Source organism: Spea bombifrons, chromosome 10 (genome assembly GCF_027358695.1).
Source record: "Spea bombifrons isolate aSpeBom1 chromosome 10, aSpeBom1.2.pri, whole genome shotgun sequence".
Lineage (NCBI taxonomy): Eukaryota > Metazoa > Chordata > Amphibia > Anura > Pelobatidae > Spea > Spea bombifrons.
The window spans coordinates 13,197,990-13,262,672 of NC_071096.1; the positions used below are offsets into that span (position 1 = coordinate 13,197,990).

At 38.5% G+C, this 64,683-nt stretch overlaps 1 protein-coding gene across 1 annotated transcript; it reads left to right on the forward strand.

The window, feature by feature from the left end:
* The first annotated feature begins 23,823 nt into the window (after positions 1-23,823).
* On the forward strand, positions 23,824-60,438 carry LOC128467641 (mucin-5B-like). Its single transcript, XM_053449318.1, has 23 exons — positions 23,824-23,980; positions 35,152-35,422; positions 35,655-35,769; positions 37,212-37,299; positions 37,439-37,545; positions 37,715-37,937; positions 40,891-41,008; positions 41,122-41,260; positions 43,421-43,531; positions 44,425-44,491; positions 44,961-45,098; positions 46,064-46,228; positions 46,956-47,050; positions 47,282-47,408; positions 48,324-48,579; positions 53,436-53,574; positions 53,666-53,779; positions 54,042-54,221; positions 55,266-55,505; positions 56,462-56,618; positions 56,820-56,948; positions 59,954-60,084; positions 60,268-60,438. Exons 1-23 carry the CDS (start codon positions 23,824-23,826, stop codon positions 60,436-60,438), a joined length of 3,438 nt encoding a protein of 1,145 aa, XP_053305293.1.
* The last annotated feature ends 4,245 nt before the right edge of the window (positions 60,439-64,683 follow it).

Consider the following 64,683-nt stretch of genomic DNA (forward strand, 5'->3'; position numbering starts at 1 on the left):
TTAACCATGTCATCCCTGGAGCCCCTTGCATTTTTACCGCAAAACTTATTTTTTGCTGTAAAAGTGATTTTTTTCTCCCTTTACGATCATCTCTTTGGGATTGTAAGGGGAAAGAATGGTGTGTGTGCTTCTGCGAGTGAATGTATGGAAAGTATGGTGTGTGCTTCTGCGAGTGAATGGAGATATGAAAGGCGTGTGAATGATCAGTAATTAGGGTTGAAGCCTTGACGTGGCATTACTGCTCACGTAAGAAGTTAAATTATGGCACAAAAAGTACATATTTTCAAAAACTACACCCCTCGGCGCATCAAATGAGGGGCTGCGTGTGTTTCTAGGACAAACCTGGAGTGCGCAAGACACAAATGAACATGTCGCTATGGTTAGAAAAAACATATTTTCTAGGCAAAGCGACATATTCCATCATTATCTGTGAACTTAACTTTTGTCCTAGAAATACATGTAACCCCTCATTTGAAGCTCCAAGGGGTGTAGTTTCTTGAAATGTGTACTTTATGTACCCTAATTTAACTTCCCAGATGTCTAGACCACCTTAACTTCAGATATGGCAGATTGGAGAATCTTGTTAAAAAATTGTCTTAAAACATTTAGTGGTGATGGCTGCATTTAGACAGCTCTAGACAGCTGGGAAGTTAAATTATGGTACATAAAGTATATATTTTCAGAAACTACACCCCTTGGCGCATCAAATGAGGGGCTGCATGTGTTTCTAGGACAAACCTGGAGTGCGGAAGACATAAATGAACTTGTCGCTTTAAATTTTTATTTCTTTTTTATTTTTATTTGTGTGATATTCACTTATTTGTTGTGCAAGTCAGATTTGTGATACAAATACAAATAAGACCTCATTTGCTGCGGCTGGGGGTGTAGTTTCTAAAAATATATAGTTTTGTTGGCATATTTTAACATCCAGGGCAGCTAGAGCTGTTTAATTGACGCAGCCATGCATTAAATTTAAAGATGAATTTTGTGATAGTCTAATAAATTTAACTTTTAGCAATAAAATATTAGAAAAACACAGTCTACTGTTCTCAATGTCTGTTTATTTTAGACCTGTTACCTACTACAAATATTTAGCAACACAGGTTTTGATATTAGAGTTTAGAAAAATAACATTACAAACTAGTTTTTATTGAGTTGGAAGTGAAAAATTACACTTTTTTCCCATTTTTGGTTGTATTTTGCAAACCTAATGAGACATACACATAAAAAAATGGTATATTTGGAATCTGCTGGGTGTGCTGAAAAAAACAATATATGGTTTGTATAGTTTATTCCCAAGAAATTTACTTGAAACACGTTTAAACGCGAGATCCACCAAAATGCCGAAAACTAGCTTAGCACCAGGGTGTGAAATGGCTTAGCAGCCAAGGGGTTAAAATATATTTTCAAGCTTCAAGTAGTAAATCCTTTTTTGTAGACTATGGGTAATTGTTTTTAGTTTGAGTAAATTATTTTATTTTGACTTTAGGGTGAAAAATATGAAATTTCATCTGTTCAGTGCTGTGGAAAATGTGTTCCAACTGCATGTGTGGTTACAACACCCAGCGGAGAAATCAAGTCGCTGATGGTTTGTTAGCACATATATATATATATATATATATATATATATATATATATATATATATATATATATATATATTTATACTGTGGTTAATAAGCACAAAGATTAGCATTCATACACTCATTTTTATGTTTACCTAAATTCTATTGGCAATGTTTTAATATCATTTGGTCCTCTATGGTTCCATATTTTGCTGTACACTTTAATACACATTCCTTTAATTAAAATAAAAGTACCATAAAATCTTGGGTATACTACAAACATTCACGTATAATATACATGCTTAAGTTATGTGTAAAGTTTCAGTAATTATAAACATACATGCCATTTTTACAGTAATTCCCACAAGCTTAAGTGCTTTGAATTAATAAGCTACTCCCATGCTTATTAATGGAAAGGAGTGTAAGAGCTACTTGTTTTTTTCCCCTACCTTATTTTAATACATCTGTTTTCAAATGCATAGGTTTTATATAATATATGAAATAAATTATGATTTTAATATTTCTAATATTTCTACTATTTTTATTCTTTTTAAGGAAAATGAAACTTGGACGCCAATAAATGACTCCTGTACTTCCTATAGATGCGCTCTAATAAACGGAAGATTAGCTACTATTATAACGACAAACGTCTGTTTAGAACAGAGTGAAAAAGATTGTAGACTTGTAAGCTATGAACTTTTATTTTACTGGCTAATAATAGACGTTTTATTTTGTATGAAAACATGGCGATAATATATCAAATTTGGTGCTCAGTGTCATCTGGAGATGATCACTTAAGCACCAGATGTGGTGGTAGAGGTCTGAGCCTAGAACGGTGAGCGGTATTTTTGGTTTAGTAATTGGAACTTGGAGAGGATCCCTAAACGGACTATGCTGCCCAGATCCCTGGCAATCCTTGTATGTATGATAGTATAATAATTTACCATATGATGTGTATTCACAATAAAATAGAATGTGGGCCTACTTATTCCCTGCATTATCTCACTTGACAATGCATTTGTATTCCCTCCTCTTTCAATTTAACCTCAGGTCTACTAAACAATTTGTTCTTGGCTTCCAGGGAGAAAACTATCAAATTTCGCCTGGAAAATGCTGTGGACAGTGTGTAGAGACTGCATGTGTAATTAAAACCCCCAGTGGACAAGATAAGCTCCTTGAGGTATTTTGACGTATTTTGTTTTTATAAAAATCTTTGTATTATCCTAAAATAGAAAACTGAAAATGTATGGGTACGTACTTAGCATGTTGCCTCAATAGACAATTTCATTAAGAGTGGATGTTAAGAAGATAATAGTGCTAGTAAAATGGATTACAAGCCTACATAAAATAATACATATATTCTGCATTCACTAAATTCCCGGGCCTGATTTGCTATTGGGCCTTACAGATTCACGTTCTTTCTTACCACAGGTCTTTAAAGCAAAATTAGAGATATAAACACAGAAAAAGACATTAAAAGTAGTAGCAGTTCCACTGATTGGGACATATGCTGTCCACAAGTTAGCTGGGTCCTTTCATATCCAGCAGCCAGGGTTGGAGTAAATAGATTACTATCAGATCATATATACATATTTTGCGATGAGAAGTCTTTCTTTATGCACTTTGCCAGATTTTGATGTTATTGGTACATAAAGGGTAAATGACGTGTGTGTGATTTTGCTAATTTTACACCACAAAACTAGTATTACTTTCAAACCTTGTTAAAGAACTCCATTGTTACAGTTGCCCTGCCAATTCTATAATTAATTTCATGAGATCAGAAAATGTAAAATCTCACGACAACAGAACCCCTGGTTGCTATGTTTAAAGCATCATTTTCTTTTAAAGGTTTCCCTACCTTCTCTGCCGACCACTTCTGCTTCCACATCTTCTTGTTCTTCATCTTCTCTATTCTTCTCTCTAGGTCTTCTCTCTTTCATCTTCCCCCCTTTTTCTTTAATCTTTTTATCTCCACGGATATAACCTGGCGGAACTTTGGTGGCACCTTTAGTGAGGTCCTCTCTCCCGATTGGAGAATCAACAGATTTGTTGTCATGTCTGATAAGTCTGTTATCTTGACGTGTCCTAACATATGTATTTTTTATATTTTGAATGAGTGAGGGAAGTTTTTTAGGCTTTGCTTTTGGTGAAGAATGGATTAGATAAATGGGCAGATTAGATGAGCTGAAAGGTTCTTATATGCTGTCCAAGTCTGTTTCTAACTGCCCGTGTCCTGTTTATGTTTTTATGATATACTGTGCTGCTTTATTTTTATTAATATTTTTCTTTCATAATCAAGGAAGGGGAAACCTGGTCTCCAAGTGATGATGTCTGTACTTCCTACACATGCACAAAATCACAAGATCGGTTTTCTGCTACTAAAATAAAGAAAACCTGCATATATGAAAGTGAAAAGGACTGTAAACCTGTAAGTTAAAATGTTTACAACTTAATAAACCTAAATATTAGAAATACCGATATTTTGCTTAATTCCATGTATACTGTGGTTTCCAATCACATCACTTATTTCTAGTTGATTTCTTTGATTTCAAGATGCACAATTTCACTGAAATCCACTAGTAATCCAACATCTATCTCTTGACTGGTCAGTAAAATAGCGTGTTCTGTTTCCAGGGTCATGAATATAAGATTTCACCGGGACAGTGCTGTGGAGATTGCGTCCAGACGGGCTGTGGGGTTGTCACCTCTAATGGAGAAAACAAGCTGCTTATGGTATGCTAGCTCCTATTACATTATTTTTAGCTGCATTTAATAAGGCAACGCAACTAATTTGGGATACTTAGGGTCAGAAATATTTCAAGGACACCCCAGCACATAAATACAAATGGTTACTCTTTCCACATTAAGAAAATGAATAAATAGAACATGGCAGTGATCCAAAGAGAGCATGAGTGAAAACACTGGCTGGTATGTTGGGTATTGGCAGGTGGAGCAAATAGTTGTAAGCCATCTTAATCCTCAGTGCTGTGCAATGGGTGACATGTTGCGCCTCATAAATATATGTGTGTATATGTGACATGAAGTGTCCTTGAATAACCAACAAACTCATCTAAGATAGACAATTTAAATAAATATATAATTTAACGAAAGGGCCTAGCAAATCTCAATCAGAGATCAGTAGAACATTTAAAATAAATATTGTCCAAACCAGTTTTCTTATGGTTTCCCTCAACTTTACAACCGGGATGGTTACATTAATAGCACTAAATGCCTTTTTTACGTTCTTAAGCTAATGTAGTAAATATAATTGTGATTTTGCACAAAGATCACCATAATTGTTTTTCTTTAAGGATAATGAAACATGGATTCCCAGTAAGGAAAACTGTACGTCTTATAGTTGCTCAAAACGGCAGGGTTTGTTTTCCACTGTTATTACAAACGAGATCTGTGCAGAACTGAGTGTACAAGACTGTAAAGATGTAAGTTAACATTATTATAACTGGATCCAATTATTTAAAATAGTGGGTGGAGTACTGTTGTCACATAGAGATCTTTTTATACATGTTATAGTGATGGCTTACTGGTCACTGTGGACTTACAAAAAAATATCCAGTCTGTAGGTCATGGGCTGGAAGCAGTAGGCAAACTCGAGAATGTATGGGCCTTTCTTGAGCTAAATATCAGGCTTGATTTGTCATTTGATGGCAATGAGGAACCAGAGCTGAGACAGCCAACTCCTGCTGTGGGTCATCAAATCCAGCATGCTTACTGTTGGACTAGCTCTTGGATTGCTTTCTTGTCTTGGTGCCAATCTTAAATTTGGATTGTCTGTGGTTTTCTCACAACTGTGTAGACGTGATGGTTGGCATTGGTAACTGTCCTTGCAGAGTAACAGGATAATGTTGTTGTTAGAAATAACAGTTCCTTATTTCTAAAAAAAAAATGATCAATTTGCTCCATTTATCTACCACTCTCTACTTAAAGTGAAATACACATTTATGTATGTCTCTATTCTCAATTGAGCTGCATTGTGTACTTGTTCTTATCGTAACTACACTAACAGCAAAAATGTTACTCTCTCTTCTAGGGCTATGAGTATCAGAAAGTTCCTGGCCAATGCTGTGGGAAGTGTGTCCAAAGAGCTTGTGTAGTTACAAGTGCCAGTGGAGATGTTATATTACTTAAGGTAAATTATTTTACTTTCTGACACAACAGTGTATTTAGCAACCAAAAAAATATTTATAATACTAGGAGAACGGCCAACGATTTGGAAATACAAAAAAAATTGCGGACCTTAAGGCATATTAACAATTCTTTGTGTACTTTATTTGTAGAAAGACGAAACAAGCATTCTAGAACAAGACAACTGTACTTCTTATACCTGCAAGGAGTCGCAGGGATATTTAATCACCGTTATTATGAATAAGACTTGTGCAGATGTGTGGCCAGAGGACTGTGAATCTGTAAGTTAATTAAACAAGTACTAATGTGTATGCTAACAATTCAAGGCAAAATGGGGTTACACATTCATTGTATAGTACAGTAAAAGAAAGTCATTTATTATTTTTATGGTACACACACCACTAACATTATTGTGGACCTCCTTTATATGAGTCATCATATAAAAAATCTAATATTATTACTCATAAAACTAATAGAATAGAATAGGCAACAGATTGTATGTCTGTCAAATACATTATAGATAAAAAAATGGCAATGCAACTATTATTATTAATGATAAAAAAAACACTATGGAATAGGCAAAATGTTTAGATTAACAGGGGCTCAAAACATTCAGATAACTTGTACGTTTTAACTAGAGAATACCATTAACCCTTAGTAACAAATACATTTATGGCTATTGTTTTATGTTTTTTTAAATGGGCCATCCAGAAAAATATCCAACATCTGGTCTGCATTAAAAGGGCAGACGTATACACTTATCAGGGATTCATGGGGCAGACCTAGACAGAACCCATTCATGGCATATAAGTAATAACCTGCTCCACAAACTTGTGGTGCAGTTGCTTGGAAGTGGAAATTCCCTTACGAAAAATTACTGCAGTTTTTTTCTGAAGTAATACTGCAGTTTTTTGGACATGAAAAAACTGCAATACTGCACTTTTACTGCATTTGTACTTCACTGTACTGCAGTTATTTTTGTACGGAAGTACAAATGCAATAAAGTTGCAGTACATTGAAGTACAACTGTAGGTTTGCAATATAAAGTGCAGTAAATGTGCAGTAAATGTGCAGTAAATGTGCAGTAAAAGTGCAGTATTGCAGTTTTTTCATGTCCAAAAAACTGCAGTATTAATTCAGAAAAAACTGCAGTCATTTTTTCGTAAGGGAAGGTCAAAGCAACTGTGCAGAGTATTTCACACTGGAATATTCTGCAGAGTAATGAAGGCTATGAGAACCTTTTGCTTCGAAAGAATTAAATTGTTTCTTAGCTGGAGATGTTTATAACGAGTAACACCCAATATCAAGTTGATTTAATGTGTACATAAACAAGTAATTTGGATTACAAAAAAACTGTACATTAACATATCATTGTTTTTAATCAGGGAATTATTGAATATACCGAAGATGGCTGCTGTAAAGTATGCAAGGGTAAGCATATCATATACATGCATTTACTTTTAACAACACACTAGCAGGTGCCTGTACCTGGGACCATCTAAAAACCAAACAAATTGAGTGAGCGTAAATCATAGCTCAGCATTGAAAGGGTTACATTTTCAACTATGCTTTACTTCATTTAAATTACTAATATTTTACTTGCAGTTGAAGTGCTTGCTACAAAAGTAACAATTTCAAGTGCCAAGTATTTTCACCAATTAAGATTAATATATCCCTGTTGAGAGCAAACGATGTGTTTTAACAATTAACCTATCTGATGCTGGTACATTTTAATTTAATCTGAATAAAATTATTAAATTGTCTGTGTGAACCGTGTTCAAATTCAGCGCAAGTGCTTGGTGTTTGTTCACTTGCCTAAATTATGTAGGCGAATCACAAACCATATTTGTTTACCCCTGTTAACACAAGTCATTGTTTATTAAATCAAGCCCATGGAAACCATCATGCTGTTATAATTAATTACTGGGTAAGCTCTTTGTCCTCTAGGTGTAATACAGGTATACAAATGTCTAGGCAACATAAAAAAATATACAATTGTTTTCAAGAATCTTTGAGTGTCTCGCACTTTATTATTAAGTAACTATTTTTCTCTTCTTTTATTCTAGCCCCTAGAGCCTGCAGTCGTATGTTTAAAAATGTAGTTCATAACATACAGGGTTGTGTTCTTACAGAACACGTACCATACTGTGGTGGTGTGTGCACTGAGTAAGTAAGCCTTGATGGTTTTAAGTGTAAATTTAATTTTAATTTTTTTTTTCCAACTATTGTGCAAATTAGTTTTCATATGCTATTGCTCAAAACCGAGATTTCATTTTGAATGATAATGTTAGTTATACAAAATCACATTTTTGCCCATACATTTTAACATAAAATATTACCAGTAAATATTTGTTCTTCGTATATCGGGTGTAGATGATTAAATGGATCTTGTTTTGGCAGCATGACCAAGGATAACTTTAATAAAATGGCCACTGAATGTGAATGCTGCACAAAGAAGAAAGTCCGAAAACAGAGGGTCGATTTGAAGTGTCCTAATGGAAGAACACGGGAATATATTTATGACTATGTGGAAACTTGTGGATGTGAAACAACTATTTGTAATGATTAAGGGAAAAAAATCTTAGGCAGTTTATATATAGGCAAATCACCATATATTGGTTTTCTAGCCAACTAACTTTATTAACTCTTACATGACAAACATTGCAATGTGACTCTAAGCCACACTAAGATCAATGTTGTGTACTTCACTTACATACTTTACAAAACCTATGCAAATCCATTGATCTGATTTAGTTCCTGCCTCTCCCAATTCCTTATACACCTAAATCAATACTATATTATGCAAGACGCATCATAAAGAAATACAAGTTCACCATAAACTCAAGTCAACACTGACATATCCATCCTCAGATAATGTTTACAATTCGTTTAAAAACACTGGAGCAACATCTATGGAATTTATACTTTAACTTCTTTTTATTATTTCATCTGAAAGTTGATTATGTTAATAGTTAACACTAATATAAAGAATATTCTCTCTTGTGGTCATCTAAAAAAATTAAAGTCATAATGAAATATTCCACAGGCAAAACTATGTATTGTTGGTGTGTTCACACCAATGCATTATGATGACAAATTCTTGCATTTTTACTACTATAAGATCTTGCTTTGTTTTTCTTCTGTCTTACATAGTAAATGCATATAATTCCACAGAACTGTATTGTTTTTATGACCAGAAAAATTAATAATAATTAATAATAATTAGGCCAGCATATAAAATTAAATTACATGTGTTTTCCGCATCACCTTTGAGATTACTTTCTGAAGAAGAGACCTCTCAGGTCCCAAAAGCTTATGTAAAAATATCACAGGTTTGTGATTACTCAGTGTAACACTGCACATTTATTAAACATTTCACTAAACAAAGATTCTTTAAGGATCCAATGGAAGTAAGCTTCTTCCACATGAATGGTTGCTGTAGCTCCTCATAAAAGATATATTTACATGAATGAAAAGAGTTTCAAGAAAGCCCACTATATCAATTAAGCATCACACTTTAAAATATTTTGGTTGTTTTGCCCCTATAGATGTATAGTTGAGTGCATTGTCTGAATTTGGACAGGCAATACATGTGGCATTTCTTGCCCCCCCCCATAACTAATACACATGCCGTAATGCAAATGTGCTTTACTACCCACTCATCCTAACGCCACACACTAACACGCAGACACTCATCTAACATCATTCACTTATTCATACATAAACAAACAGTGTATTTTGGGACTCTTGTTAGCAAAGAGAAATAGGGTGTAAGGGCACTGGGTGCCGGATCAGGTAGGAGTCTCGATGCAGGAGCAGGTTCAGGTTCAGAGCATGGCTGTAGGCAGGCTGACCTTCTGGTGCTCCACCATAGAAGCCCCGGCGGAAGTACCGGCCAGCAGCATTGTGCAGCGTTCTCTGGCTGCCAGAGAGTAGGATCTTCCTCTCTACAACTGGTGGGCATCTGGTCACATGACCAGTGAAAGTGCTGGCCACCAGCAGAGATTGTCTACGCTCATCGTGCAGACGTTCACTGGTTGCCCCTACTAGACACCAAGGAGTCTATACCAAAGGAGTCTATATCAAAATCAGGAGGTATACACTGCACGGAAAAAAATAAAATATAAAAAAAACAGATAATGTGATGTTTAGGTCCCTTTAAATAGGCTATTAGACCACGGGGTGTGTGGCATACAAAGGGTTAAAATGAGGCTAGGGGTATATGAAGCTATACCTACAAATACACCCTATACCCGCCTGCCTAGCTGATAGGTGATAGCTTGCACAGATGGAGTCTCACTTTCTAGAATAGAAACCTAGTGAGGCATGTTCCCTATCTAGGGGTTACATTTCTTCTTCCTGTCGCTCTGTCTCTGCACTTATTTGTAAAGTATATGGAAAAGCTTTGGACCTGAGGAAGAGAGGAAAACTCTTAAAAAGCTGTGTTTTAATTATTATTAATCCACAAAGGTATCATTGCATACTGCATTACTCTGGTATTTTGGCATCTTATTTATATATATATTTATTTAGTGTTTTTAGTGGCATGATTTAGTGGTGCAACTTACCAGTGCCCCCCAGTTTTGACTGTGAGATCTTATGTGCCCCCCAGATATTGTTCTTAGAGTCATTTTTAGATTTGAATTCCCTTTCAAAGGAAATGTAAAGGCTCCCTTCAATTTCACACTTCTTGGGACTACAGCAAACATCACATCAGCAATGGACTAAGTGAAAACCAAAAATGTTCTGAAAAAATGGGGAGAAACAGTGCCGCCTACCATGTGGAGTCTGAAACACAATTTAAAACAAAGTAGATCAAGATAGGTGTTGTTAGACACCAGCAGGACCCTTTTCTAGGCTGGTATGTCTCAATGTTTAAAGGATTAAACAAAATAAAGAAAATGAAGGAAATTGAAAGACACTGATTTAATAAATGTACTTTACAAGGTGGCGTAATTGATCCATCATGCATTTTGCGGGCAAATGTAATTTTCATTTTATATGATGAATGCACACATGAATGCACACCTTTCTTTCTTGGTCCATAAGGGGGAACCTCCACCATGGTTTATAATGTATAATACTTTTTCAGAAACATTTTATATATCTTATACAATTCCTATTTTCACATAAAATAATATCTTCAGGCATTAGCGATTTGTACGTGTTCTAGCTGTTATCTTAGCACATTCTACAGAATGCCCAGCTGGGCAAATTTTATAGAGGAACAAACTTCCTTAACATTACCACAAAGTTGCAGTCGCCCAGGCCAGAAAAACATTTTGAAATGAAACATGCTGATAATAGAGAAAACCACAAATATCAGCTCATTCCGTTTCAGTCCCTCAGCTAAATAAATAGGTTTGTTGCCGGATACCCCGCCGTCAACTAAGCTATTTAGCGAACGCTGAAGGACTGATGTTGGAGACACAGCAGCAGCGGAACGGAAGTATAAGCTTGGGAAAGGTGTGGTCTCACTCTCACTGACTCTCATTGCACCCGCGCAGGGCTGGCCTTAGGTGTTCAGGTGCCTTGTGCGGACTAGTCCTCTTGCCCCCCCCCCCCCACACACACACAAAAAGAAAGGAAAAACATTATTTAGGTGCAAGTACAATAATATATAACTGGTAACAATAATGTATGCTAAATATGGGGGAGGAAATTGCTAACAATGCAATCTTTGTAACAAAAACATTTTTAAAAATATTGAAAATAATGGACCCTGGGCAAGTATTTCCTTGCTCCCTAGCATGCAATCACTCCATCCGTTCCCTCATCAAAAAAAATATTTGCCACACTGATTGTAGATTAGGGGAAGACTGTGAGAGTCAGTGCAGCCGTCTCTTCTTACCCTACCATGACTTTGAGAGGTCCTCTCCCCCATAATCATACCCAGAGTCCCTTTGTCCCCTCATTCACTAAACCACACCCGCCTTTTCCTTCCTCCCTGTAGTTAAGGTATAGATCAAACAACACATGTAAACAGCACTTGCACATGTAGATCAACTGAATAAGACAGACAAACCCTATATTTGCAAGTATACATTATGTATGGAAACATAACATAGCAGGTATAGATCAACAGAATAACACACAGGTATAGATCAACTGGAAGTCTCATTTAAACTCAGCACTGAGGAATAGATCAAATGAACAACACATGCAAACAGCACCGCAGGTCTGGATTAACTGAATTAGACATTCAAACCCTGTATTTGCAGGTATATATAAATAATGTATGGAAACATAGCATAGCAGATATAGATCAACAAAATAATAGTATAGATCAATTGGAAATCACATGTAAACTCAGCATTAAATGTATAGATAAAATCCCTAAATTACAGGCATAGATTACAGGTTGCACACCCCAAAGGCCAGCCCTGGCGTCCACATTGCCCACATAGAACCTGACCAGCACCCAGATTAGACATGTAGGGTTAACCATCTTTGTCCCCAAACAGCCCAGCCTGAGCAAACTTTGTCCCCAAACAGCCCAGTGTGAGCCATATTTGTCACCAAACATGCCAGCATGAGCCATTTTAGCCCCCAAACAGCCTAGCATAAGACATCTTTGTCCCCAAACTGCCCGCCCTGTGCCATCTTTGTCCCATAAACACCCTGCCTGTGCCATCTTGGTCCCCAAGGCTCAAATACCCGGCTTGTGTCATCTTTGCCTTTCCCCAAACCACTTATACATCTATGATACACACAAACACTTACATTCACTCACTCATTCACTCTTTCATTCACACAATCATGTATTCTCTCACTCATTCACACAAATCATTTATACATATGTATTTATTAATGCATTTTCAAAAACCATTCAAGCAATTTATCCACACATTAATTCACTCATTCTCTCATTCATACACACAATTCATACACACATTAATTCATTCTCACTCATTCACATAATTCATCTATACATTAATTCATTCTCTCATGCATTTACACAATCATTAATTCTCTCACTCATGCACATAAATAATTGACACATATTAATGTACTTTCAAAAATCATTCAAGCAGTTCATCCACACATTAATATATTCATACTCTCACTTATTCACACAATTTATTCACACATTAATTCATTCTCTCATGTATTTACACAATCATTCATTCTCTCACTCATTTACACAAATCATTTACACATATTCATTCATGCATTTTCAAAAATCATTCAAGCAAATCATGCACACATTAATTAATTCTTTCACTCATTAACACAATTAATCTAAACATCAATTCAATTCGTTTTTCACTCATTTACACAATAATTAATTCTCTCACTCATTCACACAACTCATTTACACATATTCATTAATGCATTTTCAAAAATCATTCAAGCATTTCATCCACACATTAATTCACTCATTCTCTTATTCATTCACACAATTTATCAACACATTAATCACTCATTCTCTCGTTCATTCACACAATTCATCCACACAGTAATTAATTCATTCTCTCACTCATTTACACAAGTCACCCCCACATTAATTATTCATTCTCTTACTCATTTTCACTCTTTATTTCAATATTCGTACTAACCCCTTTCTTGCTAACTACCTCCACCCTCTCACTATCTATCCCTCCCTTTGCAGTTCACATACCCTGCTGAACACTCCCGGTGGGAGCGTGAGGTTTCTGTCACGCTGCTCTGCCGCGGTGAGTGCTGCTTCATTGCTGAGTGCCGGAATATGGCGTCATATTCCGGCGCTCAGCATCAAATTCCGGCCCTGCGACCAAGACTTAGGCCTCGCACTCCTGAATGCCCCAAAATAAGAGAAGGGGTGACATAATCTGCCCTGGATTGGGGGGAGGCAGAAACTGCCCTATGATTGCTGGTGAGGGGCATACTTGAGGTGCTAGGGAGTGTGTGGCGTGTCAGTGAGGGTACAAAAAGGAGGGGGAGTAGATTGGGGCCTTCCTTTTCCAATTCTAGTCTGACCAGAGAGTTCCTCTCCTACCTGCCTGTATTTACTAAAGTTATGGGAACCACAGGGGTTATGGTGGAGGTTATGGGCCGTTTCCCACGGGTTGGGTCCCAAGGAAAAGCAAGGGCCTCTGTGCTGGTGCAGTTTACAGGTTGTAGTGATGGATACATGGCAGTGAGTTGAAGGTGGTTGTCAAGACGAAGGGATTAATACAAAGGAGTTTGGGTAACCTTCATGGGGTAGGGATTTAAATTGAAAAATATTTTAAGGGACCCAGACTTGGGGCGGTTACATTGTTTAAATAAAGTTGCCTGTCACAATACTTTACCTACTAATAAAATTGGTGGCCTTTCTTAATACAATACTGGTGTATGTCAGGTAACGGTATTATTCAGAGTCCGGCCCGGAAAAGCTACGTATATCTATTATTGCATGTACTTATACCGTATATATTGATTCTTTAGCTGTAAAAAAACCCAAAAATTACCTATAGATGGAGCGTCAACTCCAGAGCTGCAGCACACAGCATCCCCACCCCACCTATTTCCTTTGGAAGCAGCCAATCAGTGGCAAGAAAACACTCTCATTGAAGTCAATTAATCTCATTAGACCCTTGGAACTCTCACATAAGACAGCAATGGGATTGACTGGGGTGAGAATGGAGTGCATACAAAGTGAGAAGTATGACCCATCTGCTGTGACCCAAGGAGCTGGGGACAGGGAGAAAAAGCTAATACATAGAGTGTGAAATATTTTTTTCACAGATACCCCATTTTCCAGTTGTATATACTAAATAAATTAAAATAAACAATTTATGCATATCTGGAACTCTTCCTCTTCTGAGGGCTTGATGAGGGGTGGGACTAGTGACATATGGAGGCAGGGATATCTACACATAGGGTGGGGCTAGCCATGCATGCAGTCTCAAATGAGATGAGAGTAGGAAGGTAAGTGGGCTGGATCTGGGCATGGACAAACACTGTTCCACGGCCCAGAGTAAGAGGAAAGTGAATAAAAAGGTGCGCTAGAAAGGGATGAAATGAGGAATCACTCAGTATTACGGCAAAAATAACATTACAATGCAATAGAAACCGGTGCAAATACTCAAGCGTTACATTTAATGTCCGTGCATACTGAACAGTCTCTCCTTTCAGGATAATATCACCAATTGGCAATCAGACCAAATGCAATGAAAAAATATTGAATGGTAGTTCCACCTTTAGAACACTTAAACCGAGATCGTCCAAACTGAGCGGCTCAGGAAAATAGACAAACCGATGCAATAGTGTTATTTCGCAATTTACTAAAGAAGCATGGATAAGTAATTCTCTGTTTAGGTGCCACAGAGTATCCAGCGGTAAGAAACAAAGCTTCATCCACAAATGATCCACATGTAGCAGTTTACTAAGCTAGAAAAGCCTTCCCAGCAAGAGCCTGGCTAGTTGGTTCCATCACCGGTGTATGACGTTACAGTCTGGAATTCTTCCCACCCAACGCGTTTTGCTGTGAAAATATGTGCAAATGTGGTATCATATAAACCGCTAAATTAAAATACGCAGACATGACATAATTAAAATTGGTATTTAATCATAAAATGTTTAAACGGGGGATAATCACCAATATATTTACATAGTTACATAGTTCATAAGGTTGAAAAAATACCTAAGTACATCAAGTTCAACCCTTCTACTTAACCTTCCTATTCTTGATCCAAAAGAAGGCAAAATAATCCAAAAGGAAAAAAAACCTAATTAAGCTAATTTGCATTCTGCCATCATGGGGATGTTTGAATGAGTATGCATGATTGAGGGAATGAATCTGTGAATGAATGAGTATATGAATGAATGAGTATATGAATGAATGAGTGTGTGTGTGTGTGCATGGATGTGTAAGTGGGGGGCATGGTACAGAGTGGCTGTAAGTGATGTGCAGACCCTATACTGCTGACAGCATCGATACACAGGGGGGGCAGCTAGCCAGGTTTCAGAATTCAGATCTTTCCTGACTTGTTCCCCACATCTACTACTACAAAAAAGCTTGTTGATCTAACCAGGATCTCTGTTTTTTAATTGTATTCTGGGACCTTCTTAAACATAACCCTAGTATTTTTATGAATAACTCTTCATTCAGAACAGGGTCATGCTGTAGCACCCCACAGAGTTTTCTTATAATCGTTCTCAGTAAACCTCCTTCTCAGGACAATTTTATTCTGACTAGCACTACAAATTTGTCTAACTTGTCTGTACTGGCCACAAAGTATATTTTTCAATAAAACTGTTACCATCTACAGTTTTAAAATTGATATTTTTTGATGAGGAAGGCAATCAATAATAAAATGTCCACACTCATTAACATTTATGGTCCAAACAAGATTTATCTCCAGGATCCTTAGAAAGGTAGAAAGGATAAAATAGGGCATCTTGTTAATGTTTGGTGATTTTAACAGCATGGTAGATCCACTTATGGACAGATCATCCCTGAGTAAAAGCAGATATGCGAATAATGTTAAAAATATATCCAAGAGACTTAAGAGGATAATAGATAAGTCATGGTTATTTGATATCTGGTGCGTCCTACATCCAGGGGAAAGAGATTATTCTTTCTTTTCAAGGGCACACTATTCGTATTCTAGGATAGACCTTTTATTGGGCAACTTAATGGCAAATAAAAGCACAAAAAATATCTATAATAAATATTCTATGGTCAGACCACAACACCATCGTAATGGATCTAAAAAATGTGAGACAGCCAGGCCAGAACGGCACCCAAATAACACTCAGAAGCACGGAAAATAAGAAGCATTTGAGTAGAGCTACGGAACTATTTTTCAAGGAAAACAAATCCTTCAACTGTTTGGTGTGCTTTTAAGAGTCTTATAAGAGGGGTTTTAATCAACCTAAAAGCGATTGCAGACAGGAGGAGTCCTTCTGTTCTTTCCGAATTATATTTGGAGTTAGAAGGCTTGGTCACATGACTATTTAATGTCCCTGAGACATATATATATATATATATATATATATATATATATATATATATATATTTACTGCTAGATTTACATCCATCTATAATATCTTGTAGGCTTTACAGAGGAAACCTACAGTGTGTACAGCAGCTTTTCTTTTTTACGCATTGCCCTTTTTTTATTAACCACTTATAGCACTCTTTTTGCCACTACATTATACAATTTGATATATTTAAAGCTAATCTGTCCATTTTCCCAGATGTTGCATGTTGTAGTTTAATAACTTTAAACCTATTTAACTGTAACCAATATAAATCATAGACTACTTGTGAATTATAGAAGCACTTTTACTACTGGGTGCAACTACACTATATGGACAAAAGTATTAGGACATCTGACCATTACACCAACAGGGACTTTCACGACATTGCATTCTAAATACTTAGACATTAATATGAAGTTTGTCCCCCTTTGCAGCTGTAACAACTTTCACTCTTCTGGGAAGGATTTCCATAAGATTTTGCCCATTTATCCAGTAGAGGTCAGGCACTGATGATGGTGGACGAGAAGGCTTAGCTTGTTATCTCCACTCCAGTTCATCCCAAAGGTGTTCAATGAGATTGAGGTCAGGGCTCTGTGTGAGCCAGTTAAGTTCTTCCATACCAAACTCATTCAATCATGTCTTTATAGACCTTGCTTTGTGCACTGGGGCACAGTCATGCTGGAATAGAAAAGGTGTCTCTCCAAACTGTTCCCACAAAGTTGGAAGCATTGCATTGATTTTCCTTCACTGGAAGTATGGGGCTTAAACGCTGAAAAACAGCCCCATACTATTATCCTCCTCCACTTAACTTTACAGTTGGCCCAGTGCAGTCAGACAGGTAACGTTCTCCAGGCATCCGCCAAACCCCGACTCGCCCATCAGACTGCCAAACAGAGAAGCATGATTCTTCACTCCACAAAACACATTTCCACTGCTCTAGAGTGGCAGCATGTTCTACACCACTTGATCAGTGTACATGGTGATGTGAAGCTTGCATGCAGCTGCTCGGCCATGTAAACCCATTCCATGAAGCTCCCGCTGCACAGTTTTTGTGCTGATATTAATGCCAGTTGGAAGTTTGGAACTCTTCAGCTATGGAATGAGCAGTGTGTTGGTGACTTTTACGCACCATGCGCCTCTGCTCTCAGTGACCCCGCTCTAATGACTTAATGAAAAGGTGGCATCTTATTACAGTACCATGTTGAATTCATTGGCCTCTTCAGAACCACCCATTTTTTTACATATGTTTGTAAATGCATGGCTAGGTGCTTGATTTTACACACCTGTGGCAATGCGTCTGATTGAAACACCTGAAATCAATAATTAAGAAGCGTGTCCTAATAGTTTTGTCCATGTAGTGTCTCTTCACTTCTCATTCACAATATTTCAATGATTATTCTTCACAGCTATTTCTGCCCTGTTGTTAAGTTTTTACCTTCTCCTTTTATTTGTTTTGGTTTCTTTTGTAAAGGAAAACAGATTAGAAGGGAGGGAGCATCACAGCAAAACATTGTTATGTCAGTTCTGCCATCTTTTGCCACAGATCTAAGCTTTCCAAATATGAAATAGTCCCCTTCTTCAAACCAGACATCCCCAAAATGATTACATTAATTCAGCAGCACAAAAACTCTAGGTAGGTGTAATAAATGAATTAAGATATGCTAACATTAGTGAAGGTGATGCTGTACTATGAAGAACAATGATCTATGTGATTACTAGGGGTGGTGTTGGAAAACAAGGTTTTTAATAGGCACTCTTCTTTTGTTTCACATCTACAGACAAATCAAAGAAAAAAGACATATAAAGTGTTACATACTTTAGAATGCAATATGTTGGTTCATTAGTTGCAGGATTATTAGTATATGTGCAAACTGCTTGTAGTATTCTCTGCAGGTCGCTGTTTCTAACAGGCCGTCACAGTCTTTGCTGTATGTAAATATTGGTGACAATTTCTATTGTTAAAACACAATGGCCATCTGCACAAACCCTTATGAAATAAGTCACTCAGAGATGAAAGAAATGAAGGGCAGTATACTACTGCACTGCTCTTATTCGGTCACAGTGACTTAACCTTTTAAAACAAGATTAACCCATGGATGTATAAATATTTTTCATAGTAAATAGTTCACTAATGTGATTGATTGGTAGTAGAAGACCTATGTAAAATCTGGAAAGTGATGCTCACACTAAAATTATACACACTAGACATGTGCAAAAGGGCCAAAAATTATTTGGATGATTTTTTTGGTTCTTTTGGCACATTTGTTTTTGGGCAACAATTTTTGTTCCCTGCCCATTCGATTCAGCCACCATTCGCTCTCCCACGCTCTCTAAATGTTTTCCTTTCTTCTCTGCCGACCACTTCTGCATCTTCTTCATCTTCTACCTTCTCCCTTCTCTCTCCTCTATTGAATCTTCAATCCTTATACCTCCCTGATATATCCCTCCTCCCTGATCCTCCAATCAGAGGAGAGGATGTCCCCGCAAGCTCAGTGACTTTGCCCTCAGTCCACCTGAGGGCAATGTGGCAGCGCTTGCGGTGATGTCCTCTCCCCTTTTGGAGGATGTCACTGCAAGAACCGCCATATTGCCCTCAGTTGGTGCTTTTAGTCACGTCCTCTTCCCCTATTGGAGGATATCCTTCCTACCTTACAACCCTCTTGCCCTTGAATTGTAAAACATAAACCATAATAGACTATCTTTGTCCACTTGGTTGATGCCAGAGGAGGTCCCAGCAGGAGACCAATAGACTCACTCACACGGCCCTTTAACTCCTTACGGCGAAACTACGGATTTCCGCTCCTGCGATGCTGCATAGATAACAGGAGGGGAAATCCGTAGGTTGATGCCAGAGGAGGCCCCTGTAGGCGACCAATAGGCTCACTTGCACGGCCCTTTAACTCCTGACAGCGCAACTTGGCCTGGGGTCTCCCCACTCCAAGAGTTAAATGTATGTATGAGCGACTCTATTGGTCGTTCCTACGGACCTTTAACTCTTGGAGCCAAATTGCGGCACCAGTGAGTCTATTGGTCGCCTGCAGGGGCCTCATCTGACATCAACCAATTGGTTGATGCCAGAGGAGGCCCCTGCAGGCAACAAATAGGCTCACTCGCAAGGCCCTTTAACTCCTGACGGTGCAACTTGGCCTGGGGAGACCATGGACTCCACATTCAAAGGGTTAAAGGTCCATTCGAGTGACTCTATTGGTCATTCGTACGGACCTTTAACTCTTGGAGCGGGGAGACCAGTGGTCTCTCCTGGCCAAGTTGCAGCACCAGGATTTCAAAAGTCTGTACAAGTGACTCTATTGGTCACCAGCAGGGAGCTCGTCTGCCATCAACCAAAGTACAGGTGCACTTCATTGGTTGATGGCAGAGGAGGCCCCTGCAGGCGACCAATAGAGTTGCTCGTATGGACATTTAAAATCATGGCGCCAAAGCTGCTGTGTAGTGCATACCACGTTAACCCCGTATTAACCCCTTCTACAAAAAACGGCAAAAACACGAAGAATGTACACGGATATTCACCCGAACCAAACACAGGAATACAAAGATTTTTCCCCCCCACGAAGACAAACACGAAGACGAACACAAAGAGTTGGCCAGCGCCCAATTCTACTTCATATACCTATTTTTTAACCCCCCCATGACCATATCTCATGGGAAATGTTAGGCCTCAAAAACTGATGAACTGGATCAGAGTACCGTCTTGAAATCCTGCAGCCAGAATCAACTTTTTCAACTCAGTACACAATCACCAAGATATCTTGCATGGCTGTTGCCTACACGGACAACGAAAGTGCATCAGAATCAGAATATGAAAATATTAGACCAATAGAACAAACAGTATTCAGCAGTATAGATAGTACCATGCAATATACAGAAACTAGATTCCAGTAACTAGAGTTTCTGTCCCCCACAAAATGCATGTTTCACAAACACACTGTAAACAGCCAACCATACTACCCTTAGCCACTAGCCAGAAGGAGCAGATCCCCTCCTCAATACAGGTGCTTCTGGCTAACATGTTGACCTCTTTTCACTGAATAATGACTATTTAGGCAAAGGTGCCATCTGATCCGTGCTATTTAGGCTATGTTAATGTTATAGTTAACAGGATCAATGCAATTATTTCTAATCAGGATTTCACGTTATTCCAAATTTCTTGGAAAAATTAGTTCACTTGTCCATTTGAAATGTTGACAGGTATAAATCTGTCTATAATATTTTCTTTCAGCTGAGTACACATGAAAAGGAACATTAGAGTGATGTTGGGTAAACGGCTTCATTAAGACAAACACTTCAGGCACTTAACATTTAATGAACTGGTAAGAATTAAATCACAGCCATGTTCCAGAGTTTACACTATTTAGCACAATTTGGTTATCAACATATCAGGGATAGAGCAAATCATATTAACATACACTGTATGGACAAACATATTGGGACATCAACCATTACACCAACAGGGACTTTGATGACATTGCATTGCAAGTACATGGACATTACTGTATATATGTGGTCCCTCCTTTGCAGCTACAACAACTTCCATTCTTCTGAGAATGCTTTCCACAAAATTTCCCAGTTCATCCCAAATATGTTTTATGGGGTTGAGGTCAGGGCCCTGTGCAGCCAGTCAAGTTCTTCCCACACCAAACTCATCCAACCATGTCTTTAAGGACCTTTCTTTACTGGCCTGCACAGAGCCCTGACCTCAACCCCACCCTTATGAAAAATTACTGCAGTTTTACTGCAGTTTTTACTTCAGTTTTTGTTATTTCCTTTTATTGGCCAACATGCCCCCCAGTTATGCACATCTGCCCCACGGCTTGCTACACTGACCCCCAGATATGCCTTTTACCCCCCCAATATGCCACTCTGCCCCCTGATATGACTTATACCCCCTATATGCCACTCTGCCCACTGATATGATTTATACCCCCTATATGTCACTCAGCACCCCAGATATGCCTTATACGTCCTTGATATGCCACTCTGCCTCACTGATATTTCACTCTGCCCCCCCAGATATGTCTTATAACCCCCTATATACCACTCTGCCACCAGATATGCCTTATTCTCCCCCAGATATGCCTTATTCCCCCTATCTGCCAATCTGCCCCACCATTGCTTTATACCCCCCTTTATGCCCCCCCTGACTGAGCACCGGAAGGTCACGTCACGCCGGCACTCCTTCATAGAAACCCCGGCGGAAGTGTAGGGTAGAATCAGAGGTTGCCTGCACGCATCACGCAGACGTAGAAAGGTAAGAGGTAGTCTGGTGGTTGTATCAGTGACAGGGAAGTTCTAGCAACTAAGATGGTGCGGCTTCTCTGAAGAAGTGGGTTTTGACATTTCTCAAACCTTGAATATTGGGAGGGAGGATGAAAGCTGAAAGTTTGGTGGAAGTGGGTGCCAAAGGTATGGGGCAGCATGCGTGAAATCTTGTAGACGGGAAAAGGAAGAGGTGATAAGTGAGGAGAGGAGCTTTAGCCCATAAGAAGAACGTAAAGATCGAGTAGGGGATTATTTGTCTATGAGGGCAGAAATGTATGGCGGAACAGTGTTATGGAGGGCCTTATATGCTATTACTAGGATTTTAAATTTAATTCTAGGTAATAGGGAGCCAGTGGAGGGTTTCACAGAATAGGGATGCAGAAGAAGAGCGACATACAAGGAAGATAAGCCTAGCAGCAGCATTTAGGACAGATTGCAGAGGAGAGAGTCGAGACAGTGGTATGCGAACCTGAAGAGTGATAACCATATCTACCTGTCTTCTCCTGATCTCTCTCTGTCTCTCATGTGCCGTATTATCAACTGCCTATCTGATATTTCTTCATGGATGTCACAACGCAACCTGAAACTTATCCTTTCTTAAACTAAACTCATTATCTCCCCTCCTTTCATCTCCACTGCACTACCTGAATTCTCTATCACCATTAACAACACAACTATCTCTCCTACTAACCAGGCCTGATGCCTTGAGGTTATTCTTGACTCTAACCTCTCCTTCATCCCTCACATTCAGTCCCTCTCCAAATCCTGCCGCTTGCACCTAAAAAGCACCTCTCGCATCTGCCCATTCCTCACCCAAGAATCCACAAAAACTCTACATATAGATGATACTAGGGGCCAAATTAGTTCATTAGTTTGCCAAGAGATGAAGAATAAAGAGAGAACAGCAGAGGGCCAAGGACTGATCTTTGGGGAACTTTTTTCTATGTCTTCTTTAGTGCTCATGCAGCTATGCTTTCACTGTGCTGTTCTGACCAGTCTTATCTTTTATGGCTGTTCTTTCTCTTCCTCCTTGTTCCTCATCCTTTTACTCTACAATATTCACACTTATGCTAACATTGGGCTATTGTTTATAGCTGCAGACAGAGCATGCTCGCTAACACACATGTAGCCCTTGTGGACCTTGGGCTTTTGTCCAACTAGAATCTAGTTGCGTTGTCAAGCCCTGTGTAGAGTAATAAAAGATCTGTTGCACAGTTATTAATTTGAAGCTTTGCTGGGCCGTGGGACTACATCACCATGTCCAATTATTGTGTGTGCAGTGTACCCTTGATCATAGACGTTGGCTGAGGCTGACACAAGCTTTCCCTGCGTTGCTCAAATACCTGGAAGTAAATGCTTCTTTGTTGTCTTTGATATAATAAAATTGCATTTGTTCTAGAAGCTTGTGTGTTGGTGTTATGTTTTTTCAGGATCTGAACTAGTTTACTGGCATAAGGTGTTTTGCGTCACCTTACATTAAGTTCTAATTACATTAGAAGTGGGATCTAGAAATTACCAAATATGTTTATGAAGTTCTCGAAGTGTAGAGAGTACCAGTAAGTCCCATCCACTCCCAAAGTGGGTGTCTAGTTCTGGACCTTGTACACCCATATCCCAGAATGTCATGAGTATGTTGACGAACAGTAACTTCATGAACCTACACAGGCTACTGTCCATTTGGATTTGTTCAAGTACTCTCCAGCAGAGCCTAAGGCTGCCGCAAATGTGGGGTGGATATTGTAGCAGGTGTCCCAAGTGCTGCGGGAGATGCTGTGGATGGCTTTTAGCTTGAATTCCTAGCATATCAGGAACTGATCTGTAAGCAGCAGATAGTACACTAGAGTCTTATCTTGGTAGAGACAGAAGAGTAGGAGAAAATTGTGCAATGTTATGGAGTTTGATGCAGAGATTGAACATGAGTTAGAGGAGACAGAAGCCTACCCTATAGTCCCACGCAGACAAAGAAGAGACATAACTACTAGCGCAGGTAGAGCCGGGATATCAGGTGGCATGCTCCATGTCCCTGCAACAGAAGCAGAACATCAATGTACGGAAGACACGCGATTACACAGCTGGAGAACTTACAGAAATAGGTGACATGTTCCGACAACGTCCTGGGGTAATGCTAACAAGTCGTGGAGCAATTGGACTGGGGAGCATTTGTGCTGACCCCATGGTACAACTGCAGATCTGACAAACGGGTGACATTGCTAACCCCTTTTCACTGCTAAGTTAGATTGTAAGCTTGTTTGAGCAGGGCCCTCCTCACCTGTTGTCTGAGTAAGTCTAATTGTTATGTTACATACTACTTGTTATGTCCTGTCCACCCATTGTACAGCCCTACGGAATTTGAGGCGCTATATAAAACAATAAACAATAATAATAATGAGGGATTCCATAGCAGAGGAGAATGAAATCCATACTGAACTTATTGACAAACCATGCTGGTATACATTGGGGAGAGTATCCAACGCTTGAGTAAAATGGCATGTCTCAATGGGATACTAAGGGATCCACTAGTAGACCCTGCATCAGGGTATTATACAATGAAAGAACATTGGACAGGACATGATACTGAACATTTTACACCATGAATTAGAAATAAATTGTTAGAGGCAGCACCACATGAGTTTAGAGTGAGTTTATTTACCACTTTTGGCGCCCTCAGTGTGATAACATCAACCCACTCGAAAAGGGGAGTTCTCCAAGTTCCAATCTATATATCAAGGGGCATACACCTCCCTCAGTCTTTGTCAGAACTTATTAAGAAACAAAACATATACATGTATAATTGTATCCATATCTATCGTTACATAGAGACACTTGGCCAACTAAAATATTGTTCAGATGCAGCCTGAAATAGGGGTACATATTAAATATTTAAATATGAAAAATATTCATGGTCAGGTCACATACAATATACCATAATATACATAGCAAACAAATTAGCATATCTTTCATATATTAAATACATTAAAGATATTATCCACCAATTGCATACTTCTCCTCGTATCTTCTTTCTTCATCCGCCGAAAATGGCAGAGAATGTAGGGAGACATTAAGAAGGAACGTGAGAGAGGGTAAGAGTGTGAGAGAGCATGAGAGAGAGGGTGTGTGTGAGAAAGCATGGGTAAAAGTCTGAGAGAGCTTGAGAGAGTGAATGAGGTTCCTAAAACAAACAGACCAAAATCTAAACAAAATCATTGTTTTTGGTCCATTTGCACAAGTCTACTAATCATGTATTCTACATCGATCGATATGATGCACAGTCGTGTGAAAAAGAAAGTACACCTCTTTGAATTCTAGTGTTTTACATGTCAGGACATCAGGTCTTAAAATAAAGTAAATACAACCTCAGATGAACAAAAACACATGACACAGTGGTAAATGTGACCAAAGAAATTGAACATTTGGAAAAAAAAGATTGAACTAGTTGATTTTTAAAGGAAGCTTTGCAGGAACACATTGATAAATTGAATGACATTAAACCTGGAAAACCTAGACTCGATAAACACAATAAACACAATAACAAAACACCTCCCAACCTTCTAATTTTGATATCTAATTTTGTCTAGAAGAGGTGATAGAGATCAAGTAGGTTAAGCCCCTAAAAAGAGATGGTGGGAGATAGGGAGATAATTGAACCTATTTCAATAGATTTATCCAATAGTCACATCTAGAAAAGGCATTTTATATGAGAGGGGTCTTTTAATAGCCCCAACCCTTGATGTTCTTCTAACCCCATTTTTTTAGAGAAGGTGCTAGACCCAAGGAGAGAAGGTCGAATAACCCATTACTTCCAAAAACTAACCACTAAGCTATTGGAGAGTGGCTGGATACAGGGGCGTAACTAGAAACCTCAGGGCCCCGGTGCGAGAATCTGTTAAGGGCGCCCCACCCCCAACCCATCTATCCCTTTCTCACAATCTCCCCTCTCCCTCCCTACCCCCCTTCTCACAATCTCCCCTCTCCCTCCCTAACCTCCTTCTCACGATCTACCCTCTCCCTACCCCCCTTCTCACAATCTACCCTCTCCCTACCCCCCCTTTCTCACGATCTACTCTCTCTCTCTCCCTACCTCCCCTTCTCACGATCTACCAACTCCCCCCTTCTCACGATCTACCCACTCCCCCCTTCTCACGATCTACCCACTCCCTCCCTAACCCCCCTCCCTTTGTAGGTCACTTACCGTCAACTCCTGTGTTGGGAGCGTGAGGCGTTTGTCTCGGGTGCCGGCGCTTCACTCCTGAGCGCCGGCATATGACGTCATATGCCGGCGCTCAGCGTGAAGCGCCGGCACTCGAGACAAACGCCTCACGCTCCCAACACTGCACTCTGGGCAGCGCTGAGGCAGGTGGCGGCGGCAGCAGCGGCGGGGAGCAGAGGCATCCTGGATTTCTGTCAGTCAGGGGGGCCCAAGAGTTGCCGAGCGGTCGTTTTCAGCAACCGCTCGGCACCCCTTGGGCCCCCCTGACTGGCAGAACTCCAGGGCCCGGTCGCAGTCGCGACCTCTGCGACCCCGGTAGTTCCGCCACTGGCTGGATAGTTCCAATCCTCTTAATTGGTTTAAGGGTTTTAGGGGTTGGATTGCCGGCATCTTTTATCTGTTTTTTAATGATATACAAGCTCTACTGTTATGCTTTGTGGGTTTTAAGATTCTGATGTATATACTAGACTTGTACAAATGGTCCAAAAAACGATTAAGTCAAATTTCCAGTTGGTTTTCATTTGTGACATTGGCGGTCCTTCCTCATTTTCAGAGATTTGTACAAATTGCGGAAATTAGCAAATTTAGTTAAAATTGAAATTCTTACAAATTTGAATACATTCTAGTGTATTTTCACCAGATGTTGTTCCACCAAATCTGCAGATGCATTACTTCTTGCCACTTAAGAGTGGTAAATAATGATGCCATATGTATATGGAGCCAATGGTGGAGTGGAAGTGGAAGTTATTTTTCTATGGCTCCTTAGTGCTCATGCAGCTATTCTTTCTCTGTGCTGATCTTATCTTTTTTGACTATTTTTTTCTCTTCTTCTCTGGCCTTGTACTGTACAATAGCCACAAATATGCTAACATTGGGCTATTGTTCATTGCTGCAAACAGACAGATAGCTGCAAACAGACAGACAGTGCTTACACAACTATAGCCCTTGTGAACCTTGGGCTATTGTCCAATTAGAATCTAGTTGCGCAGTCACTGCCCTGTTCAGAATAATAAAAGATCTGTGACACATTTATTAATTTAAAGCTCTGCTGGAACGTGGGACTACATTGTCATGTCAAGTAATTGTGTATGCAGAATACTCTTGATCATGGATGTTGGCTGAGGCTGACACGAGCTTTCCCTGCATTGCTCAAATAGCCTGAAGCTAAGAAAATGCTCTTTTCTTGTGTTTATAATAAAATTGCATTTGTTCTCGAAGAGTGTGTGTTATTGTTATTTTGGGATCTGAACTAGATTGCTCACATAAGCTAACCAACCTCAGGTCTTGCTTGTATACATCCATAGTATAAATTACCAACACTTTCTCATCAGGGAAGCTTTGGCTTGAACTAATGGGGGAGAGGCTGTCCCTGTGGTGTACGCTGTGGCTCCATCCTTTTGCTGAAGTACTCCAAGAGGCCAACAATGCAGACGGATCCACAGAGAAAGAGAAACGCTTCTGCAACTCTCTTTCTCAAACTTCAACAAAAAGGTGAAGCCATGGGGACAACATCTCCTCTTTCCACCAATGGGGGGAGAGGGTGTGCATGGAGGCTCCGACCAGGCCTGATTAATTGAGCTGATACCCAGGAGAAGTGGATGAAGAAAGAAGATAGAAGAACAAGAAAAGGCAAGAGAAGAAGCAGAGCTGCGGGTAAAGGAGACAGGCACACAGAAGCGGGTCCCTACTCATTTTTGGAGATTTTTACAAATCAACAAAACTGGCAGATTTTGTTAAAAGTTTGTGCAAATCAGAATACACGAGTCTAGTATATAATCTTTTCTTTCTTCAATGTTTGTTTAGCATAATCACACAATTACATTCTATTAACCTCTTCAGTCCCCTATAGACGTTCTGGTACGTCCATAAAAGCATCTCAAGAAACACTAATGGACGTACCAGTCTGTCCTGACCTTCTTGCAGCTACACAGGAGATCAGGCTGTAGTTTGACAGCCTGGACTCCCCCCTGTCAGCAGAAGCTGGCTTTCTGCTGCCCGATTGCCTGTAACACTGCTGACGTCACCCGGAAGGTCATTGGAGGACAGCATATCCCCTGCAGGGTCTGTCTAGAACCTCCTGGGATATTCGATCACTACGATGAGGCACTGATCACAGACACGGTGATGTCTATGATCACAGACGCTGTGATCTCTATAAGTCTGTGGGGACTAAAATAACCAATAAAGTGAGCTAAGTGAAGTCATTGTGACATCACTAGCATTAATAACATGTTCAAGAGGTTCCTAAGAGGACCTCTAACCATACTGCAATGAAAAAAATACAAAAAATAAAATAAAAAATTAAATAAAAAAGATAAAAAGATAGTAATGAAAAAGGAAAAAACTCTTACACCCCATTGCCCTAACACAACATCTAAGGTATAACTCTCCTGCCCCGTTCACAACCCCCAAACCTGTTAAGCCATAACTATAAAAAATACTACCCTATAGGGTACTATATATAAGGGATGGATTTGGCCCTCTAGAAAGATTAAAAAAAAAAAACTAAGGATGTGGGGTATTTCCATAATCAGGAGATGCAGCTAAACAATTTTGGCCAGTTTATCTGCCGTAACACATACCCTGTGCAAAAAAATCTAAGCAACGCAGAAGTGTTGGTGAAAAAAAAGTGCAGGAAATAATTTCTGCGGCCACCTTTGACAGCAATTGGTGGTCAAATAGCTGCATGAAGAATGCCCAAATATCCTTTACGATGCTTTACAGAAATATATAGCTTTGTGGGTATTTTGGTTTATTTGTTTAAAATTAGAGTTACAATCCTATCATACCTAATGTAAAAATTCTAATAATGTACACCTTATAGTATGTTCCCTATAAGTGTTGGGAAAGTATGGGAATTCTATATAAATGAGGTATTTCTGAAATCAGGACACCTGAATTGATAAACTTGGAGGGGATTTTCCGTGAGGATTCAGTGGGGAAAATATATAAAAAATATATTTTTTTTTCAAATTTTTGCTAGTTTTTATTAAATCTCCCATCCTAAATATTCAGCTAATTATCTAACTGTGGTATCAAAAGAAAGCTCTATCTCTCCTTGAAAAAAAACAATATCTAGTTTACATGGGTACACTATTCACAGGAAAGGAGAATAATCGCTGAACCGTCATCGCGCAATCATGGCAAAATTGCTCCGGGCTTTGCGGTACCAAAAACCCCTGGGTCTGAAGGGGTTAACTATTATGCTTTTGAATTTGAATGGCCTAGTAATAATATAAAGAAAACTCTATATTTTAGAATCCAAACCTATCTGCATAGACCTTTTGATCAAATGACCTATACCAAACTTCTATGCATAACTAAAACATTGCTTTTGTTTAACCTTTGGTTGTGGAATAAAAATGGATGCTTTGGCTGCTGACCCTTCGTCCATGCATCGGCATATCGTATAGATTTATACTAAAACAATGTATTACTTTTCTGTTTCTAAATCACATTTTAGGGATAAGCAACAACTTCAGCAATGTACCTTTTTAACTAAAATTGATTTCATGATTCAGAAAATCAGTATAAACATGTTAAATACATTTTTCATTAACCCCTTAATGACAAAGCCCGTACATGTACAGGCTGAAAATGCATTGTTTTCAATGGGGTATGGGACCGCCCATTGTCCTTAAGGGGTTAAACAGCCAAGGTGCTTGGCTTTCAGCCTAAACAAAGTAGCTTTGGTTCACTGGTGAAGTCCGGAGGACACCCTGACTTGTTTATACTTCTTTTTACGTATTATCGCCTTTAAAACCCAAACCTCCAGACTATTGTGCTTTTCCTCATACAAGTTAGGAGGCACAGTGTAGTGCATGTGTTCTCTTGCTCTGTAAGTGGAATTACAATTGACTCCACCTCTCACATTTTCACCATATGGATTGACACCAAAGTTTGATTATATAAAAGGCTCAAGTTGGACATATTGTGAGCCATGTTCCTATTTGGAAATCCCAGGAGTGTAATTAGCACCAGACTTTTGAACACAATGAAAATCCACGTTGTATTATGCATCTTGTTTATGGAAATCAACCTTTCAGTAAACAAAGGTAAGATGGCTTTCCCATTGTGATTGTTCTCATTTTTTGCATTAGAACCTGCTAAAGTTTGACACGTTACCATTGTCGCTCCATTACAAGGAATATTTGATGTACAAAAATACATGGAATACTGTAAGTCCTTAGCTTGCTCTCCCCCGTGGAATTTAATGGGAGAGATTTTAACCATTTTTACATTTATGTGCTCAAAAAATGTATATATAATTTTCATTAAAGGCAATATTTTCAATGTCATTGTAATAAAAAATGATAAAACAACATTAAAATTGACAATACGGAATATTAATGGTTAAATAAACACACATAGGACATACAGATTGCTGTTGTGTGCTTTCAATGGATAGGATTGTAATTGTGATGTAAAGGAGATGGGAATAATTTGTAAATCATACTAATAATAATATCAAGCAAAATACAGAAAATACAGCACAAACAATGAGATATAATATCACGACAAAGAATATATCAAGTTTTACTTAAAAAAATACAGCGGCATTGAATCGAAACATACAAATATGGTCCCTTTTTTATTTTACTTAAAAAACTTAATACAAACAAATTCTATTAGTATAATTATTATGATGTCATTATAAAAAATACTCAAAGAGGCAGATAGAAAGTATAAAAAAGAGGATATTTCTTTCTTTAGCCAAGGTATATTAGCGGTGTTTTCAAATTTAGTGCTTTTAAAGTTTCTAATTTTATTCATGCAATGCATCACACCTTATTTGAGTTTTTTAAATGTCTCTATGGTAAGTTGAAGGAATAAACAGAAGGTGAAAGAGGAATAGATGCTATTTTGTTTTTTTCGACTATAATTAAGTTGCATAGAATAAAAAGAAAAAAAACAGAATACACAGCTTAAAGTTATCTAAAAAAAGAAAAGAAAATATGATGATGAAATGTAGTAGGAGTTTGTAGTAGTTTTAACCATTCTTGAAAAAAATGTACTGAACACAATAATTTCTACTCTATTTTTTACTGAATAACTACTTGCTCCTGTACATTTTATTTAAACTGCAATTCTAACAAATTTGGAAACATGTTGAAATTATCCATATGATGCTATTTTTTGCTCTTCAAATTGAAATAAAGAAGGTTTAAAATTGTAATGTACGTGTAGTGTCTAAACATTGATCATAAAGATATGGAGAATGTTCATTAAATTTTAATAATTTTCCTTTAGTCAGTCTTGGTTAGAAGAATATAATCATTTATAGAAATTGTTGACATTTTTTTTCTTGTTTTTCCCAATTCAATAAGCTCTTAAATTATGTTTTTCACTCATAATTTCCCACAAAAATCAAATAAACAGTTCATAATAAACCACTACCTTCAAATTCTGTGCAATAGAATTTGGTGAACCCATGTTTTATTTTTTTATGTACTTGCATGGTTCTATGTGGATTTGTGGATGTGGACCTGTTGATTTTTAGAACATGAGATTTCATGTCTAGCCTTGCAAAAAGCTTATTAGAATGCTCTAAGTTAAAATATATGACAGAAGCATTCTGCTTATTGTCTACAATATAAGTGAACCAGGCAACTACCTAGGGTTCTGGACTGGTTTGGTGCACCACCATGAGTTTTTTTAAAGCTAAAAGCTAGCCCTGGATATCACCAATTCATGCATATTTTCACACTGAGGTTCCTGAAGTATCTCACATATGGCTGACAGAAATAGAATCTAGAACTAGAGAACACATGAACAGGGCCGGCCTTAGGGGTGTGCGACCTGTGCGCCATGGTAGCAGGGGCGCCTGCCCTGGACTGGAGTTTGAAGGGGCAGAGGGGGGGTGTAGTTTGAAGGGACAGAGGGGGGGGTGTAGTTTGAAGGGACAGAGGGGGGGTGTAGTTTGAAGGGGCAGAGGGGGGGTGTAGTTTGAAGGGGCAGAAGGGGGTTTAGTTTGAAGGGGCAGAGGGGGGGTGTAGTTTGAAGGGGAAGAGGGGGGGGTGTAGTTTGAAGGGGCAGAGGGGGGGTGTAGTTTCAAGGGGCATGGGGGGTAGTTTCAAGGGGCATGGGGGGGTAGTTTGAAGGGGCAGAGGGGAGGGGTAGTTTGAGGGGGGTAGTTTGAAGAGGCACAGAGGGGGGGTAATGAGGGGGAGGCGCCAGAGGAGTAGTCCGCACAGGGCGCCACAACGCCTAAGGCCTGCTCTGCACATGAAGAATGAACATACAGTTATTTATAACAAAGGTTTGAAGGGTCACAGTATGACCTTGGAAGGTAAATTGTACTGTAGTCCTGTTTGTTGTACTTGGTTTAAATATCACAAATCATATTTTTTTAACATTCTTGACTTTTAAAACAAAGCTCAATAAACTATAGAGTGGAAAAATATTTGCAAGATCAAATTAAATATTTATTATATTTGTTTTTACTGGCCTAACAAGGACATTTGCTATGTTTCATTTTCCAGCTCCAACACGCCACTGCTACCAAGCAGAAAAAATCCCAAGTAAGAGTGGGAGTCCAAAAATAAGGGTTGCAAGAAGCTTATCACGATATGGTAAGACTCTTTAGATTTTTTTTTACAGGAAAATAACATGATGATGTGTCACATGATGAGATAATGTCCAATAGAAACATACTAACAGTGTCAGATTGGACTAATCAAAATCCGCTATTGTTCTGGCTTTGTTAACAGATTAGATTAATGCCCTAAAATGAAAGATCCAGAGGACGTTCCAACACCACATCAATTGTGCACTGTCCTCCTATTATGTTATCTAGCTGATCTGGTGGCAACCCTACTTAATAACTAATTACTAAATAGGGCAGTATCCTTGCATGCACCCAAAATTGGAGCGGTAGGAGGATGACCCGATTTACCATGTCTTACTTGACATACCATGGTGAATGGGTGAAACATCACTATATTTTTTTATTTTCAGCAGAGAAAACAAGCTGTGTAATCGGTTTTCAAAAGTTTTATTGCATCATTTTGTTAATTTTTTTTGTTTTTGTTTTTGGAAGTTCAAATACTTGTCAAAAAATGTATACAATGTTTACACTTTTCTGGCATTCAATTTATGTTACAATGTTTATAAAAGTTATAAGGGGGTAAACTGGATTCCATAGCCTTCATATCATTGCTTTAGAAATGTCAGCGTTATATAAGTATCTGTGCAGATATACAATGAAGATTTTGTCTACATGCAGATATCAAGTTTGTATTTGCAGAAACTGTATACATATTTGATGGAATTCTTCCTCTCAATAAAAAAAGAGAGAAACAACATACAGGAGTTTAATGCTAGGGAGGGCTCTCACGCCGATGGATTCACATTTTCTCAACCTGCAATTGAATGATATGTGGTTAGGGGGTGAGCAGTGGTTGTTTACATGTCTATGCATGATACATAAAGATACAAAGAAAAACTCATCAACAAAATATTTTGAAATATATATTTAATAGCAGATTTGATAGCAGTGGAATCTGCTGAGCACACTACACACACACACACAAATATATATATATATATATATATATATATATATATAAATATATATATATATATATATATACATACATACATATACGCAAAAAAATATTTGCTAAATATTTCTAAGTTAACAAAATTTTGATTTCTTTACTTCCAGTAACATCTGTGAAATGTGCAACCAAGTCTATCTGCTTTAGACATCCCATTGAAGCTTTATAATTTATACAGACGGACTTCGTTATTATATTTGGCACCCCGTCTTTCCCTTGTCACTCTTCGAGTAACTCACATTTGCACTGGTACACATTTTTTACAAACTCTCAAATTTGCATAGAATTACACACTCACTAACACACCCACTTACACATACACATTGATGCTCACACACACACATCCATGCTCACACACTCTTGCACATACACACCCATATTCACACACACTTACACATACACCTTCATGCTCACACATATCCACAACCTTACACATCCATGCTCACACACATCCACGCTCACACATCCTTACACATACACACCCATGCTCATACACACTTACACATTCATATCCATTCTGACACATACACATCCATGTTCACACATCCATGCTCACACCTACACATCCATGCTCACATACCCGTACTCCTACACATCCATGCCCACAAATACACATAAAGATCCGTGCTCACACACATACATCTGTGCTCACATACATTTACATATACACATCCATGCTCACATACACTTACACATCCATGCTCACACACTTACACAAACATGCTCAAACAGACATGCATACTCAACCACAAACATACATACATGCATTCATGCATCATATCCCGGTGCTCGGCATTAATGGCTGGTGTGCTTCCCTTTACTTGGGGCCAGTTAGTGGGAAATTATGATCTCCCCAACCAGCCAATAGCCCAGAATTGGGTTCTTCCTGCTGACTGGACCATTCAATTGGTAACTAAAAAACCAATTTTTCAAACTTTACAACCCAATCACTTTTTATAAATACCACCCCCTATTGTGCCAGAGAGAAATCTTCCAATCATTATACTATAGTAAACCTCTTCATGTACCTATGTTGAAAGTTATGTTGACATGAATTATTATTATTATAATTATTATTATTACTATCTTTTATTTATATAGTGCCAAACATTTACGGAGTGCTTTGACTCATGAGTTTTATTTTTTACTAAACCTTCCATGGCTGAAGTGGTTCTGGAAAGAATATCAACAAGTTGACATGATAATAGATGTTGCATGTGCTGACATGTAAAGATCATGTCATTTGACATAGCACCACAGAACATTTTTTTGCCGATCTCTACGTCAGATTGAAAAAAAAAATTATAGTATTTTTGTTATTGGGTTTATTACACATTTATTGGAATGTCAGTAGAAGAGATTTAGATGTTGGATAATTTCCATTTTTTCTCTAGTATGGCAAGTATAGATGGCTGACGTTTAACCATTATGCATCTTGCTGTTTTTCCAAAGGGTTACCAATAGGCTCAAAGGTCAAACATCAGGGTGTCTGCAGCACATGGGGAAACTTCCACTTTAAGACTTTCGATGGAGAACTTTTCCATTTTCCGGGCTTCTGTAACTATCTGTTTGCTGCACACTGTAGAAAGGAGTATGAAGATTTCAACATCCAAATTCAACAGTCTTTGGTTAATACTCTACCAACAATCACTCAGATATCCATGAAAGTGAATGGGCTGGTATTGGAGCTCATCAATTACCAACCTACAATCCATGGGGTTCAGTGAGTATTAGCAAACCTATCGTACTTGTACAAATGTATAGATTCATATATAGAAGTGTTCGTTCCTTGACAGTTTTGAGATTGCTAATAATAAGCACAATTACGCCTTCATTTACTGAAAAAATACTGCGAATGGATTCCTATCTGATAACGTCAGCATTATGTAGATACCATATATCATTTAATTTTTTATATGTATGTGTGGTTTCCTGACATTGCTTTTTGCCAATAGGCTAAAACTCCCTTACAACCAGAACGGACTTCAGATAGAAAAGAGCAACACTGAGCTTAAGATCACTGCTAAGATGGTCTTAGTTCTTGTTTGGCATGATGATAACAGTGTACAAGTGAGTATTCTTGTAGTGAATAGCATATTTTTGTTAGCCTATCGACCTTCTTAGATAGAATAGATAGGTATGAATTAACCATGTCAAAGGCTCTATTTGTTTATGATTTTCGTTAGATGTTGCTAGGTATATTTTCCGTAAATTTTCTTCTCAGCATAAATAGGTACAGGTTTATGCGTGTTATACGCTTAGGACGTATAGTAGTATATATTTGCTTCTCTTTTTAAAATCTGGTAATGATGTGCAGAGCTACTGTAACAAGATACTATGTCTATGTGCAACTTGTCTCTGATGCTGACATGAATAAAATAAATAAATCAGTTCAAAAAACGTGTTGACTAAAATATTAATGTCTCCTGTTTAAAGTCCACTGGTAAGTTGGTAACTGAAATAATCGATATATGTATTTATTTATGTATGTATGTATATTTGTTATGTAAATATTTATATATGTATTTTTGTATGTTTATAATAAAATATAAAAAAAAAATGAAATAATCGATAGGCAGTGTTAATTCGACAACCACGTGCATTCTCCTACAAGGGCATAGAAAAGTTGGCATCCAAATCTTTCAGAAATTATAATGCAGGGTGTCAACCTATACCATGCTGCTCTGAATATACCACGTAGTAGCACATTTAGTTGACAGCGATCTACCCAAGAACCCCAGGTACAGCATTTGGTATGTAGCTAGGGATGCAGATGGGAACTACACCGCAAAGTATAAGAATCTGTCTGGATTTCTTACATTAACAAAGAAACAAAAAAAATGTGTGTGCACGGAATGTGATTGCAGTCTTGCTAGTTTTACTCTTGTGTTCACATGTCCACCAAAATATTGAAGAGAAATGAAAATCCCTCAATACACATGTAAAGTACATAATAGTAATATATATATATAGACCAAAAGTGCCGGTATGTGGATACCTGACCATCACACCTATGAGCTTGTTGGACATCCCATTCCAAGACTATTTAGGAATTAATATGTAGTTGCCACCCTCCTTTGTGGCTCAACAACCACACATGCTTTTGATCATAAAGTGTATTTAGAGTATATATATATACCTATATATATATATATATATATATATATATATATATAAATATAATGTAGATTTAAATATAATATTCATGATAGTTCAGATTCTAATCTAAATAATAATCGAAATAATGCCCTAAATAATCAATCTAGTTGTACGGACAGAAGATTTTCTGAATTAATACTGGAATCATGGATATTTTTTTTATTTATTACGCTTATCTTGGCAATACCAAGAAAATATATTAATCAAACTTTATTTCTATACTTTTATTTTCCGTAATTTATACCTGGTCAGTTTGGAATCAACTCTTTGGATTCTATTACTGTTTCCCCATATCCAAATATAATTTACATCCCCATGAATAACATTATAGATTTGTTTGCATTTCGTTACAGCTGACTCTCAATAAGAAGTACATGGGTGAAACGTGTGGTCTCTGTGCTGACTACAATGGAGATCAAAGCGATGACTTTATTTTAAATGGTAAGAGGTCAATTGCGCCGACCGACGAATGCATAAACAGTAGTGCTTTAGGTAAAAAAAAAATGGTGCATGCAGCTCTCAGCTTTCAACGGGCAAATACATAAGCATGAATTTCACATAACATTTAATTACTTTATAGAGAAAAAGTTGAATCCTTTTGAATTTGGGAACTTGCATAAGCTAAGAAAACCAGAAACAACATGTGTGGACCCAAAGAGACAGCAAGAGGAACATTGCACCATTTATGTAAGCAGCCAAGTTCTCTAAAAATCCCACAAAGCCAACCTATATGTTGACACAAAAACAGTTCTTAGCATAAGTCAGATCGTGTCTTAACCTACAAGAGTTTTATGTTTTATTGCTGCTACAATACTATTTCTGATTAAGGTTTCTTTTTTTCCCCTAAACTAACTAGAGAGCTTTATGCATTAAGCTGCTGAGGAGTTCCAAGTGGGCAAGGTGTAACAGGCTTGTGAGGGCTGAGCCTTATATTGACGCGTACATGAAGGACATGTGTCTCTGTAAATCCTCGTTAGAGTTCAGCTCCTTCTGTCTATGTAAAACTATTACTGAATATTCTCGACAATGTGCTCTTGCTGGGGGAAAACCCCCTAATTGGAGAAATCCAGAATTGTGCCGTAAGTATGTTGCTGAAACAGCGATTATACATAAATATGCTTTGACCCATTTTTCATTTCTGAGCGGGAATGATGTAAATTTATTAAATCAATGAGTTGGAACACTCTAAATTAATATGAATGTTACATGTAAATGTTACAATATGTATGTACCGTATTTATCGGCGTATACCACGCACCGGCGTATTCCCCAGGACCGGAAGAGAGGGGGACGTGGCTACAAATCGTGCAGCTCTAGGATTCATCGGCGTATAAAACGCAGGTAGGGTTTCAGCTTCGTATTTTAGTTATAGAAGTGTGTGTTATACGCCGATAAATACGGTATGTATCACAGTTATACCAGTCCTGATATATCCTGCTCTAAACTACAGTGCCTTTTCACATCTGAGATGTATTTATTTTTATTAAAGCTTAAAGGCATTGGCGTTGCACAAAGATTAAAACGGCAATCAGACAAAATGTCCACCCAGCCAGGGCCGGCCCTATAATGGGGCAGACTGGGGCAATTGCCCCAGACGGCACTTTAGAAGGGGCGGCACTTTGCCGCCCCAAGCGCTTTTTTTTTGTTTGTTTTTTGAAGCGGAGGAGAGAGAGAGGGGCACCGAGTGGTTTTCGCTTACCCGCTCGGCGCCTCTCTCTCTCCTCTGCGGCGAGTCTCCCTGTTCGGTCCCGGTGCCGGCTTGTAATGCAGAGCGCCGGAAGTGACGTCAATTTCCGGCGCTCAGCATTACAAGCCGGCACCGTGGCAGAGCAGGGAGACTCGCCGCAGCACTGTTTAAAGGTAAGTACCGGGGGGGAATCGTAGATTATGGCGTCGGCGAAGTTTAAAATGCCCCCCCCGACGTCGGCGGGGGGGGAACGGCGTTTTAAACTTCGCCCCCCCGACGTCGGCGGGGGGGGGGGGCGGCGTTTTAAACTTCGCCCCAGGCGGCGTTAAGTCTTCGGCCGGCCCTGCACCCAGCTTTTCACTAATGTTAAATAAACAGAAATTACCTGCAGATTAGCTTGAGTCAAAACATGAGAACTGATTTCTCTTAAACCCCCATAATTAAAAAAAAAAGGAAAATTAAGAACTGGACAGGGTCCAAAAAACCCTTTAATAACTGGGACATGCTACCCCTCTAACTACCCTGTGTCTAGTAGGATGGGGGCCATTGAATAACATTCTAAATTAAGCAAGACATGATTTAAAAAGGGCAGACTATATTGACCAATTCATTCTTTTCTGCCATCATTATCTATGTACTGTATCAATGTAACTGGTTAAGAGGATGTTTTGGGTGTGAAATGTGAGGAAAGGAGATAGTTTATACTTATAATCAAATGAAAGTCCAGCATGAAAAAAGACTGCTAGTTGTGTAGTTGTATAGAACAATCATGGCATTGAAATAATTTAAAAGTGGGCATCCTTGGAAACATTTATTCCTTCAGTGTTATTAGGTGATGGGGATTGGCTTACACAAACCATTTGCCTTTTTTTCATCACTCTCATCACATATGAGGGTGGTCTTCTACTGGCCTTTAGTGAATGTAAATATGCATGGAATAGGCATATGCCTATCCTAAATATAAGATGAGACCAAGGTACGATTAAGGTTTGAGTCTAGATTTAGACTAGATGGGCCAAATAGTACTCATCCACCCTCAAGTTCTATGTTTCTATGTCCTGTTGCACACGGAGGAGAGAAGTGCTACAAAGGGCTTAACAGGGATCTGATCATGCAGGGACTCTCCTTACTTCTGGGGTCTTGATCATTGTACCAAAGGGTTGTTTAATCTTATACAGACAAATAATTATATGATGTTAATAGTAAATGAAATATAAATAAATCAGACACATGTATAAAAAAATATCCAAATCATGTACTGTGAATAGATGACATCATTTGTCTTATCACTTGTCGATATGTGTTAATTGTATTCTCAATACCAGAGAAGGTTGGAATACATGTTGCATGGAGTAAAGACAAACCAAGGAAAACCTTGAGCAGAACTTGTTTTGTGACAAAGCCAGGTTCCTCTGTGTTTACAAAAACAGTAGGACCTAATGAGGATTTTTACTGAACGAGAGGTCACACTTTTCACCAGTTTTGGTTCAACTCTGCCAAAAGACTGTTTATATGTATATATACAATATGTTATAGCCTAGATGAATTTAAACAGGTAATATGTACATGTTTAGCCAGGGTAACTGTTTATATACATGTCTGATTTGTAATTCCAGTTCTATGTACTTTGCTGAGCACTATAAATATTGACCTTCTTAAATTTAAGACTTCTCCTGATTTGCAAAGATAACATCTTCTTTCTTCTTCAGACAAGGAGTGTCCTTTAAATTTCATCTACAGTGAATGCAGCGCTCCATGTACTCCTACATGTTCCAACCCACAAAGGCATTTTTTTTGTGAAGGCACTTGTGTGGCTGGCTGTGTCTGTCCAAGAGGTAATGTCACAGCTGATGCTGTCAAGTTGGGTTTACTCCATTTTTAAGGAGTTATTTCACACACAAGTAGATAGAAAATGGAGATTACCTTAGTAAAATGTGTTCATAAAACGTCAAAACCTTCTATGCTTCCTGGTTGCAATGCAGGTGAAGGCAATTAGTAAAGGGCTTGGAAGCTGGTTGAGCTTCTTAGCTTTACTGAATTGGGGACAGTTTCTTTTTTCTCTGGGAAGGAGAGCAGTGTGTGGCCAAATCCACTACCCACCCATGGTCTACCCACATACTCCCTGCCCAGACCCCCCCCCACAATAGGGTCACCTGTGCTAACATTTGCAACTTAGATATGCATCTTACTGATATATCCACTTTAAGCATTCAACTATTGCAAAGTTGGCCCAGTTATCTGACAATCTGTAAAGTTAAATATCACTTTTTAAAATACAGCCGTGCTTAGACAACATATTCTTTCCTGAAAAGTGAATATAATAATAATAATAATCTATTTTATAGGCCATGTGAAGGATGATTTTACAAATGCAGGTTGTGTACCTATTAATAACTGCTCTTGTAGCTACAAAGATAAAATATACGCACCAGGGGAATCCTACCAGGCTCCATGCTATAAATGGTAAGTGGCTTTCTAAAATCAGATAAAAAATAAATAATTAGGTCTAACATCACATGGTGTTATCAAAATGCGTGCTGCAGAAATTGTATTATGTATTTCCAATTTTTTTTCAGTTTATGCTCTGGAGGCTTCTGGAAATGCGAAGACGTCCCCTGCCCAAGCACTTGTTCTGTAGAAGGAGGATCGCATATCACCACTTTTGATAAGGCTCATTATACCTTCCATGGGCAATGTTTATATGTTTTAGCAAAAGTAAGACTAAAACATTCTTAGAAGCTACTTCTCAGAGAATGGTAAACCAAAACTGAAACTGTGGCAATATCAAGATAAATCACCTCCGTTATTCTATCTTCATTCATACTTGATGACCCTTTGTACTTGTAACTATAGATATGTTTCAGTAATAGTAGTATGCAGTACAGTTGCACGATATCTAGTTGTATTGAAAAGGATACAGCAATAACTAAAACAGTTTTTTTTAGATTTTCAATATAGAGTAATTTATTGATTCAATTGACTGGCTGTAGTTGTTGAACTCAAACTTTAATTTCTGCCATTGGCTGTCTGCTTATATAGCCCATCAACATGTTGCAACCACAAGTGTTTCCCAAATTAAGCAATTTACTGAAACTCTCAGTGATGTGTGAGCTGGTCCTTCAAATTCCTAGTTACCATGCTGCGATTAACGTATACATATTGTAACGGGTTCACCAAGAGAGCTGTAGTAACTCCCAGAGATCACCCACATGTATCCTCCTGTTGTCCCCGGAATCACTTCCAGCACCAGCCAGCATGCGCACCTTGGAACCCTGCTATGTGTACCCAATAAGTAGACACAACTACCTTGAACTGAGTACAGCAGGAATGAACAGTTTATTGTAGTAAAACATAGACTCATATAGCCACAGAACTTCATTAACATAAATTAACAGATACATGTATTCAACCCAACCTTTAATCCCCAATCAGCAATCCTATTGATGGGATTAATTAAACAATGGAGTTCCTGCCTGTTTGGCAGCCAGGCTGGAGCCATCTCTGACTACCTTGGGGCCTTGTATGACAGGTCATTCTGTCACACATATTAACACACATGACCCTCTAATCTGAATATCACATGGGGCTAATGATAATGTACCTACTTTTTATAGTAAAACTATAAGCAACTTTAAACATCTCCCCCTGGCAGCAATCCTGTTATCGGGATTAGTTTACACAATGGAGTTCCTGCCTGTGCTATCTTTGTTAAGCAGCCAGGCAGGTCTCTGAGTACCTTGGGGCCCTGTGTGGCAGGCCATTCTGCCACAGTGTTCCATAATGCTATCAGTGTTACAGAAAACCTTTCTTCAATAGGCTATGAGGTGTGGACTCATTTGTACGTAGGTTAAGCGTGGGCAACTTGTTCATGTGGCCAAACAAGGCACTATACAATGGAAGGTGTAGGACATCCAGAATCATTTGAGTCCTAATAAATTATATTTATTTAACAATCATAACAAGTAAACTATCTTTCAATTTCAATAAATTAAAAATAATTTGAATTACCTCAGTTGCGCAATGGTCCTATGACCCGCTTCAATTTCCAATCATTTACAACCAAGAATATACAAAACACATAAAAGTACATAGCTTAAGAATACAATGCATACTAAAATAATCAACAGTGAGTCCCTAGAAGAGTAGCATGCTCCTCAAGGATAGCTCTGGTGCCCAGTGGCACATTTGTACTTAAAGGGACACTTTAGCCATTACTTTAATGTAGCCGACTTTGATGGCAGTAAATACATCAATAAATAAATAACAACAACAATCATGATAAGGTTTAGAGAGCTCTTTACATTTACAAGGTGCACCCTTTGCAAATGCATGGGGGATTCGGCATTATTCCCCACATGCAATTGCCCCTCTGCCCACAGCAAGTTGCCGTGCAGGAGGTGGGCTTGGTCAAACATATCTCCTGTCATGGGATTTGCCCTGGTCCATTACTGGCTCAGCAAATGTTGCACGGAGGCTAAACTTGCAATTCCATGACAGTGCTTTTTTGCCACTGGACCATGGAGGAGGTTGGGAGCTGCTCCTGAGGGTAAGTACTTTTTTACATTACAGCAATTGAAATTGAATGCATATTAAAGTACTCATAAAGTCCTTTAGTATGCATTCTTATTTGGATCCAGTCTTAAGCATGTTCGGCATTAACATTTTAGTATGTCATCAGATGTGCTCACCATCCAAATGTATTTCCATAAGGAAACTTAGCAAGCATCCAAACTAGTTCTTATTTTAACCTTTACTAAATACATACTTATAACACCATGCAGTATAAGGAATTAAAACCACACACTTTGAGTCTCCTACACAACAAGTACCACACATATTGTATGATTGTTAAGATATTTTCCCCCTCTCTTGCAGTCGTGTGCAGACAATGCATTTTTAGTGACTATAGAAATGCAGAAATGCGGCTACAGTGAAACAGCTACTTGTTTAACACGGGTCCTCCTGTTCTTAGATAATGAAAGATACGTAAGTACAGAAAATCAGATTTGATTATTGTCTTTTTTATTGATGCTAATTACCCTAGTGATTAACCAAATCATAACAGATGCATAATGTTACTTCAAACCTCAGTGCTGGGCCCTTTCGTTTTTGTTAGCGTTAGCTGGCTGTGGTAAAGGTCGTTAAAAGTTCAGACTGCTCTAAAGTCCTATTTTGTTTGTCTACTCGGTAGTGGGTACTGATTGAATACTGCTCAGAGATTTTTGGAGCAACTGGTTGCCTATTTTTTTAATTATTAGATCATTTTGTACCTCCTCTTTCCCTTCTACAGTTTCCCCTTTCTCTTCCCTGTTATCTCATTTTCTCAATTATCATTTTCTCATTATCTCACCTGAAGACTTTTCCTATCACCTTTCCAGCAATGCCCAGACTGGCCATCAGGAATACCAAATGCGCCTCCTACAGTTCCTCTTGAGATAATTTTCCCCAGTCTATTTTGTATCCGTGTGAATATGTAGCAGGGTTGTCTTTCTACAAAAGCGAGAACGTATATGATGTCATAACCTGAGGCTCCATCTGGTGGTCCAACACAGGAAGCCAGACGCAATGCTACAAATATCTACAACAGTAAAGACACAGGTCTTTTGCTTCCTGATGATAGGCTCAAAAATAATAGCAAAAATATGCTTCAGATGATCTCACCATGCAACCTATAACTTTACAATACCACCTACACCATTTTTAAAGATATATAGATGTAACAAAATGCCAGACTCTTTTGCAAGACAAAAACACACATTTATCTAAATACAATTTGTAATATACTGCAGCAATATGCTGTAGCATTGCAATTATAATTTTATACAGAATGTAATATAAAAATGCATAAACTTACTAAAAGTTTTTCCTTCTTTCCTTAGATGTTTGAGATCAATTATAGCAACAAGTTTCCTGAAGTTACCTATGATGAAAAAATAATGGCTAAAGGTATAGTTATCATCACTGATTTTCTTTTGGGGCAGGCTGTAGTGCTATAACACTGTATATGCTGTATATAAGTAAACTGCGAGACCTGATAGGTGATTCGGCAGCAGCCATTGTCTAAAGATTGTCTGGCCATGGTCAGGACACAATAATGCAAAGGTCCTGAGCTTGACACTAGTTAGAATATTAAGATACCAATCCCATAAAACAGTCAAGGACTAGTACAAGTTGGTACATGGAACAATATGCATATGGAGGAATGTCAGATGGCTTAGAAGGTTCTGAAAGGACTTGTAAAAAACGCTTTATGCAAATCTGACCACTGACACATGTCATTAAACTGTATCTGCATCTGATTAGCCACATTGCACCCTGTTGGGCAAACCTCTACCTACTTTGAGTCACACAGTCACAGAGACAGATTAACCAACATTCACTTGTTACACTTTTTTTCCCTTTGCCATCTCTGCAGCTGGAGTCCACGTTTTCTGGCCCTCTTCATTCTTTCTGATTGTACACACCAACAAAGGACTCTATTTACAGGTGCAGATCACTCCCATCATGCAACTGTTTGTCATTCTAGATCCATCTTACAAGAAGAAAACATGTGGTAGGAAATTATCACTTTCACACTTTAAAGAGATTCTAATATTCTGTTATTCTAAAACTCTGTAGGTCAAGTCACGTTCCAGGTATCGCTAATAGCATTGGACTAATGTATTTTCATAAAACGGTGTAAATATGTCTTCTATGAATAATGGACTATACATTGTTCCCTGAAGGCTGTGTTTGAGAAAATAACCAACACATAAGACATCATGATAGGAATGTTAATTCTTTAAATGTTGAGTAAGGCGCTTAGAGCTTGACTTAACTTTGTGTCTGAGAACCCAGCACAGAATGATGGTGGTGAACCTAGAAGAAGAAGACTACAAGGTTTTGTACCATGTGGTCAACTCAGTCCTTCAATAAACCCTAAAGAGCCATGTCCAAACATCTATTCTTTTTAACAGATATTGTCGTCCAACTATGTCACATGAACAGCAGCAATCCATTTTTTTCTCAAGCAAATTTATCAATTGTTTTCATTAATTATACATAGCTTTATTCAGCCTGCTGGCCAACACACATTGCACAATTTGGGAGACAGTGTCTCCATAAAAATCTCAGTGTTGCTGACTTAAAACACAGATAAAATTGGCATTTTCAGCAATGTGTCTGAAAGGTTAATATTACCTTTGATATTTTTACACTCTATATAATTAATAAGCATTAAAAACTCATAACATATATATTTGGCTTTGAGCAATGATGCCTCAAGGCGGTTTTTGTACATAACAGAACTACCGGTATATTTGAAATTTGGTTTGACCCATTTATCCAAATTGAAAACGTCTGAATGAGTTCTTATTCAGAGCACTGTGTAACCACTAGCCAATATGAGATATGTATGCAGGATGGATAGCCCATTGGATTTTTTTTGAATGGGTTGCAATTCTTACAGAAAAGTCATTTGGATGAAAAGTGTTCTTTGAAATTTACAGCACTAACCTCTGCATACATTTACTTACCAAGGTCTATGTGGAAATTTCAACAACATTCAAAAGGATGATTTTCGAACAACTAGCGGTGCTATTGAAGGCAATGTTGTGGAATTTGCGAATTCATGGAAAACTCAGTATTCCTGCATGAATATTAAATTTGTACCAGAGCATCCCTGCACATTTGGCATGGAAATAGGTAATTTATTACAATATTTTGAGTCTCCGTTGGTCCATTACTAAACAATAACATTGTAAAAGCTTTTTTTTTCTAAGTACAATCCAATAGATAAAACACATTTTATAAATACAAAATTATATATATATTATTTATCATGTTTTCCTCTGGCCCAACATAGTCCTGATAATTATGACGTGCATAACAATTTCAGACGAAATTAGATGAATGAATATATGCGTCTTCTTATTTTTGAGATAGAATAAGGACATTGATTCTTATTGATATTAACTGAAAACAATTACTTGTCAGGAAGAAAAGTATAATTTGAATTTCATATGTGATATACCGGCCACAAAGCTACCAATTACACCGGGCATCATTAAGAAAGATTAAGACAGGAAGTGATGGTCACCAGTGTGATCTTGAACATTTGCCAATCTAAAATGAAATTGGAAGAAAAAGGTCCAAAGCCCTTAGATATCTCACTATATGTATCAGCTACATATATTCTATCTCTCTCTTTCTTCTGAATATAATATATGTATCAGCTACATGTATTATATTCAGAAGAAAGAGAGAGATAAAGAATTATGAGCTGAAAAGGAAGAGTGTGAAGAAAGAGAAAAGACATCTTCAAGTCTAAATCTTGAATTAGTTGATAATAACAATATTCCAGCTCTATTCTTGACATTATCAACATTTAAATTAAATATATCAGCTAACTTTCCTCTCCCTATTCCAATAGAGAAGTATGCTCATCATTGGTGTAACGTACTGATCGACAGTGAAGGACCATTTGCTGTTTGCCATGCCTCTGTAAACCCAGAACTCTACCAACAGGTATATGGTGCATACTTTCAAATGTTGTTTGATAAGACATGTCCTGATTATAGTAATTATCTTTTCTATCAATGTTAATATTTTAAATAACAAAGCATTGGGTTGATGGGTAAATTCATCAAAATGGTTTATTTATGATGTTTTCAGGTATTAATGTGAGTAAATGATCATCTAATGATATAGCATAAATTCTATTTATATTATTACCTACTTGTATTAATTCTTTCTCAGAAATGCCTTTTTGATACATGTTCTTGTAAAAGAGCCGAGGACTGTCTGTGCGCTGCTCTTTCATCGTATGCATGGGCTTGTGCTGCAGCAGGAATCCCATTAGTTGGATGGAGAGAGGATGTTTGCAGTAAGTGAGCTACTATCTGGGACATTTGAAGGATACACTTAACTTCCACCTTATATATGAACCCTTTTGTGGCAACGGACATAATGGTGTGCCACAAAATTTCTGCAGTTGACGCCCGATGACATAATATTACGTCCTGACACTTTAAGAATTGACAGGGTTAAATGCCTGATCTTCCCCTCTAGCTGGGACCAAGATGTATACATTCTGTATGGAGTAAGTACATTTACTGCATGCAAATTGGTGCAAGCACTTTTGGTCACTGGAGAAAGAAAATTAGACTTCTGTCTCAACTGAAAGCACATTCTAAACTTCCTGCTCATGCACTGTAACTCACCAGTTGAACTCAACAGTTGATGGGAGTAGCTGCAACCAATAACATGTATGCTAGTATCAATGCATTACAAATTGTTAGGCTTATCTGACCCATTGAAGGCCTATTAAAGCCACATAAACATTGTATAAATGTAGATAACAAATACAACTGAATTACGTATATACAAAGAAATCACAGGGAATAATGTTATCTTAGCTTAAGATAGCAGATAAAACTCTTCTGTGATCATAGAAAGCTAAAGGTCTGGTGGGCTGTACATATTTCTGATTCATTCTGACATAATTAACATAATGACAAAACATGGGCCCTATATCACGGTTTAATTCTCCTTCTCATTGTGATCTCATTGTCTGGCATTTACACTGCTGATCTGCAGGAGGGTTCATCAAACACTTTATGAAGAGAAGAGTCAGAAATGCTTTATTTGTCAGATTGCTGCAGCACCTTCAAAAGAAAGAAAGTTCCCAGAAAATGCTATGGAGCTTTTGCCACTTCATGTATTTACTGTATTTGTTTTTATTAACTAGTGTGGAACATGAAGTTAGATATATAATAATCTTTTCTCTTATCATTTACAGGGAATTACTTGAAATATTGTCCCCAATCCTTTGTGTATAATTATACTGTGACAACTTGTATACCCACCTGCCGTTCACTTACTGAGCCAGACCCAACATGCAGCATGAAGTTTTTTCCAGTTGATGGATGTGTTTGCCCACCAAACACTTACCTAAATGAGAGAGGCGTTTGTGTTAAAAAGGAAGCTTGTCCGTGTTATTACAAAGGAGTCACGGTGGCTGCTGACAAACCTCTGCTCTTTGGCAGATCAGTATGGTAAGATGACTGTACGACCTTCAGTAACCCTTCTGTACAGAACATTAGTAAGAATACGATCTCTTACTCGGTTGTTAATACACCAATTTAACTTAAATAGATTTTGATGAGGCAATGTTAGTATCACTATATGTATTTAACGAAATTTGCAAATAAGGACACAATGTATGGCATGGATTCCTATCCTACTCCTTAAAAAAGCTGTAACATTACTACTTAAAACTTTTAACAAAATGTGGTAAATACTGTATACAGGTTCTTTAAATATAAGATTAAGTTGGTTTTAGTCTCATCCAACCTTGGTTTAGTTTATAAAGAAGAATAAACAACCTGACAGAACCATACTTGATCAAGCTAGACCACCAAGAACGAATCCACAAGGAGACAGTGAATTGTTTACAATATGTTTTTTTACTTTAGGGTTGACTATTATATTGAATATTGTTGGAGGAACATTACAATAAATATCATAAAGCGTACACATTTCATATTGGTTCTTTTTTCTAGAACATATATACATTTCAAGTACTGCCCTTCAGAATGTCTAAACTAACATAAATAAATACAATTATTGAGTTATACTTCCTACATACTGCAGGGTAGCCCTTTATAATGGCGGATCAGAAGCATATCTATTTATAGCCTGGAAATAATCATTCCTATGTAACTTAACACGAATGCATTATTGGTAACAATGCGTTTGTAAGGGTTTTGATATTTTGTGTATTATGCCATTAAAGTTGTCTTTTTACTTTAATTATAGCACCTGTACAAACGCACAGTTGCGCTGCATACAAAAAGATATACCAGGTAATCAAGACTAAACATCATCACAGTTGTTTCATCACAGGAGCATTGTGTGTTCCCCCTGAAATTCCACATATCACTAAAAGGATGTCTAATGTAGAAAGCAGTTGTTGCATTCAGAATGTTGCCTTCCTGATGTGTCAATTACAAGATTTGAAATAAAACAAAAAAAAAAATCTTTGCACTCACATCATATGCAGGATATTTGGGCATGTGTAAATGTGCCTGGGGTTTAGGCGACATTGGAGTTTTTTGGCTTTATTAATTAGTAAGAACTTTGATGATATAGTATATCAAGCCGATAATATATATCCATGGTAGGTACATTGAATAGAAGATCATATAGGAATCCAATGACATTAATAGTATGTGTGAATATTATCATTAGAATAAAAAAGTCACATGATTATTTTTTCCTAGTGTGTGTTCCCCCAATGACCTATTTTGACTGTGAAAACGCTGGACCAAATGCAAAAGGGTCTGAGTGTCCACAGACTTGTCAGACGCCTAAAACACAGTGTGTGAGTACATTTTTATCCATCTGTTATATAGATAACTGAATGTTATTTTCATGTAAATTAAATAAAAATATTTAATAAAAGAAACTGAAAAAATAAAGCCTGCATTAATATCACACTATTAAGACAAGATCTAACCAAAATACTAATTGCATGTTAGAATACTAGTTAGTGATATTTAAAGATCAGTTAAGCCTTTAACGACCAATGACATGCCTGGCACGTCATGGCAATAAATATGCTTAGAAAGGGATCTAAGATCGCTTTCTTTGCTTAAAAGGTGTTTCTGTAATTCCTCGATGTCGAGGCATTCACAGAAATTTACCCCAGTGTGGCTCCTCCCTCAGGCGTCAACGTCCACCATATACTGCATGGCGGCAGTAAAAGAGCTTAGGAGGTGATCAACGATCGCATTCAGCAAAACGGAAAACCCACCCACCTCTTTCACGCCACTTACCTTGCAAGATAGCGACATCCTTTTAAAAAATTAAAACGTTTCCAAGGGGTTCATTCTACTCACATTGTGATTACTAAAATATAATTTATTTATATATAAAAAAAAAAAATAGTTAAAAACAATAATGCAGTAATGTAAAAAATAAAAAGAATAAAAAACTGTATCTCTGTAAACTGTATCTCTGAATATAACTGTACTCAGGAGATGTTGCTGAATCCATATTGGGGTGTTGTTTGACAGTGATGTATACCAGGATCTAAATTCATACATCAAGTACAATTTGTGTGAACAAAGAAAAATACTACCACAAATTTGTGCGCGGAAAGGGTTAAAATGCCAGCATTTTAAATACCTTGGGGTGTCTAGTTTTTAAACAAATATAATTTGATGGGGGTAAATGGCAAAACTATAAGTTACAAAAAAGCAAAAAATAAATAGATAAAAACATTGGGTATTTCTAAACTCTGGACAAATGTATTTAGCAGGTTTTCATTAGTTTTTGTAGATGAGTAAGAAAGTACTTTTTTCAAATTTTCACCATATTTTATTTATTTATTTTATAGTAAATTAAATATGATTAAAAAAAATGGGCTCTGAAAAAAAATCCTTCTTGTGTATATATATATATACCTTGTGTGGGTTCACTAAATGAGAGAGAAGAAAATTACAGCTAAACACGAGCACCGCAAAAATGTAAGAACAGCCTGTCACGAAGGGTACAAAAAAACCAAACAGCTTGGTCATTAAGGGGTTAATATTGCTAATGTCTGAAATTGAAATATGTTAATATAACCCAGTGAATATGATTGATTAATTTCAATATAGCTCAGTTGATAATATTAATATTGCATATTATTGACATTTTCAATATCACATTTATTATGCATTATAGAAAGATTACTGCCTTTATTACTATATACTAGATTTGGGAGCCGGCCAACTCTTCGTGTTCGTGGGGAAAAAAATCTTCATATTCCACGGATATTCGCCAGTTCTGTTGTTGGTTCGGGCAAATATTCGTGTACATTCTTCTTTTTTTTTTCTCTGCCATCAACCAATTAAGTGCAGCTGTTCTTCATTGGTTGATTCCAGATGAGCCCCCTGCTGGCAACCAATAGAGTCGCTCATACGGACCTTTAACTCCTGATGGAGAAACTCCACCTGGGGAGGTTCCAGGAGTTAAAGGTCCGTGCAAGCGACTCTATTGGTCGCCGGCAGAGAGCTCCGAACCAATAGAGTGGCTCGTATAGCCTTTCAACTTTTGATGCCTAAATTCCGCCTCTCCCTGCTCCAGAGTTAAAGGTCCGTATGAGCGACTCTATTGGTCGTCGGCAGAGAGCTCCTCTGGCATCAACCAATGAATGAGCTCAGAGGAGGCCCCTGCAGGCGACCAATAGAGTCGCTTGCACAGACATTTAACTCCTTGTGCCATCCTACTGATTTCCGCTCCCGTTAATCCCTGCGATGCTGCGTAGATATGGTAGGCTAGAGGGGAAGGGACCAGGGAGATTAGTTGGAGATATTAACAGAGACAAACTTGAAGATTCTTCATGTTGTATGTCTTCATGTTCGTGTGCGTTTTGCCGTCGCCACGTTTGTTTCTTCGGTATTCGGGCTGAACAACGAAAAAACGCACCCTTCATGTTCGTTTTCATGTTCACCCAAATACCAATGCACAAGTCTACTAGATAATAGATTGTGAACTTCTGTTCCAAAATATGAATTGCAGAATGCATTATCTTTCCGGTACATAATCCAAAAATCACTTACTCAGCTTTGGTATAGTGTGTCTTGTTTATTTATCGGATTTTGTTCAGGCATTGATGACACTTTTTTGTTTCCAATCTTTATATTGTTTTACTCTGTACCGTGACAGTACAGCACACTTTGTGTGTCAGGCTGCGTATGCCCTAAGGGATTGTTCCTTGACGACAATGGGGCTTGCATCAAAGAGGAGAAATGCCCTTGTTTCCACAATGGTTTGACCTATAAATCAGGGGAAACCGTGACTTTTCACTGTGATCAATGGTATGTGGTTCTCTGTTTTTTTAAACATCCGTGTATGTTGTTTAAAAACTGAAGGCCATTTTATGTGGTTTTCGTGTATGTACACCATAAAACTTGTTTCTTGAAATCATCACAGGGCTAGGTCACAGAAATGTTTCATTATATACATTTAAATATTATATTGTACATTTTATATTTATATGTACAGTGGTGACATGGTAATTATGTAAGTTTTCAAATACTAAATTCACAAAGTAGAGAGAGCCATATTTCTTTTGCGGCAATAGACCAGAACGTGTATTATGACTGGGTCATAAAAAGACAATCTGTAAGATGGAACTTTGAATGAGCTCCTTAAGTTTTTTGATGATGAGATGTAACATGGATCACATCCCGTAATTCACAATTATTTAATTAGTGGAACTTGAGGAAGAGGGCGATAATGGGCTCAATTCAATGAACTGTTCAAAAAGATTGCATGCTTAATGTTTACACCAGTACTCTGTGGCAATGCAGGTTACATTCTTTATCCCAAGCCGTGATCTGTCTAGATCTCCAGCCTACGTGGGGGTTGTGACACTGTAACCATTGAAGTCCCAGGATGAGTGAAACCGTTCCCGTTCGTCTATCCTGGTCCTCCGGTCACATTACCATCAAGGCCTTTCTAGATTCCAGAGCTGCAGGCAATTTCATAGACGCTTCCTTTTGCCAGGCCACTGAACCCTGAGCGGTTCCACTGATTGTAGAGGCTATTGATGGGAGCCCTCTTTAACCGGCTACAGTTACGCATTCTATGTCACAACTCACATTATTTGTTGGGTTACTACAAGGTTTAAGTACCACACAGCTGCCTTCTTTTCATTTTAGCCCCAGAAAATAAATTACAATGCATTCAAGAATACCAACTAGGAAGACTACGGTTTTAAATAAAGACTACAATTTTCCTTATTCAAGAGTAAAATATTTCCTTTAAAGTGTTTAAATAATTAGATAAAACAATATTAATGTAAACAGAAGGTTTAATGGAATGTTGGTGCTAAAGTAGATATCATTTCGCTGTCCAACAGTGTATGCAAGAATCGAACTTGGGTATGTGATAGCAAAGCAAACATGGGGATCTGCAGTGTATATGGAGAGGGACATTACATCACATTTGACGGTAAACGCTACACTATCAACGGAGACTGCATATACACTTTGGTACAGGTAATTGATCACTGATAAAAAAAAAAACATACTTTTTTATGCCTTAAAAAGTTCTCATGTATTATACTCAGTAAATTGTACCTCGTTTTAGGATTATTGTCATGCTCATGATTTACAAAAAGGAACCTTCAGGGTAACCATTGAGACTATCCCTTGTGGGACTACAGGAACATCTTGCTCTAAAGCCATCACAGTGTATCTTGGGGTAAGTTTTCCGTTATACACAAACACATATTTGTAGCCTACTCCATATCTCGCAAAAATGATCAGGCTTTCTTTAATTACCATGGGGCTATTTAGGAACCTGTGATCTCTAGGAGACTGTATGATAAAAGGGCTTCTTAAGAATCCTGTCTAATGCCAGGCACCAGGACTGGTGATGCTTCTTCCCCTGGTACTCCATAGATAATCATATGCCTGTCTGAAAATCAATACATTGTGAATTCAATGGAGGGTTTCTTTTTCAGGCTCACAAGATTATTCTCGCAGATGGGCACTTTGAAGTGTTAGAACAATCAAGTGAAATGGAGATCCCTTACAAAGTACGAACCATGGGCATATATCTGGTCATTGAAAGCAGCAATGGCCTTGTGCTAGTGTGGAACAGGGCGACAAGCATCTTCATTCATCTAAGCGTTGACTTCAAGGTAAATTAGGAACAAGCTATGAACTGTTAAGTACTATTTTAAAAATATGTTAGCCAAGCAAATCACAAGACTTTTTTTGGTGGTATACAAGTAATAGAACTGTGCTTGATTTATTTTATGTACTTTATTTTCAAACTGGGATTTGTAGGACCCTACATAGACGTTACCACTGACAACATTTCCAGTGTGTGAAATCATGGCTTGTTATGAACCCTTTTTTCAAGATTATACTTTATTGTTATGCGTTTTGACACTTTACATTTATCTTGGTTGGCTTCTTCCACATGACTCAAAAAATAAGCAAAAAAACATATTATGAGTTTAGAAATTAATTGCCTTTTGCAAAAATAGAACTTTTGTTTTTGGAGCCTGTAGAATTGATCCCTGTGCACAGATAGTACTACATCAATAATGTTTTTTATGCCCTTTTCAATGTTTGCATTTGGGATACTCCCATTATTAAAAGGTTGACCTCCCATGCCAAAGCTGTTTGGATGTGTATGCACAAGGATTAAACCATAATGTCAATTACTAGAAACCATAAGATCTTGTTCACTCTGTGTGCAAATGTGATGGCCAGTACATGTACCTCTCAACATTCCCAATGACCACAGAGGGATAATTTCTTTTTAAGCGGTATAGTTAGGGACAGGGCTTTGCGGAGAATCTTTCAACGACCTATTGGTAGCTATTTATGCACCGTTTATAGTATAATGTATTTAATAATACAATTTAAAACTATGATTTAGATATACATTGTATTGTATAGCCACCAAAAATGAGCTCCTAGAAAAAGAGGGTCATCAGGTATGAAAACCAAGAGAGGAACTTGGGTTGTAAAGAGGGACCGTCCCTTCTAAAGAAAGGCATTTGTGAGATATGGTAAACTGATGTGAAACTGATGGTGGCACTAAATGTTTAAACTGTATTGTAAATTGAATCACAAGATATGTATTTTGTTCTGATCTTACTAACTAAGTTAATTTTTGTGACAATTGTCAAAGCATCCAGAATTAATACTTAAATCCATTTTTGCTTCTGCAGGGTAAAGTCTGTGGCCTTTGTGGTAATTTAGATGGTGACAGCAACAATGATTTCACCACCAGGAGTCACTGTGTTGTGGAAGATGTGAAAGAATTTAGAGACAGCTGGAAATTGTCCAAAGAATGCCCAGAGGTCTACATAACCAAGGAACCCTGTGTTGTAAATCCATACAGAGTGCCCTGGGCTCAGAAACGCTGCAGTATTATCAATAGTGATGTGTTTTCAGAATGTCATTCTGAGGTAGGAGAGTAAGCAATGGCAATGTAAGCAGTCTGAAAATCAAATATAGAATACATATTAGTATGTGGTTGCTCTGGAGATAATAATCAAGACTGTAAAGAAATATTAAGGTGTGCACTGCACTCCATACATCTATTTTATTATTTTTGCAACAATACATGTCTATATTAATGTCATGGCGTGTCATTGTATTCAGGGGTATTTACTGTTTAAGTTAATTAAGAATTTTATTCTTAATTAATAAATGGTATGGTCCAATTAAGCATTTCTGTTTCATGTGACCACCCACAAAAATGTTAGACATAGACATTATCATCACTGACTATAACAACTCAGGAATGTTTCAAGAACATTAAAAATAAATGTCCTTAACCTGCCCACTTGGCTGCATTTGAACACACAAAACCTACATAGCTAGCGCTCGTTCCTATGAAAACATTGAAATGTTTCTCACCTTACCATCATCTCCAGAATAATGGTCAGGAACATCTTTGGGTACATAAAAGCAGGCTGGTAATATTCAAAATCCTACGTGCACAGAGTATCTCTGCTCCTGAGACTGGCTGGGTGATACAGTAACCCAGAGACTTGTCTTTTCCTTACATGCAGAAAGTCATATAACATGCTTCGTCTGTTTTGGTCTATTTTGACCAATTGTGTATTTCCACTGTTGCCTATTGTACGGTTGTGATGTTACTCATGCCCACTTTGATGTGACAATATATATATTTTTTTGTCAAAAATACAATAAAAAAATTTAAATAAAAAAAAAAAAAAAGTCATATAACTCAATATAACTTATTTACTGACTAACAATATGACTACAGAAGGAGCTTCTTACTGACCGTTATCACACAAGAAATAGCTAGTGAAGACACAAGTCATTCACTAAAAATGTTTGTTACCTGAATGCTACCAGATCCGTCTAAAGCTGCTCTATTATTTTGTGCTTTCAGGTGGACCCTGAGATGTATTACGAGGCCTGCGTGAGTGACACCTGTGCATGTGACATGGGAGGAGATTGCGATTGTTTCTGCACAGCAGTAGCTGCTTATGCCAAAGCCTGCAGTGAAGCTTGTGTGTGCATAGATTGGAGAACACCTGATGTCTGCCGTGAGTAAAGGAATGGGACAATATGATTAATATGATATCCAGATCATCTTACATTTGACATAGGCCCAGTGAGATTGCAACGGCAAGCTAATAAACTCCCAATTATAGTAGGATTACCCAACCTCTGACTATAATGGTCATAACTGATTTAATGACAGTTGATTAAAAGTCTTTGTTTTGCTCTTTTTTTGGCACAATAAGCTCTTTTCTGCGATTTCTACAACAAAGAAGGACAGTGTCAATGGCACTACAAGGCATGTGGAACTCCCTGTATGAAGACTTGCAGGAACCCTAATGGTACCTGCCTGCATCATCTGAAAGGGTTGGAGGGTAAGATATTTTTTTATGGTTAATGGGAGTACTTTGCCTTTTCTAGTAAGCCTCTCAACATGTGACCTATTAATTTACATATTATACCCATGCTCAGATAAAAATAGATGAAGTGTGGGGTGCAGAGCAATTATTGCCTATGCAGGGGCAGCTGAGCCAAGTACACCTGGTGCATCACACCTAGGCACAGGAAATAATTGCTCTGGCCCTACTCCTTTACTGCTCAGTGTTATCCTCCTTGCATGTTATTCTGCACACGACCTTGCAGGCTCATACACTCTAACACCATATGCAAACATACAGTCTGATACCATATGTTAACACACATTCTAACACAAAACACTGATCCTCTGACAACGTACACTAACACACACACTCTAACACTGCACATGGATGCTCCACCCATGCTTACATAGTATACTGACGCCACCACACACATACACTCACTCTAACATACATTAACACCTAATAGAGTCTAACACTGTACTAGCACCCACAAAACACACACACTGTACAGTGATACACACATTTTAACGCTGTACACTGATACCCTGCACATGCCTATTCACTTTACATTGACACCTCACACAGTATACCACTGCACACACATACATTCATTGCAGCGTTGTACACTGACACATGCTCTAAAGCCATACACTGACACACTTGGTCTAACACGGTTACACTGTCACACCACTACACTTATTCACTCACTGTATAACTTAAAAATATACTAATTAGTGCTCCGGGTTAAAAAAGTGTTAGAGTGAATCAGTCTATTCCCTTTAAGCCCGAAGCAGCAACACTGATGGATAAACTGTCAAACAAATACATATTCAGTACATTTACTATTGCCTGCCAAATACACATGCATACCCATACACACAAACACTCTGACTACATTTGCCCTTGCATTCACACACACTATCTCTCTCCTTATCTCTTCTCTTTTCTCACTATCTCTCTTATTTATCATTATCTTTCCCCTTCCTACACCCCCCCTTTCTCTTCATCTCTTACCTTTCTCCCTCTCCTTTTCTGTCATCAGGAGTGCAAGGTCTGTTCCTACAGATCTCTGTTTTAGTGCTCGCTAGCGTTGCACGCAGTTTCAGTGCTGAGTGCTGGGATATAACACAGAAACAGTGAACTGTATCAACATACCTCACTCTCCCATTAATTTTGGGCTGATTAGAGGGAGATCCCTGGCCCTCCAGCTGCCTTGGCTCCCTTGTACTAGGAACGGTGTCTCAATGTGTTTTTATGCAGTTGGGATGTGAAATGTAGATCTAGTCACTCATACGTTTTTGTGGTACTTTTTGCAAAATAATTGAAAAGCAGTTATGTATAAAAAGTTAATGGTGTTCTTGTCATCTTAGTAACCAATAGTGTGTTCCCCATAAGATTTGCTGCCATTGTTATAAGACCTCTATTTTTTTTATATTTTTTTTATAAGACTTCTTTTTAATCTTTGTGATACAATACATTTTCTTCATGCCAAGCTTGACAATTATTTAAAACTACAACAGTTTTTCAAATTTTAGTGAGCCACTAAAATGTGGCTTTAGTGTAACCCATTAAATTGGTAGATTCAAAAGGTTAAATAAACCCCTTTCAGGACTGGTATCTTCTGGCCAGGGGGCATGCAAAGCCAAGTGCTCCCCCATAAACTAACAAACACACGCACACATACACACACTAAAACATACTGACTCTAGCACACCACACACCATTATCTTTCCTTTTTATAGTTGCATGCACACGTTGCTAGAACCTGCGCTATTGCCACCTCTGTGAATGGGCTGGTTCAAGTCACACTGGCCCTTTTAAAGAATTTGTTACAGCCCAGTGGGCCGTTGCCCTCCTGCCCCCTGAAGCCAGTGCGCCTCTGTTACTATTGTAGAAATATACCATATTTCCTCGATTATAAGACGACCCTGATTATATGACGACCCTCCAAAATTTGAATATTAATTTAGGAAAAAAAAGAAAAAGCCTGAATATAAGACGACCCTATAAGAAACACGTTTTACTAGTAAATATAAATTCACGTGTAAACTATTTTTTCATATTTAATAAAAACTATGATTGAAAAAAATGCATTTTTTAAAATCTCCTTTTACGTGCCAACCTGCCTCCAAGATATGCCTTCTACCCCCTTATATGCCACTCTACCCCCAGAAATGCCTTATGCCCCCTACATGGCACTCTGCCTCCCAGATATGCCTTTTAACCCTCCTATATGCCACTCTGCCTCCCTGACATTCCTTTTAACCCCCTATATGCCACTCTGCCTCCCTGATATTCCTTTTAACCCCATATATGCCACTCTGCCTCCCTGACATTCCATTTAACTCCCTATATGCCACTCTACCTCCCTGATATTCCTTTTAACCCTCTATTTGTCACTCTGCCTCCCTGATATTCCTTTTAACCCCCTATATGACACTCTGCCTCCCTGATATTCCTTTTAACCCCCTATATGACACTGCCTCCCTGACATTAACCCCTTTATACTACTCTGCCTCCAGAAAGCCCTTTACCCCCAATATGCCACTCTTACCCTCCCCGACTTACCAGTGCTTCTTTAGACTTCTCCCCATGCTCATACAACCTGAGCTGCTGCTGCCAGCACTTCCGCGTGGGCTTCTATGAATGAGCACCGGAAGGTCATGTGATGCCGGTGCTCCGTCATAGAAGCCCCTGCAGAAGTGGAGTTTGCAGGCGTCTACCGGCTGCTGGAGAGGTGGATCCAGGTCCCCTGCAGTGCTGCGGGGGATCTGGATCTTAGTCTTGTGGTCAGACCTCTATTTGAGGTCTGATTAGAAGACGTCCTCGAATATAAGACGGCTATTTTTCAGAGCATTTGCTCTGAAATAAACCTCATTTTATAATCCAGCAAATACGGTATTTCACACGTTCAGACTAGAAATATATACTGCAACCAGTCAGTTTTATTAATTTAAGTTTTTTCAGTGCTTTCACTAGCCTATTTCTTACCAATTTAGGTTGCTATCCTGAGTGTCCTGCCGACAAGCCCTTTTTTAATGAAGATGAAATGATATGCGTGTCTCAGTGTGGCTGTTTGGACAACGATGGAAATTATTATCAAATTGGAGAGAAGGTTGAATCCTGCAATGTCTGTGAAACCTGGTATAGTATTCTGTCCTTTTCTACTAGTGCAAGTATATAGTATAATTAAACAAATCAATTGAATCAAGCTATTTTCCCTTTCTGGTATTACTGCTAGATTTGCAGATTATGGAGTTTAAGGCTTTATAGGGCTTATACTAAAGAGCCTCTCTGTTCTTATTCATTTTAGGTTAATACCCGTTTTGTATGGGGCTCTGCTGCTGCTGCAGACCAGCAAGAGCAAAGAAGAGCTCCCACAAGCTCTTTGATCACTCCTGCAATTGCCGGTTTACTGGCGATTGTGTCCCAGCCAGAGGCGGCTTCAGGGATAGGGATAAAGGTTTCTTCTGTCTCCACATGAGTGTGGTGGCCAGCCCCGACCCTCCTCTGCTGCCCAATTGCTCCATAAAGTTAATATTGGCCAGGGTTAATATTCATCCCCACAAGCTTGGATAGAACGGGTTTGGTAAAAATGAGGAAAATACATTTTACTGCAATGTATAGAACAGACACTAAAATGGTTAAATCAAAAGTGTTAAAATGCCCCTAGTAAAATACTTTGGGATGTCAACTTTCAAAAAATATATATTTTTGTTGAGCAGTTTTTCTGGCCACTGTTCCCAACATACCACATTTAAAAAAAAATCTTGTTTAGAAACAGCGATGCGCGTCATTGATATTTAACCCTGTAAGTACCAAAATAAATGAAAATACCAGGCATATGTGGTGTTTCCAAAAACAGGACAAATAAGAAGGAGACTAAACAGCCACTAGAGCACACTATGTGACATAAAGTTCTCCTACTCTTCATCCTGGGCGCAGATGGACACCTGGAGAGAGGGGCCGGTTTCGCATTGCATTAATCAGATAAGATACATACCTGCTGTAGGGCTGCTGTAGAGCCGACTTCTCTTCTCTGCTAGTGTCAGAGAGCTGGTCACATCCACGGCTCACAAGCAGCTCAGGTTATGACAGCAGTGGAGTAGTTCAGGCTACTGCAAATTATTTAAGACTATTTCAGAATGGGGAGCTCAGGGCCACCCACCACACTGGCATCCTGGTGCAATTGCTCCATGTGGCCCTTGTTTTATCCGCATATGGCGATGCTGAATATCAGACCAAAGTTTGAATCTTTAGAGCAAAAGTAATGAGCTGACCAAATGGGCCTAATTGTTCTTACCTGGCATTAAATTCTATGTTTCTAGGAGGACAGTTTATTGCCCCTGGCAGCCTTCTTATGGAATAATGTGTATTTAAGTAGTCTGTGAGTACTTTAATATGTGCTCTTAAAAAACAAGAAAGAATATACAACCCTCCTCATCCATGGAACGACAGTTTGATACTGCTAATCATTTGCAGAAAAACCATCCAACTGAGATTAATGAAAGTGGCTACTGTACATGCACAGGGGTCTGAACAGTGACCCCCGAGCTACAGCATGCCCCCAAAAGGAACACCATGTAAAGTTAAAAAAACCTCTCAGCTATCACATGCAGTAAAGTGCATATGATAACTAGAGTGCCCGTTTAAGGGTCCACAATGCCCAATCCATTCTTTGAATTTTACAATGGCCTTTTCTGACTTACAGAACATCCTTCCTTATTATTCTTAGGGTTGTCATATTGGTCACATAAAAAAGAAGTTTACATACTGCAATCCAGACCAAGTAAAACAGTAAAACTAGTTTACCAATTGATGCCTTTTACAGTTCCATACTCAATGCATCTTTTCTGGTAAAATACATTATAAATACATAGATAGACATTAATATCCCACTTTGTAATAAGATATATCATGGGAGCACATTTTAAATGTTTTTTTCATAATCAGTATGATGATGCCCCTCACTAATTTACCTCTCATATTGTTAAGTTGATGATAGTCGTACATTGGTACAGGCAGCTTTTGCAAGGAAACCCAGTATAATGCTAGTCATAGCATCAACGGGTTCCCTACTTTTAAATTAATTTCAATGACATAAAAAGGTAAACTAGGTTGTTTTTTTTAATATTTAATCTTTAAAAAAGCAAAACATTGAATAAATGGTAGGCTGATCTGTCTGATTTGTATGCAAACATGTAATTCATGCTTATTTTTGTCATTCAGCGTATGTACTGTATCGGGAATTGTGTGCCATTATGACTTCAGTGGTAAGTTTAAATTACTGACGATAATTAGCATTGCAATTCTCATGACCCATGCACTTCACCTTATCATTACGGCCCTGCGTATTAACCGTTCAAAACACACAAAAAAACGACACAGATATAGAATTGGCCACGGCATTTATTTACGAAATGCCGCAACATTGTTTATTACTCCAAATTTAACAGTATTAAAGAAATTTACACATCCTAAATTCCGAATTTAAAACTGAACCGATCATAACTTAATCATCCTATTGACGACCACCAGCCCAGCCAGATACCACCAGTCGTTGTAAAACTCAGGACACAATGGGTCGGAGCAATAAACACCTTGAATGTAGAAAACCGTATGGGCATCACTCTAACATCTATCATCTAACCTACAACATGAATGTATGCCCATACCACGCCCTAATGGCGACAAACTAGATCATGGTCTGAAAAACCTCTGGATCACTCCGCCATGGGCCAACGTGCTTGACCACCTTAAGCATGTCGCCCTTGCCACACCTGAACCGCTCTAGCCAATCCATTGGCCACCTCCAAGCACCATAAATCCAAACCAATAGCATTCAAATGCACACCATCCCTTCCCAGCATCCCAGAAGGGTCCGCCTCAATGTCTGTGTGCTTAACAACAATGCCTCCGTTATACGCCAGAACAACCGCGGGATTATGTGGGACCAAACGAAAATAACCCCTGGAAAAGCCGAATGAAATCTCAACATATCACATTTTATATCCTTGATTAACTTGCGGACAGGCCAACTACATAGGTCGTTCCCCCCAGTGTGGATCAGAAGGACGTCTGGTGCACTGTGCCACGAAGCCTGCCGCATGACCTCATAATGCACACCCTCCCCTCGCAGACCCCTAAAACCCAACCATCTGACCTTAGCCTGCGATAGATCCAGACTTAGCAAACACCCCCGTGGCTTCATCACGGCGCCCCGTGCTGCCCAGAAAACATACGAGTGAGCCAATATCCACGCTAAGCAAACCTCTAGATTTATAAACAAACAAAGAAGTAATGTAAGTGCGAAATAACACAAAGCACTGAAAGAACAGTTATGCCATAACAACCGAAAATTGATGCTATGCATTATCAAATCAAATAAGGCCGGATGTACCTTTTAAACCGGCCTGATTCCCACGTGCCTATGCATTTTATAATTGCGTCACTCAAGCCCCATCTAGCTGCCTGAGTCGCTGCTCCAATACGAAACGAGTGAGATCCGAATTCAGAAGGAGCAAGACCCAAACTGCCAAGACATTTTCTAAAAACTGCTACGAATTGAAACCTGGAAAGTGAAGTACCATCAGCACGTCATAATAAAGAACCCTGCCCTCGGGCCGAATAGCCAAGTATGCTCACAAAGAACCTACCGGACAAAGGTCGGAACCCGGAAAGGAGAGCAACTGCACCTTAAAACCCTCACCATTCCTATCTGTCTTGGATGCCTAATCAAAATCTCAACCATCCCCGTCCCCAAGCAAACATCCCTAAGTTGCAAGCCACCCTGCGATTTAGTATTATCCACCACCAACTCGCCTATCCAAAAGGCGCCAAAAAATGCTAATAAAAAACTTAAATGAAAAAGTCCAGAAGAACAAATGCTACAAAGGCACCCACAGATGCGCTCAAGGAGCCGAAATGTCACAGGATGCCGCGAGTCAGGTCTGTTATAACCCCGACGATAACCCTTCATTGCCTGACCAACTAAAAACTCCTTAGTAATATCCCTTGTCCCCTGCAGCTTGAAATAAAAAGCCAATGCCGCCAGCCTCCTATCCATGCCAGCAACAGACGTACCCTTGGCAAATTCACTTCCCAGATACCACAATAGCACCACCAACTGGGCATCCTCAGAGCATGGGTTACCTACCTCATCCAAAAAACCAACCCAATCTTTCCATACTGCCCTGTATGACGCCCAGGTCGGCGAAGCCAGAGACTTGCCAATCTGCTTCATGACATGATGTCTACCAGACTCCAAATCCACGTAGGGACGTCTGCTCCCAACTCGTCCGCACCCCGCGCGGCCTCCCGAAAACGTTGCCATTGCTGTCGGCATAAAGCATCGGCAATAACGTTAGACTCCACGGCAACATGACTTGCCCGAACCCACACATTCAATTGTAAGCAACGCAACACCAAATGCCGCAATAAGCTCAAAACTGGTTTAGATGCCGATGTTAAATGATTAATCGCTTGAACCACACTCATATTATCGCATTGAAAAATTATCTTTCCCAAATCTCCAGAGCCGCAACTATGGGGAACAACTCCAGCAATGTTAAGGTTTTAGTCAAACCATGCTGCTACCAAAGCTGGGGCCAGACACCCGCAAACCACGCTCCCTGGAAAAAGGCACCATAACCGATCGCCCACGAAGCATCAGTGCAGAGAGACAAAGCATTATTATATGACACGCTGTCCAACCACAATGACTTACCAT

Coding starts and splice junctions, on each gene's coding strand:
- LOC128467641 (XM_053449318.1), top strand. CDS start 23,824: ATGGAGTTTGATGCAGAGATTGAACATGAGTTAGAGGAGACAGAAGCC. Junction 44,492..44,960: donor TGAAAAAATAATGGCTAAAG/GTATAGTTATCA, acceptor CCATCTCTGCAG/CTGGAGTCCACGTTTTCTGG. Junction 48,580..53,435: donor CTCTTTGGCAGATCAGTATG/GTAAGATGACTG, acceptor GCTGTCCAACAG/TGTATGCAAGAATCGAACTT.